The sequence below is a fragment of the Oryza brachyantha genome, chromosome 4 (assembly GCF_000231095.2).
Source record: "Oryza brachyantha chromosome 4, ObraRS2, whole genome shotgun sequence".
NCBI lineage: Eukaryota > Viridiplantae > Streptophyta > Magnoliopsida > Poales > Poaceae > Oryza > Oryza brachyantha.
In genome coordinates this window covers 15,840,433-15,912,322 of record NC_023166.2, presented here as the reverse complement: position 1 = coordinate 15,912,322, position 71,890 = coordinate 15,840,433, and the positions used below count along the sequence as shown (strand labels likewise).

At 38.0% G+C, this 71,890-nt stretch overlaps 6 protein-coding genes across 8 annotated transcripts; 5 read left to right on the top strand and 1 right to left on the bottom strand.

Moving 5' to 3' along the window:
• Positions 1 to 9,064: 9,064 nt before the first annotated feature.
• Positions 9,065 to 16,398, top strand: LOC102706748 (anthocyanin regulatory R-S protein-like). Of its 2 annotated transcripts, none has more exons than XM_006653601.3 (9): positions 9,065 to 9,132; positions 9,524 to 9,703; positions 9,808 to 10,065; positions 10,477 to 10,573; positions 11,470 to 11,484; positions 12,187 to 12,243; positions 13,369 to 14,073; positions 14,191 to 14,577; positions 16,046 to 16,398. In XM_006653601.3, exons 2-9 carry the CDS (start codon positions 9,564 to 9,566, stop codon positions 16,118 to 16,120), a joined length of 1,734 nt encoding a protein of 577 aa, XP_006653664.2. In that variant the 5' UTR covers positions 9,065 to 9,132; positions 9,524 to 9,563; the 3' UTR covers positions 16,121 to 16,398. The 2 variants fall into 2 exon arrangements, with proteins under 2 accessions (XP_006653664.2, XP_015692286.2); XM_015836800.2 differs by having other exon boundaries at positions 11,464 to 11,484.
• A 14,087-nt stretch (positions 16,399 to 30,485) lies between these two features.
• LOC102706469 (anthocyanin regulatory R-S protein-like) lies at positions 30,486 to 38,808 on the top strand. 2 transcript variants are annotated; one of them, XM_006653600.2, is made up of 9 exons: positions 30,486 to 30,552; positions 30,949 to 31,122; positions 31,229 to 31,486; positions 31,999 to 32,095; positions 32,888 to 32,902; positions 33,274 to 33,330; positions 34,883 to 35,617; positions 35,738 to 36,127; positions 38,242 to 38,808. In XM_006653600.2, the coding sequence occupies exons 2-9, from the start codon at positions 30,989 to 30,991 to the stop codon at positions 38,317 to 38,319; spliced, it is 1,764 nt and encodes a 587-aa protein (XP_006653663.1). In that variant the 5' UTR covers positions 30,486 to 30,552; positions 30,949 to 30,988; the 3' UTR covers positions 38,320 to 38,808. The 2 variants fall into 2 exon arrangements, with proteins under 2 accessions (XP_006653663.1, XP_015692285.1); XM_015836799.1 differs by lacking the exon at positions 30,486 to 30,552 and adding an exon at positions 30,581 to 30,619.
• Positions 38,809 to 43,818: 5,010 nt separating this feature from the next.
• Positions 43,819 to 46,252, bottom strand: LOC102717699 (5-amino-6-(5-phospho-D-ribitylamino)uracil phosphatase, chloroplastic). Its single transcript, XM_006652564.3, has 2 exons — positions 46,115 to 46,252; positions 43,819 to 45,190 (listed from the first exon to the last, which is right to left on the bottom strand). Exon 2 carries the CDS (start codon positions 45,127 to 45,129, stop codon positions 44,083 to 44,085), a length of 1,047 nt encoding a protein of 348 aa, XP_006652627.1. The 5' UTR covers positions 45,130 to 45,190; positions 46,115 to 46,252; the 3' UTR covers positions 43,819 to 44,082.
• Positions 46,253 to 48,204: 1,952 nt separating this feature from the next.
• LOC102706189 lies at positions 48,205 to 50,522 on the top strand. Its single transcript, XM_006653599.3, has 3 exons — positions 48,205 to 48,481; positions 48,986 to 49,040; positions 49,780 to 50,522. Exons 1-3 carry the CDS (start codon positions 48,308 to 48,310, stop codon positions 50,178 to 50,180), a joined length of 630 nt encoding a protein of 209 aa, XP_006653662.1. The 5' UTR covers positions 48,205 to 48,307; the 3' UTR covers positions 50,181 to 50,522.
• Positions 50,523 to 52,822: 2,300 nt separating this feature from the next.
• LOC121054204 (skin secretory protein xP2-like) lies at positions 52,823 to 54,740 on the top strand. The gene is made up of 2 exons (XM_040523233.1): positions 52,823 to 53,149; positions 53,304 to 54,740. Exons 1-2 carry the CDS (start codon positions 52,823 to 52,825, stop codon positions 54,738 to 54,740), a joined length of 1,764 nt encoding a protein of 587 aa, XP_040379167.1.
• An 11,564-nt stretch (positions 54,741 to 66,304) lies between these two features.
• Positions 66,305 to 67,926, top strand: LOC102717424 (cis-zeatin O-glucosyltransferase 1-like). Its single transcript, XM_006652563.3, has one exon. The coding sequence runs from the start codon at positions 66,353 to 66,355 to the stop codon at positions 67,745 to 67,747; it is 1,395 nt and encodes a 464-aa protein (XP_006652626.1). The 5' UTR covers positions 66,305 to 66,352; the 3' UTR covers positions 67,748 to 67,926.
• Positions 67,927 to 71,890: the final 3,964 nt, after the last annotated feature.

Below are 71,890 nucleotides of genomic sequence, written 5' to 3'. Positions count from 1 at the left end.
AAATATAATATTTATAGCATTGGAATCACATAATATATCAAATTTTATATCTGCTCTCTGTCTTAGCCAATTATCGTTCCTATCTTTTAACACCTACTTATGACAAAATTTAAATTTCAATATTAAATTTGGAGTTGATTTTGTCAATGGGCGTGCCCGCGTTTAAGTGTTAGCATGTTACTAATCTACTGTACATGTATCAAACCTGTTCAAAATATAATACTTATAGCATTGGAATCGCATAATATACCAACTTTTATATCTGCTCTCTAGCTATCTCAACCAATTATCATCTCTATCTTTTCACACCTACTTATGCTTATAAGCCAAAATTTGAATTTTAACATCAAATTTGGGGAATAATTAACTCTTTACCACTGTTACATTTGGTCATAACAGATTTGCCACTAGACTCACATGTTATAGACACATGAATGCTCACATGTCATAGACAACGAGTGACATATCTGTTATCGACCAATTTTAAGAGTGGAAAAAAGTTAAATGCCTCTAAATTTGGAGTTGATTTTGTGGTTTTTCACTTAAGTTTATTCTATCTTTGGCTTTTAAATCGCTAAAAATATGTTATACAAATTTTATTCACAAATTGTTTTTCTTCTGCAAATATACCATTTGTTTTTTCATAAAAAAAAACAATCAGCCCTATAAGAATCGTCCTTTTAATCTTTTATCTACTTTTCATCTTAACCATTCAACATCATCCTAATTATTTTTACATATTTTCTCAGTGCATATGTGACTATATATCAAGATTAAAGTGGAAGGCTAGCTCGCTCGTTGCTTCTCTAATACTTTAAAATTATGGCACCCCCTTAACACTCTTCTACAACATTTCTTAGACCACTTGCTTTTAGCTATTTCTTCACTTTATTTTTTAAAATTTTCAATTTATGCACATAATCAAGTAGATAATCCATAACAATAATTGACTTAATAATCTAAATTAAACTTGGGCTCGGTAGTTTGGCAGTTGACATATCTTACCTCTACCCATGCATGAGAGGATCTACACTACTAGCTACATATATGTACCAATTCTTAATTAGGGTGGTTTCTTTGTTGCTTTCATGTAAGATATGACGTTGTTTGGTTGGTTTTAACTGTTGTCTATTCGATTTATAAATATTTTTGACTTCTGAAGCAAATGATTGTTATTTAGGAGGTCCACGTCTTTGCAGTTTTTAGACCACCTGTTAGCCAGCAACTGGTTGCATGCTTACGTGAGTGGCGAATGGCGACTCACATCGTCACACGTTCGTGTGCAGTTTTTGTGGTTAAAGCCTCAGGGCAATCATGTGGCATAAGAATGAACCAAAAGACCTTATGGCTAGCAATATACATGGTGAATCTTGATTATAAGACAATGATTGTACAAGGTAGCCTTAAATTTAGAGCTTGACCTTAAGAATTACAATAATAGATTAAAGACATGCACATGACAACTAGTTTATTTGGCAAATAAAGATCAAGATTCTCCATGTATATTGCTAGCCCCGAGATCTTTTGCCCACATCAATGCCAATGGCGTGGTAGCGTTGTCCTGCCACACCAATGTTGGCGGTGTGGCCAAAAAGTTTATCTGGTGAAAATATTTTTCTCTGAGATTTAGTAATAAAATCATTTATTAAAAATGTTTTAAAAATAAGAAAATTTGATTTGAACTTGAATAGAAGTATAAAACAAATAATTGCAAAACACATGAAAAATAAAGGGTCACCTGTTTGATTGGACTAGAGGAAAAAAAACATAAGAATTTGAGAAGAGATAAGAACTAAAGAAAAACTTTTCATAAGGTTGGAACTCATATTAAATTTTCTCCAGAACTTTTATGTTGTGAGGCATTCCATAGGATCCAATCTTTTCTTTCAGTAGAGCAACATAGGACAAAAGTCCTATAGAGTTGAAATTCTATAAACTTTCTGTGTTCTTTCTTTTTCAAATCAATGTAGGCCTAAACCACCAATTTGGATCTAGAAACCAAGAGACCAAACGGGCCATCGATGTTTTTGCCTGGAAGATATATCAGTTGTGTTACTTGATTGTAAAATAAGTAAAAGAACTTAGGACATTGTAACGCCCCCATTTCGGTTCCATCAAAAAAAAATCTATTTTAATTAAATTATTTTTAAATCTTTTTGTCGGTAGGCTATAATTAGTTTATGGGCCAAAAAGAACCGCAATTCTGTTTCCGTGAAATCCCAAATGAACCTATCAGAGAAAGATAAATACAATAGCTAACTACTAGCTTTAAAATCTTTCATATCATTAGTAGCTAACCTAGAGCCAACTTGTACAGTAGTTACGTAAAAACATATATTATATCATCAATATATGATCCATCTCTTATACACACTTAGTGTCTTAGAGCTTATGTCGTAGCTGATTGTATATCTGTAGCCCGCTTTTCTTCTTTCAATTTTCTCGCTTCTCCACGTAAGCATAAGTATAACGTGATAATTTTTAGAGTCCGTTAACTCACTTATATATTGTACTCGCTCTTAGACAAATTCTCTTCTACTAGGGAATCTGAGTTTCGAAATTTGATCCCCGCCTCCCTTGTTTCAAATCCTATAAAATAATTATTCAAATACTCATGTTCCTGACAAGCCACATTGACGGAATTTTCCCGAAAGCTTCAGGTCATGATGTTTCTTGACACGATTATGTATTTTCATGGTGGTGTTTTTGGTTGTTAAATCTAATTGAGTTTTTGGGTACTACAGTGGATTGATGAAACTTTTCCTGACAAGGTATCCCGACTGAATTTTCCGGAAACATCGCTACGTATTTTTCTTACGATTTTTGTTGTTGTCATGTCTAATTGAGTTTCTGGAGGTACTACATTGGCTTGATCAAACTTGATTTCTAATATTTCAGCGCATATTTGATTCTCAAAAAGTTTCTTTTCAGACATTAATTTGGCATGCCATATAGCGATAAGGTTATGTTATCCATAGCTAAAACAATGCAATTGAGATGATGACGTCGCCCTCGTGGAATGCTGGATCAATGGAGTTGCGACAACAAACAAACAGGACGAACAAGGCATTAAATCGCTCTTCATCATGATTATGTGGGAGATTATGATAGATTCCAACCAAAGATTTTCAAAATGAGGTGTCTCCGACACATGATATTGCATATTGCTAGCAAGATATAGAACTCATTTAAGACAACGATTGGTGAGACCATATAGGAATAGAAATAACACATGATTTTAACAATAATATATAAATAATTGTATAACAGATGAAAAATATAAGTTTGATAGACCACATGAAAAAACACCACACGAATTTGAGTAGAGATAAAGATTTAAACAATACTTTTCATGACATTGGACTGTATGCTTGCTACGATGCATTTCCTAGGATTCAATAGGATGCATTTTTTTGTTGGCAAAATTTGCTACAGGGCATCGAAAAAACGTGTAATTAGCCGGTGGACACCGTAAAATCATGAATTTGTTGCAGGACACCATAAAATATGATAATTAGCTATAGGGCACCCCGGCCAATTTTTTATTATTTTTGGAGTCAAAATTTTTAAAATGACGATATTGCCCTCGGTAGCTAACCCGTTATGCGCCCTCGCCGCAGCTAGGTCGTCGCCGTTGTCACCTGCTCACTTGCTCTATAGGCTAGGGTTCGGGTGTGGTGCGGCGCCGAGACCGATTGGGTCTGGTTCAACCGAACCTAGTAAGTATAACGGGTTGACCACTGAGAGCAATCTCGTCATTTTAAAAATTTTTTACTCCGAAAATAATAAAAAATTGGCCGGAGTGCCCTATAGCTAATTACCATATTTTTATGATGCCCTACAGCAAATTCATGATCTTACAGTGTCCACCGGCTAATTACACGTTTTTTCGATGCCCTGTAGCAAATTTTGCCTTTTTTGTTTCACAAGAAAGCAACAAACCGAAAAAATCCTGTAAAATTTCTACTGTTTTCCTTCAAATCAATGGATGCATGGACCGTAATTTGGATCTAGAAGCCGAGGGACCAAAAGGGCTATCAATGTTTATGCATGGAAGATACATCAGTCTTGTTACTTGATTGTAAAACGAAGCATACATAGGGCATGCTACTATGCTAGGCATGTTTTGCTTTTTGTTTCATTTTTTACTTCCACTAGACATTGGTCTCATTTGCAATTCTGACCACTCTTAGGGCTAGTTTAGTTCCTAAAATCATCACATTGAATCTTTAAATATTTAAATAGAACATTAAATATAAATAAAAATAACTAATAGCATAATTAGTGGAGAAACCGTAAGACAAATCTTTTGAGCTTAGCTAGTCCATAATTAGCTATAAGTGCATGCTACAGTAACCCCATGCTACAGTAACGATAGATAAATTATGCTCAAAAGATCGTCTCGTGGTTTACAGGCGAGTTATGAAATTCGTTTTTTCTTTCGTGTCAAAAAACCTTTCATATCCGGTCAAACATTCAACATGACACCTCACAAACTAAACACACTCTTAATATACACGTCCCTACAGTTTCAGAAAAAAGAAGTTCATGGGTCATAAAACTTGGTACAAATTACATTTGGTGTTGTTTACGCTTTAGGAGGATTTATTGCCTCTATTCTTTTTTATTTGGTAATTTTGACATCGAACAGTCACCAATATATGTGTTTTATCGTAACTACATGAAACTATATATTTATAGAAAAATAAAAATATATCAATATATGTCAGATAAATATACTGATAATTTTTTTATTTCTGATAAATATACTGATAATTTTTATGTTAATATTACTTATTTGGGTCAATTAGTGGTTTAAGATTCCGATATTTAACTGCACATCAATTATATGACGTCACAACATCAATTATAGGACGTCACAATTAATTCTGTAGAACGGAGGTACTATAGGCATCCTGACAATAACGTTGTGACTTGTGACATGGTCCCTCCGTCCTAAAATGACGGTACTTTTAGTCCACTCTTAAAAATTAATACAAAATAAAAAATAATATCATTTATTTTTGAATTAGAATATATTTATTCCCAATATTTTTAAATTCTATTGGAACAAATGAGAGAAACTAGAAATGAAATCTTTGTAGGACAAAGGCAGTAAATAATTGTCTACTCTACCCGTCCTAGAAAAAAATAATCTTTTCTTAAAAATAATGTCCCACAGAGATTTCATTTTTAGAAGTAATCGTTGTTTTGAGTTTGAGCTATATTTATTGGAGTTCAAGAAAGTAGAGGACAAATACACTTAAATTGAGGAAAGTACTCCCTCCCTCTAAAAATGACTATTTTTAGCCTATATCAGATATGCTAATATGAAGTTACGAAGAGTAAAATATTGTTTACTTCTTCAAGTCTAAATTCAATTGTTCTCTACTTTTCCAAATCTCAAGGCAGTTGTCCCTTAGTTTGCCAAACTCCAATGCAATATTTGCTCAGAAAAATAGTCTTTATATGAGACAAACTTAGAGGGCTAAAAATTAAAGTCTATGTGCATGGAGAGAGAGTAGGAGACAAATGCATTAAATTTTGAAAAAGATGAAGAGTATTTTAGTCTTTTGATTGTAGGTTGGATTGTGTGAGAAAGAAAAAGATGACGCATGCATTTTACAAGCATTTTATTCTTATCCTTTTCTTAGCTTTGCGGACACACTTTTAGAATTGGTAAATATTATGTATTATTAAAGATGACGCATGTATTCTTTAAGCGGTTCATAATATTTAGCAATTTTGAAAATGTGCCCGCAAAGCTGAGAAAAGGATATGAATAAAATGCTTGAAGAATGCATGCATCATCTTTTTCTTTCTCAATATATATATATATATATATATATACACACACATAATCATCTACTCTTTCTATAGTAAAAATTTTAATTTTGTAGTAGCTAATTCTATCATTTATACCATTAAAAAGCTATCATATAAATTAGAAATTTGTTTATCTTCACTATACGTCCAAAAATATAAGCATATATAGCATTTGAATTTTGATACAAATGTAATCATTCGTAGAACTATTTCCGGTACATCTTAGTAATCACTTCTTATTAAAGATTTTCTCATTTTATCCCTCACCTATCCTCTAACCTTATCCATTTCTTATTATTAAATGACACTTTAGTATTTTTTTTCTCAAACTTAATCCCCGCTAAATAATTTAGGAATACATGCATTTTATTAGTATGTTTATCCAGAAAGAATACCATGTGTTTGGGTGTGTACCGGTTGGCAAGATATCGAACTCACATGGTACGAAGTCGATTTTCTATGACAACGTCCTGAATTGGCACGGTGTCATGATACAATCATATAAATACTGATGTTTATTGGAACTTTCATGGTGAACCACCGAAGAAGTGTCACCCATCAAGCTAAGAGTAAGTATAACAGCAAGCTATAAGCCGGTTAAATATTAATGTGGAGAAGAGAGAGGAGAAGAGCATATATGCGGGCTATAAGCTTATAGTCAGCTTGAGCACAAGAACAAAGAAACTATATAAGAGACATGTGAGTCTTGTATTAATGATAAAGATATAACTACTATATAAATAAGTTAAGAGAATAGACAGTTTGTTGACTATATTATTAGCTTCTTATGCACTCAAAGCTTGCTTGCGTTGGTTTTTTTTTATTTTTCAGGTAGTACTAGCTACACTCCTAGCTGGAGTAACTGAACAGGACGGACAACCATTCATTACATACGTTACACCAACCGGAGACATAAACAATCTTCATTATACGGAGTATATATGCTACCATTGTGCTACACTAGCCGGAGACATGAACACACACTTCTCTTAATTGTTACAACCAAAACAGGAACGATTGTCAAGCTATGTTTAGCCCTGCAGGTAACCCAATTCTAAGAACGATTGGCATGCTATGTTTAGCCATGCAGAACAATTAATATGTAGCCTCATTTACAGGAGCATCGAGCTCACCACATAATAACATACTACATCCGTTCCATAGATCTATCTTTAACATCTAAGGGTGTGATTAGTTCGCGAAAAGAAAACTTTCACGTCGGACATTTGACCAGATGTCAAAAGAGGTTTCTGGATATGATTGAAAAAAAATTCAAAACTCGCCTGGAAACCGCGAGACGAATCTTTTGAGCCTAATTAATCCGTCATTAGCATATGTGGTTACTATAGCACTTACTATAAAAAGATTTAATGAAATATGTCATGATTAGCTATAAGTATTACAGTAACACATATATGCTAATGATGGATTAAGGAGGCTTAAAATATTCGTCTCGTGGTTTCCAGGGTGAGCTATGAAATTTGTTTTTTATTTATGTTTGAAAACCCCTTTTAATATTGTTTTGTGTCACCCAAAAATTATCTATCACGGACTAAACGGGGCCTACAGCACAATGCGCTGTTTTTTCTTAAAAAAGAAAGATAGATAGAAAGAAAAACGATGCCGACGATGCGAGGATGCCCTATTCCTGGACCAAACAAGATATCAAGATATTCATTGCATCGACATTGACTCAACGATGCGATGGTCGTACTAGGGTTCTGCAGAACCGAGCACCACATTGATTTGGATTGACAACAATAATTGCGCCGACATTAATGATCCTATTCAGCTTCGTAATGTTTATAAACTAAATTTTCAATTTTTAATTTATATTTAGAATATATTTTGAGATTATTATCGGAGTTTATTTTTTTATTATGCTTGGCTTTTACATCTTAAAAAATGAGTAGAAAAGTCTTACTCATAAATTATTTTTATTTATAAATATTCAGTAGAGAATCACCCCCGCTGTGTTCTGACATTTTTTTAAAGTGCTGTCACATTCGATTACTAGTACTACTTGCTAATGTTTATTTTTAATTTAGTCACCTAATAAAATTCTAACCTAAGTGTCTATCACGAGTAAGATTTTCTTAAAAGTCGGGTAAGAATTCATATTTCAAAAAATAGACATTGGCAAGTAGTACTAGTAATCAAATTTGACCCCATATATTTAATCATTCTTTTTTTAAAAGCTAATGAACGGTAAGGCTGACTTATACTTATACTGCTCCCTCCGTTTTGGATCTATATTTGATCATTTATTTTATTTAAAAATTTTATATAATTATTGATTATTTTGTTATAATTTGATTTATTACTAAAATAACTTTAAGTATGATTTATAATTTTGTATATTTGGATAAAATTTTTGAATAAGACGAATGATTAAACGTAAATTCTAAAGTGAAAGGCGTCAATTTTTTTTTAAAAAAGAGGGAGTATATACTATTAGTAGAATTGACATGGACAATCGGTTTATAAGGGTATGTTAGTACTTTAATAACTTAGCTATTACGGGTAACATTGAAATTTATGACTTTTATCATTTTTTTTGTAAGATGTTCTTATTCATTCATGAGATTGCATCATTGCTCAGCATGTACATTACGACGCATCCTTCACACGTGAAAAATGTACGACTTTACCCTTCGGTGCCCATATTTTTTGGACAATTGTATCCCTCCAAATAAATCTAAACTCTTTGATAAAATTAGATCATGATTCAAATTCATTTTTATCAGTATAGAGTACCATGGTGGGACTCATATTTCTACATATTTATATATATTTTCTAAATAAAATAAATAATCAAACATTTGACAAAAATCAATTGTATCCGTTATTAAATACCGGATGGAGTAACTAAGAAGAAACATAAACTTACCCAAGAGTCAAACACGGTACTTAATTACCTCTCTAGCTAGCTAGCTAGCTACCTCTACGCGAGCATCGAACATATTACTCCCTCTCTCTCCATTTCAAAACAAACCAATTTTTTACTTTTTGACTCTTTATCTTATTAAAAAATTTACGATTAACATTTTTGTTTTTAGTAGATGATAAATCATGAATAGCACTGAACGTATGACTAATTTTTTTTTTAATTTTTTAAAAGAATTTTAAATAAGACGGATGGTCAAATGCGACACACGAACCGAAGAGCTCGTTTATTACGGGACAGAGGGAATATATATATATATAGCTCAGTCATCTTTTGGAACGCGACGGGTTGCAGAAGGGTGCGGCAGCTAGAGCAGCCAGCTCGATCGATAGAGTTCTTGTGTGGGTATAATAGATCGAGTAAGCTAGCGTTTTGCCTTTGTTCTTATCCGTGTATACTGTACATATGGGCTATCTTAGTTAATTTGCAGGTTAATTATGCTTTATTTATTCAACTTTCAAGCTTTGTTCTTGAGATCTCCATGAATCAAGAGAATGGCCAGCACGTACTACGGCAGTCTAGCTGCAGCTAATTAACTTGTAGCGCGCTGCGTTTTAGTGCAAATGGAACTACAGAAGTAGAGATCGATCGCAGACTACTATATACGGTGTTCTTGATCCAATACTTAGTTACATGTCGAGCTTACTGCAAATTAATTCATAGCAACTTCTTTGATTCTACGCTTCGTCTCTGCTTGTACATACTAACAGTAGCTTCTTTCCTTGATTTTGCACACATATACATATGCAGGAAATAGCCTGCAGGTTCAGGATTTCTAGTGTGTGTGGTGATGGCCTCAGCTCCTCCAGTTCAGGAACAGCACCTACAGCCAGGGACGAAGCACTTTAGAAACCAGCTTGCTGCTGCCGTCAGGAGCATCGGTTGGAGTTATGCCATCTTTTGGTCCATTTCAACCAGTCGCCCAGATCAGTAATTACTCCATTATCATGCATGAATGCAGTTGCTTAATTGCATGCATTGGGCGATCTTTAACTGGTTGTATTTAGATCATCTTAAAATTATTACCTGTACAGAGTAGTTTTGGCTTGGAAAGATGGGTTCTACAACGGTGAGGTCAAAACGAGGAAGATATCCAACTCGGAGGAGCTGACGGCCGAGCAGGTCATCCTGCAGAGAAGCGAGCAGCTGAGGGAGCTCTACTGCTCCCTCCTGTCCGGCGAGTGCGACCACCGGGCAAGGAGGCCCATGGCCGCGCTGTCGCCGGAAGATCTCGGCGACGCAGAATGGTACTACGTAATTTGCATGACCTACATCTTCCGGCCTGGCCAAGGGTGTGTACTATGAACCATCTCCTCCTCCTCCTCTGCATATTAATTACCAACACGTATAGATAAGATATCCTATCATATAATGGATACAACATATATGTTTTTTTTACCATCCTTAAAAATATCTTAAGATACTAAATTTTTTTATAAAATTCTGTTAGCTCAAGATACTAAATTTTTACACTGAAAAATATTACAACTGGAGATATTTTTTCAAAGATGTTAAAAAAGCCACATATATATATTGGCTGATTAATTTGCTGGCGTAGCATCTCCAATAATCGGAGGAGAAACAGAAGCTGGGGCAACGCAACAGGCAGCTGGCAGAATTGGCAATGAATTGCATCTTGACAAGATTTTACTAGTGAAGTTACTGAAGTGTTGTTATTGATCTGCTGGTGTACACACTGTCAGGTTGCCAGGCAAAAGCTTTGCAAGCAATGCACCTGTTTGGCTGTACAATGCCCAGTCTGCCGATACCAACACCTTTCTGCGCGCGCTCTTAGCGAAGGTACCCTATTTCCGTGCACGGCTCATTTGCATGTCACCCCTCTGGCTTACTAATAGATGGCGTTGTCGATTTTTTACACATATTAAATTATTCATCTTATTAAAAATATATATATATATATGTAAAAATTGTAAGTTATATTTAAAATATATTTAATAATAAATCAAATCATAATAACATACTCACTCCATCCTAAAATATATGTATTTCAATGATTTAAGTTTTGTACCAAAATAAATATTGTTGTACTCATTCTCATGATTTCGGTCATTGTAATGGTTCCAAAGCAATCATATGCTTCCAAAGAAAATCTTACCCATTCAAAATTTTAAAAATGCCCACTGAATTGACCAAAACATAATTTTTTGATATCTCGTTAGTTTATACTAAACACCCTAGAAATGTATATATTTTGGAGGAGCTAATAATACATCCTAAAAATTTATATATTTTTGAAACAGAGATAATAATTAGTAGTAATTACATAAGTTTTCTATATAAGATGAATGGTCAAACATCTTAAAAGTCAATGACGTGATGTATTGAAAACTGGACGTGGGCCGCGTTCGTTTAGGGTGAGAGAGAGGGTTAGTTATTTTACACGAAAAACATAGTAATAGATTAGTACATGATTAATTAGTTATTAATTATTAAAAAAATATAAATAGATTAATATAATTTTTTAAAACAACTTTACTATAGAAAAATTTTGTAAAAAATACACCTTTTAGCAGTTTGGTAAACGTGTCGTGGTACACTTCGTTTGATGTGGTGATGCCTCTAGAGAAAGAGAGTGTTCGTGCATTCTCCTCCATGGTCGTATTTAATTATTTACATCCATGTAAATCCTGATCTAAGTCATGCTACCTTTGTACCATTTTACTATGCAGATGCAGAGCGCGTCCATTCAGGTATGTACGACTTAACACAATCCTTCGTCAAGACCACACCGATCTATCTACTGCATTCTGTGTGTCCTAGCTGAATACTCATTCTTTGCTATGGATAAAAGAAAATATATTGATATTGCCTAAACGAAATAAAAATATTTTTTCATTAAATATGTTATACATATTTTTACAGGGAATATTCAACTTATATCTAGCTATCTATTTAGATATAATTGTTTCTTAATATTAATAAGTTCAATGGAAAATTCGTAAACTTTATAATGGGAGTAGGTGGCCGCCACCACTATTCTTTTAAAGTAGTATATTTTTTAAAGTAGTATAGATATTTAGTGACGGTGCTTCAATATAATCTTTAGGTGGGGAAAAATGCCTGCAATTGTTTTAAAATAGAGAAATTTAGAAAACACCATAGTAAGTAAGTAACAAAATACCATTATATGTGAGAATGACATGTAGTGCCTCGGCCTACATATCAATGACACACGTAATGATATTTTTCAATTAATAAATTTATTGCGATGGTACCAACAAATTAGATTGGCACTCCAAAATAGGGTACTCCAATGTAATTTCTCTAAAGCTGGGGTCTGGGGAGGCCACGACCTTATTTGATCTCAATGAAGCTCTGTCGTTTGTACGTCCAATATATATCTTACTCCAGCTAATTATCTATTTAATTACCTTGGATTATATATTTTACAGACGATCGTATGCATCCCCTTCATGAGTGGCGTGCTTGAGCTCGGGACCACTGATCTAGTAAGTTCATCATGCGAAGATCTGATGATCGAACATCATATAAGAAAAAAAAACTAAACCAAATGGATGCCTCATTATTTTTTATATGTCATGTAAATAGTTATATTTTTTAAAAAAATTAACAACGCGGATCGATACATGATACTATATATGTCACTACATAAATAAACAAATTTGAATTTGATTGATACAATTTGAAAGAAATATGACTATACAAATCACATGTTTATCTGTGTGTGGAGTGAATATCATATATTGATGTATGTTGTCATTTTTTTTAAAAAAAATATATTATAAAATGGTATATAAGAAACATATATTGGGTAAGAAGATAAACAACATGTCCATATATGCTTTGTGGAAAATTTTTATTATCTTTAATAAAGTATCCTGAGTTTTCGGTACCACAGGGTACAAAGTAACTGAAGTTACTAAATTTTACGCTAGAAAATATTATATCTTCTGGTACCTTTTAAAGTATGTTAAAATGCTCATGTTTTATACTTTTATTACTTTCTCTTGTTTTAATATTTGATATCGTTAACTTTTAAATATATGTTTTGATATTTTTATTTTTTTATTCTGCAAAACAAGTCATGCTTAAAAAAAGTCCTTTAAATAAATCTAATCACACCATAATAAATGAATATTATATATATATATATATCTTAAAAATAATCTATGTTCAAAAGTTAATGGTACCAAACGTCGACGAGTACAGCATTGTAAGCTGCGACTCAGCAGCCGCACTATCCACGCATTGTTTCGTTACAGAACTAGGATATAGCAAACATTCTTTTACGAAATTGAAAAAGTATCTCAAATTATCCTACTTTTTAGTGTAAAAATTTAGTACCTTGAAATACATTTATACCTGGAGGTACTATGAGATATTTCTCAAGTTAGTTTTTGCTAAAATTTATTTGTCGTAAAATTTTTGATATTTTGAGATACTTCTCAAATATTATAAAAAAACTTAAATTATTGATGCATCGAGATACTTTTTAAAAATACCTTTCTAGGAAACTAGAGTGTGCAGCGGTCGAATTACCGTGGAGAAGATGTAAGTTTTTGCTCTTTCACTAGCTGTTCTGAATTGAGGGATGCTAGCTACTGAATTCCCAGGTTTCGGAGGACCCAAACTTGGTAAACCAAATCGTTGCGTCGTTCCAAGAGCCTCCGTTTCCGACATTCTTAGAGGTGCCGACCACCGTCCCTCCTCCGGACGAAATGGAAGATGCCGACGGCGTGTTCGAAGGCTTCATTGATCACGACGCCATCGAACAGGAGCAGACGGTGGTCGTCGTACCCCAGGGAGAACACGAGATCGCCGCCAACGACGACCTCGACCAAGTCACCATGGAGACCGACGAGCTCTACAGCCTCTACGAGGAGCTGGACCTGGACGTCGTGCGCTTTCTCGAGGATACGGCCGGCTTGCCAGTGGACCCCGGCCGTTCTTTCCAACTAGTCCCAACGTCGTCGTCACTAGAGGCGGCGGCGGCGGCCAACGATGATGGTGATGCCGTCGACGACGGCGTCGTGAATTCCCGCGCGTCGTGTTTCGTGGCTTGGAAGCGAGCGAGCTGCTCGGACGAGGCGGTGGACGCCGTGCCGGTGACCGGCGTAGAGCCACAGAAGTTGCTGAAGAAAGCTGTAGACGGTGGCGCATGGATGGGCAGCAACGACGGCGATGGCCGTGATGGTCGCGGGGCGATCATGGCTCAAGAGAGTAGCATCAAGAACCATGTCATGTCAGAGAGAAGGCGCCGGGAGAAGCTCAACGAGATGTTCCTGATCCTGAAGTCACTAGTCCCCTCCGTCCGCAAGGTTAACTGATCGATCGATCAATCGACCGAGTTTAATTCATTAATTTCCATCCATTCCACGCTGAAATCAAGTTACCATGCATCCATATATATGTCAATCCATCGAGCTGTGCTGCAGGTGGACAAAGCATCCATTCTTGCAGAAACGATAGCCTACCTCAAAGAGCTGGAGAAAAGGGTGAAGGAGCTGGAGTCCAGCCGCGAAGCATCAACACGACAGCAGCGAAGGCGGCGTGAGATCGCCGGCGGGAAGGCCTGCGTCGTCGGTGGCGGCGACACCGGGAGAAAGCAACACCGCGTCGTGACCTCCCAGCAGGAGGGCGCCCCGACCGCCAACGTGGATGTAACCGTCGCAGGCAAGGTGGTCGTCCTCGACGTGCAGTGCCGGTGGAAGGAGTTGGTGATGACACGAGTGTTCGACGCGATCAAGAGCCTAAGTCTCGACATTCTCTCGGTGCAGGCCTCGGCACCAGATGGTCTCCTTCGACTCAAGATACAAGCTAAGGTAACTATCTCTTGCTTTATATCAATTTTAAGGTAACTATCTCTTGCTTTATAGCAATTTTACGGTACTTGACTAGATACTGATATATATCAAATTTTTAGTGTAAAATTTGATACCTTCGAGCAACTAAGAGATACCTAATTAAGCTTTTTTTAATATCTTTAAAAAGATATCTCAAGGTACCAAAATTTTGGACCATAATTTTGGGTCTCTTAAGGAATTTTTCAAAGATGTTAAAAGGTCTTATCAAATTTTACACTAAAATTATAACTATAAAATTGCTCCTTATAACTTACAAGGTTTTTTAACGTTCTTGGAATAAAGTACCTTCAGGTGCCATATTTTTAAGTATAAAAATTTAATATCTTAAGATATAATGAACTTAAATTTTACACTAAAATTTTTTATACCTCAAGATACTTTTTAAGAATAGTAAAAAAACATTAACTTACTAGGGTTCTCATCTGTTCACTTTGCTTATTCTTGTGAGTTAAAATTTAAATTTCAACATTGAATTTATAGCTAATTTTAGGGTTTCTTTATCATGGTTTATTTTTTTAGTTTCTGCTTTTAGATCACTATATAATTTTTATTCATAATTTTTTTATATAAATATGGCATTTGACTTTTTCTTTTGAAAAGCCAAAAGATGATTCTAGAGATCTTTTAAAGTACTCCATCTTACCACCATGGAGGCAATCGTACATTTAAATCTCAACCATTTGTTGAGGAAGGTTTGTTTTGGTTTAAGAGAAAAATGTTGCTAGCATGGTAAAACTAACAAATTAGTAAAAGTATAAAATGATTATATCCTTTTAAGTCGAATCATAAGTTAAGCAATATTTAAGCATCACGTACACCACCCAAATATTTGATATAAGAGACTACATGGCATGTTTTCACTTGGAGTTATAAACCGTAGCTGGGATTTGGGAATAATCTTTTTTTTAGTTATCAACCGTAGTTTGTAGTAATTCATTTTTTATTCAGAAAATTTTGAAACATACCTTATGTAGATAAATTACAAATCCATATTTTAATTTTGAATAATGTGCTGCAAAATTCAATATGAAAGGCTAGATTTAAAAGTCCGCATATATTTAAAAGTCTACATATATTTAAGTCATTATTACTATCATTTTTACATATATTATATATTAATTAATGTATATATTGTTCTAAAGTAATTTTTTTCTTTATATAAAGTAGAGAGTAAGTGTATATAAAGTAGAGAGTAAGTGGAGGATGGCTAACACATAGATCCTTGGCCGTCATCTTAAAGTATAGGAGTTGGTAGGGGGTCATGGTGAATTCCTCTTTTGTAAGTAGTATAAATACTCGCAGTTCTCTCTTTTAAAAAAGATACAAGCTAATGTCTCACTGTATTGCAGTATCAATTAATCATTATATGTATTTCTTAGTATATGTACGGAGTTTTGATTTATTGATGGTTTTGGTATTGTTGCAGTTTGCTTGTTCTGGTACAGTGGCACCTGGGATGATCAGCGAGGAACTCCAGAAAGCTATAGGCAGCTATTGTTGAAGCACTGAGCACAGAAAATGATCATGTACTTATAGATATATTCTACTTTCCAAATGCAGGAATAAGCAGAATTCCAGTATGAAATTTTTATTTGTCCCGAACAAGCAAAGTTCAATAAACCACACACACATGCATGTATCGCAACCAGGCCAGCCACAATTCTAGCCAAGATAAAAGAAGGAAGTGGGAAACTGCAGGTGCCATGCATGGGCCAAGAAACTTTTGTTAATCACATGGATACGTGGGTAATATCCATATAAACAAGGCAAAATTTGCAACATGGCATCGAAAAAACGTGTAATTAGCTAATGGATATCGTAAGATCACGAATTTGCTATAGGGCACCACAAAAATATGGTAATTAGCTGGTAGACACTCCGCTCATTATTTTATTAATTTCAGAATAAAAATAACGATATTGCCCTCAGTGGCCAACCCGTTATGCCGACTGGGTCGGTCTCGGCGCTGCACCACACTCGGACCATAGCCTACGGTGACTAAGCAGACGGCGGTAGCAGCGACCTAGCTGTGGCGAGGGTGACGGCGAACCGACCACCGAGAGCAATCTCGCCATTTTTAAAATTTTTGACTCCGAAATTAATAAAATAATGGCCAGAGTGTCTACCAGCTAATTACCATATTTTTGTGGTGCCCTATAGCAAAATCGTGATCTTTCGGTGTCCAACAGCTAATTACACGTTTTTTCGATGGCCTGTAACAAATTTTGCCTATAGACAAACTCTGGAAAAGTTATCCTTTATTAATAGAATAGCGTGGTGGCCGCAGCACAGTTGAGCAGGTAGCTAGATTTATTTGAATTCTAAAATTTCTGGTATCAAATTTAAGCACTTCATTTGTTTTACTCCCTCCATTCCATATTGTATATGTTTTATATGTATCGAAATTCATCAGCATCCATATAAATTTGCGTATGGCTAAAAAGTAATATACTCTATTTGTTTCATAACATAACACTTTTTAACTATGCGTGATTCAATCCATATGAATTTAGGTAATAAAAAAGTTTTACACCGTGAAACGGAGATAATAATATGAGATGGTGGGAGTAATATGTTTTGATGTGTGAAGGCGGGGGTAATAGCTAGATAGATTGATATATAATTCTTGCTTATATTGTATATATATAACTATATATATCAACCCGTTATATACCGTTATGTTTTGATATTTCTACCACTCATGTATCACGTGTATTTATATTTGGCGATTAGGGGATATTAATATGATATTTTTGTTAAGTAACACATTAGTTAAAAAAAATTAAGGACGCCCTGAATAATGTTCTGCATGTATGCACTGAGACGTCGCACCTGAATCTTTTCTTTTTTAATCTGAAAGCCAAGCCTGCAGCAAAACATAAGCTCTTTAGGCTGGACCATGAACTGGGCTTGATTACCAGGCCCATTATTTGGCCCCGCACTCAGCCTGGTTGATCCCATCACAAACCGATTCAGCCCATGTCAGCTAACAGGCCCACAGATCTTTTGGCCTTTTAGGGCTCACCAATCTCCATCTCCTCCTGGTGCAACGGCGAACCAACCGCCGGCGGCGGCGCTCTTCCTCCATCGATCTCGGCGGCCGGAGCTACGTGCAGCTGCTGCATCAAGTCTCATCCTCCTCCAATCCTTCCACTCGTCCCTATTCCTTTCTCCCACGCCTTTTCCCTTGCTAGTTGCTCGAGTTGATGGATACACCCCTCTCAAGAGCAAGGCTTAGTCCCCATTGGGAACCGAAGGACGAGGCGAGCACCGGCGGCCGGCGGTGAGATCTCTGTCGTCAGGCTCCATCCGGGTTGCGCTGCGAGGATGTGGAGCTCATCAGGGTCGGGTGCAAGGAACGGAAGGGCGGATTCAGCCATCCAGGTTTATGTATGCAGCTTCTTCGACGGAGGTACTCCATCCGTTTTTTTTCTGCCTTTCGTCTTAAATTTTTTATTTAAATTTTTATATAATTATGTAATATTATAAACCATGTTTAAAGAGAATTTAATGATAAATTAGATCATAAAAAGATATTAGGTCTCTTTAAAAGATACTTTCTGAAGGTAACAACGCCAAATATACTATCGTCGTCTAAAAAAAACTCGTACATAGTTTTCACTATCACTAAGATATTCTTGACAAAAAAGGCCCAGAGAAGGTTATGACACTAGAAGACATCTCCATTGCGGATCTAATGGATCATTAGGGTAGCCTTATACACGAACCCCTACAACCCCGTCGTTGTGGTTCATGGTGCACCATCTCAGTTGCCACCATCCAAATGTGGTAGCACGTGGCTTTTGCCACACTAAAATGTGGTGGCATGTTGGTGGAGAGAGAAAAAGTACGTCAATGACTTTTGATCAAACGGGTAAGGCTTCCATCACCCTTGAATCACCCACGATGAGGAGAGAGAGGAGGGTTGGTGGGAGGGAGCGAGTAGAGGTGGCAACAGGGACCCGATACCCGATTCCCCGCGGTGAATTCACCTATTAGGGGATGGGGATGGTCGAATTTTACTACTTATGAGGATGCAAATGGTATCAAATTCATTCCCGTCGGGGATGGCGGGGACGGGGACGGTGCACCAATCCCCGTCCCCGTTCCTCGCGGGGACTTGACTATACTGTTGAGGGATGTTATATAGACTTTATATATATATATAGCTTGGCCCAAAAAATTAAAACCCAGCAAACATGGTATATAACAGGCTTAACCTAACCCTAGTCAAAGTTTGGTCTCCACTGGCTGCACAGCACACCATCCCCAATTCCCCATCGACCATCCCCATCCGGCGACGCCAGGGAGGCTGACGCGCCGGCCGGCCATCGCACCGGCGGCCCTCCTACTTGCTGCCCCCTGCCGCGTCGGCCCCCCTCTCGCCGCCTCGCCGGCCCCCCACACGCCACCCCGCCGCGCCGGCCCCTGCGCTCCCGCCCGAGCCGGATGTGCCGTCCCGTTGCCTGTCCACCGACAACCCACACCGGACTCGCCGCGCCGGCCGACTGTCGCGACGCCGTCTCCCCGCCCGACAACCACCCCCCATGGCTGCTCCATCGAGTTTTTGATCTTCCATGGCTACTTCATAGCATGCTTATTTGTTGGGTCGCTTGGTTGGAGATTGGATAATTTTGGAATTTGGATATACATTGATATGATGCTGGTTGGTTTGTTTAGTGGATTGGATATATATTGTATGACATACTATTTATTGGTGATTATATTGTCTATAGTTTATGCAGTGGATTAGATATATATCGATGTAAAACCGATCTGCGTTCTTTTTCTTTTTATATGATTTGGAGATAGACATGTCGATTAAACGCGGCGGGGAAAACCACGGTGAAAAAATCCCCGCAGTGATCGGGGATGGGTTTAATATAATCCCTGTGGTGTTTCACGGGGACGGGGAGGGTTTAATATAATCCCTGTGGTGTTTCACGGGGACGGGATGGGAAAAATTTATCACCGCAGGGACGGGGCCTCACCGGTGAATTCCCCGTGGACATCTCTGGAAGCGAGGGTCAAATGTTCTTTATTTGCATGTGAGGTTGTGGCATTTGCTTTTATCCTTGGTGCAAGCAGTCTGAGGAACCAAATATGTCATCTATTCAGTACATATTTATAACTGTTTGATTTATAAAACGTCTAAACTATATATAAGAGTCTATATATGGGTCATGTCATCTGGTGTGCTCAATCGTAAATCTGAATGATCCGGCTGTTAAAATAGTCTGTCTGTTTTTTTTGTTTGTTCTGAGAAACAGTAGATAAAAGTACGTACGAAGGCATTGAATATTAACAGTTAAATAACTGAAGATGAATATAACATATATATATATATATATATATATATATTTTAAGAGCATCTTTATTGAACATACGTTGAACTGCGCGCTAATAATATATTGCAGATAAGTACAACAATATTTAAGATACTAGCATCTTGCCAACATGTTTAGAGCTGTTGTCGATTAATTTAGCATCTTCCCAACATATTTTGAGCTGTTGTCGATTAATTAAACATGTGTCGCAATACAATTTAATACTCGTATTTATGCTTAGCGAAAATACCCTATGTACCATGACTTTAGTCCAATCCCACAGTTTGTCACGATTTAAGATTTTCAGTTTTAAATTTGGAGTATTTTTATCGTAGTTTATTTTTTTAGCGTTGTCTTTTAGATCACTAAACACGTATATAAAAATTTTATTCATAAATTACGTTTTGTTTGTAAATATGTCATTTGACGGTCACCTCCTTCGCTTACAACTTAAATAATTTGTAAATAAAACTTTTATATATGTGTTTGTAGCGATCTAAAAGCAAATATTGTAAAATAAAGTTCAGTGAAAAATCTCAAAATCAACTCTAAATTTTAGATTAAAAATTAAATTTTATCGTATAAGCATAAACAAAAAGTCGGATATGTTCTCGATAGTACCTTTCATTCCATCCACTCGTCTATTTATGTCCTTCGGTGTGAAAATGTCTACTACCTCCATCCCATAATAATATTATTTTTCGTTTTCCCGCGTCGACCATTCGTTTTATTTGAAAAAATTATAAAAGAAACTTAAAAAAATTAGTCACGTATAAAGTACTATTCATGTTTTATCATGTAGTAAGAATAAAAATATTAATCACAAAAAATTTGGGGCATTTAACTTTAGGTTAATTTGATTCATGCCATTGCAAATTTGTTGTATTAAAAAAATACCATTACTATTCACGATATCGGCTAGATGCCACTAGAATTTTATAAAATTAGATATATGCCATTGGCGTCATATTTTTTCATCTCCATAAAGACCAAAATACCCCCAAATGTGAGCCCTAGCTGTCAGCTCCATCTTCTTCCTCCGTCCTCTCATCCCCTCCCCTCTATTCTATCTCTCTCTACCTCGTTCTGAGATGAGCCCGGCGACGGCCCAGCGAGGAAGATGGCACACGTGGCGACTGGACGCTGACAAGTTGTGTGTCACCAGAGCAGCCGCAACATGTGCAGGTGCAGGCGTCGCTACCGGGGAGGCGGGGATGTCATCGCCGCAGCACCGAGTCGGGCAACAAGCCGAGGGTTGTGGGGTTTCCACCAACGTCGCTCGCAGGTGTTCATCAACCAACATGCGGTGAACAATGATGTGTGAATGGATGAATATAGCAGTGCCAGTGCGTGGATCTATCACTGACCATAACTCGTGTATGCTAATCCATCCTTCCATCCGGAGTGAGCTAAGCAATGGATCCACGCACTTGTTTGAAGATCAAAGCTGGCTGGCAAGTACATCACCTGTACTTGTTTGAAGATCAAAGCTGGCTGGCAAGTACATCACCTGAATCTTCCATCTCGATTATTGTATTTTGGTGTGGTGCTGATGCATCGTGCTTGGCAGGCAGGCTGCAACAATGTCCCCCGGCTGCACTGGAGGCGTGTGTGAATGTGTGAATCGAGAGGAGAAGAAAAGAGGATAAGGAAGAAGGCGAGGGTGACGAAAAAGTTATGGCATAAATCAAATTTTATAAAATTTCAACGGTGTTCAGCTGATATCATGAATAGTAATTGTATTTTTGTAATATGATATACTTGCAATGAATGAATCAAATTAACCCTTTAACTTTTTGCCACTCTTAGAGATGACGGCTAACATATTTGCCATCTGCTATGTATAACATGTGGATTCTTATGGACTGACATGTAGATCTAGTATCAAATATATTAACACCATTTCTAAAAATATGTGTTAACACCATTTCTAAAAATAGTAAAAAGTTAATTATTCATTATATAAAAAGGTAACATGCCATATTGTAATTAATGCCCTTGTATACCATATCAAATTTCAAATCGACTTTGAAAAGGAAAGCAGATCACATCGACGCCATGTAGTAGTACATATGAAGTCAAGGAATATCATGACAGCAGATCACATCTTGGCCTCTTTCCTTTGTGTGCAGTCTTGTGCGTTACGTTTTTTTTTTTTTTTTGACAAGTATGTGCGTTACGTTAGCATGACAGCACACACACTGTTGCCTGAATATCGTCTTGGCCTCCTGTACAGTTTTATGCGTTGCTTCAGCATGACAGAACACTGTTGCATTAACACGACAGCACAAGGTTACGGATCAGTGCGTACTCTTTTTTCTATTATTATTTCTGGTTTGTCTGATGCCGCGTGATGTCACTGGAATTATTTGAAAATTATTGGCAATGGAAACGGGAGAGTCAAAACTCTCTTTCGTGAGAAAAAGTTTGGAGGATCCAAGGGCCTAAAAGTGTGTGCGTGTACACGTTTAACTGTTAGGGCAGTCCCACGAAGAAGCTGACACGTTTATCATGGTATAAAAAATTATCTATAGAAACTATTGTTCACAATAAAGGTGTTTTCAAGTAATAATTATTTTCTCTTTCTCTCCTAACCCTATATCTTCCACCAATGATGAGCATGACACATGCTCTTTAAAAACACTAGTGGTTTCTTCCCAATGAAATGATGAGCATGACACATGCTCTTTAAAAACACTAGTGGTTTCTTCCCAATGATGAATTCATGGTTTCTTGACGCATTGGGTGAAGAGAAGACTTGGTTTCTCCATAGGAAACCATTTCTAAGTTTTTTCCTCTCTTTCTCTATTAATTAGGCTGACATGTCAACATTTTGCTTATATGGTAAGCTATTTAATAAGGATAGAAATCACCATTAATACACCATTGGGACTGTCTACACGTTTCTCAAAGCTTCCCAAAATATGATATATTATAGCATTCGAAATTCGTCATAGAATAAATCAACTTCTCGTATGTTCTCGGTCTCAACCAATTATAACAATTATCGTTTAAATTTTTTTCCCCTGCTTTTTCATCTTAATCATTCCGTATCATCCTATTTATTTTTACATACTTTCTTAGTACATATGTGACTATATATTTCAAGGTTAAAGTGGAAAGCTCGCTCGTTGCTAATATTACAAAAATATGTCACCCCTTTAATACTATTGAAAGTTGAAAGGTAGCGTTGTTCTTTTTAATTATTTACTGGACAATAAAAAAAACTTCAGGAACATTGCTTAGCCCACTTAGGCCGCGATCGTTTGAGAGGGGTAATAATAAATTAGTACATGATTAATTAATTACTAATTATTAAAAAAATAAAATAGATTAATATGATTTTTTAAAACATTTTTTCTATAAAAAATTTTTATAAATAATATACCGTTTAGCAGTTTAGGAAGCGGCGCGTGGAAAACGAGGGGATAAATTAAATTAGAGGGGCAAGAACACGGCCTTACTTTAAGCTATTGATTCACTTTATTTTTTAAAAAAATTGTAATTTATGCATGTAAACAAGTAGATAATCCATAACAATAACTGAATTAATTATCCAAATTAAACTTTGGCTCGGTAGTTTCATAGTTGACAAATCTTACCTCTACCCATGAGAGGATCTACACTAGCTGCATATATCTACCCATTCTTAATTAGTGTGATTTCTAGATTGCTTTCATGTAAAAGATGATAATGTTGTTCGGTTGGTTTTAATAGCTGTCTATTCGAATTGTAAATATTTTTGTCCTTGAAGCAAATGATTGTTATTTAGGAGGTCCACGTCTTTGCATTTATAAGGCCACCTGTTAGCCAGCAAACTGGTAGCATGCTTAAGTTAGCTTACTGATCTGGTGAGTGGCGAATGGGGACTCACATCAGTTTTTGTGGTTAAATCCTTATCACAATATATGTTTCATTGGGACAGCCAAACCCGTCGGTATTTATTTATCCGTACGGAAACATGCCAGTCAAATTTAACTTTTCATGACAGTTTTAGGTCAGGATATGTTTCGGCCACTTGCAGGGCTCCTTGGCTTAGTAAAAATAATATAATTTTTATAAGACATCATTAAAAACTTATTTGTAGGTCGTAAACTTTTCAGGGCAACATATTAGTTTTGGGGTTGGGCCTAATTACAAATGCACGATGATAATATCAAGCTAATAAATGATGTATGTCGTAAACTTTGTAGCTTTTTGCCAATTTCGGATGTAGATTCTCGAATAGAATTTAGGAATCGAGTTCTTTTATTTGGTGTTGGTGTCTTTTGAGTTTGTATTTTGTTTACATTATGTCTGTGTACGCGGAGTTTGATCGCGTGTGTCCTTTATAATAATTGGTTGCGGGTCATTAAGCAAATACCAAAATGTTATTTAATTATCTAAAAAAATGCTTCCTGACAGGATTATGAATTTTCGTGATGATTTTTTTGGCTGTCAAGTCTAACTGAGTTTCGGGTACTACAGACTATACTATAGTGGATTGATGGAACTTTTCCAGACAATGCAGCACGACTGAATTTTCCTGACAGCAGGTCAGGATGTTTCCAAACGTGATTACGTATTTTTCCGACTATTTTTTGGCTGTCATGTCTAATTGAGTTTCTAGTACTACATTGGCTTGATCAAACTTGATTTGTAAGATTTCAGGGCATATTTGATTCTCAAAAAGTTATTTTTCACACCATTAATTTGGCATGTCATATAGCGATAAGGTTACGGTGGTATCCATAGTTAAAACCCCACAATTGAGGTAATGACGTCGCCCTGCTGGAATGCTGGATCAACGGGGTTGCGACAACAAACAAGACGAACAAGGCATCAAATCACTCTTCATCATGATTATGTGGGAGATTATGATAGATTCCAACCAAAGATTTTCAAAATGAGGTGTCTCCAACACATGATATTGCATATTGCTAGCAAGATATAGAACTCATTGAAAATAATGATCGAGAAAAAAAATAAACGAACAGAAAAAGCACATGATTTTAACAATAATATATTAAACAAATAATTATGAAAATATAAGTTTGATAGCCTGTATGAAAAAACGCCACATGAATTCGAGTAGAGATAAAGATTTAAACATAACTTTCCATGACATTGGACAGTATGTTAATTTTCCTCTAAAACTTATATGGTACGAAGCATTTCATAGGATTCAATAGGATCCAATTTTTCATTTAAAAAAAAAGCAACATACAGAAAAAATCATGTAAAATTTCTACTGTTTTCCTTCAAATCAAAGGAGGCATGGACCGCGAGTTGGATCTAGAAGCCAAGGATCAAAAGGGCTATCAATGTTTATATCAGTCCTGTTAATTGATTGTAAGACGAGCAATATACTACCTTCGTCCCTAAATATTTGACGCCGTTGATTTTTTTATGCACATTTGATCATTCGTTTTATTTAAAAAATTTACATAATTATTAATTTTTTATATCATTTTATTTATTGTTAAGTATATTTTTATGCATATATATAGCTTTACATATTTTATTAAAAAAAATTAATAAGACGAATGGTCAAACGTATATAAAAAAGTCAATGGTGTTAAATATTTAGGGACAGATGGAGCAGTACCTGGCATGTTTTACCTAGCATTTGAAGTTTAATAAAAAATATAATCATTTATACTGATCACATTAATCACGTGTTTCTATTTTATCTCTCATCTACCCTACTGCACTTATTCATTACTCACTACTAAATGCTACTATAGTCATTTTTTCTTAAACTTAAATCTGATAAATAAATTAGAAATACTTACATTTATTTAAGGGGTGGTACTTTTATCCAGAGAAAACACCACGTTTTGGATGTACCGGTTGGCAAGATCGATCCTCACATTGTACCAACCCGATCTTCTCTGAATTGGCATGATGTCACGATACAATACATGTATGGGGTTTTGATGTTTAATGGAACTTCCATGGTGACCCACCAACGAAGCGTCACCTGTGAAGCCTCTTATGCACTCAAAGCTTTGCGTGCATTGGTCATTTTGCCTTCCAAAGTGCTAGTACTAGCTACAGTCCTAGTTGGAGTGACTGAACAGGACGGGCAAACCCATTCATTACACACGTTAACCTGAGACATAACAATTCATTATATGTACGTACGTATGTGCTGCCATATTGTACTACACTAGCCTGAGACATAAAAAAATGTTCATTATATATGCTGCCATTGTGCTACACTAGCCGGAGACATGAACACACGAATCAAAATACTCCCTTCGCCGGTTCACCCCGGAATATAATGTTTGTCTTTTGTCTTATTAAAAAATTTTATGATTAATATTTTTATTTTAATTATATGATAAAATATAAATAGCACTTACGACTAATTTTTAAGCTTTTAAATAAAATTTTTAAATAGTACGAATGATCAAACTCAAAGATTTTTCTTTTTTGACAGAGAGAGGGCCCAATTCTAAGGTGGTGTTTAGTTGTCAAAATTTTTTGGCAAAAACATCACATCGAACGTTTGACTGGATGTCGGAAGGGGTTTTCGGACACGAATGAAACACGAATTTCACAGCTAGGCTAGAAACGAATCTTTTGAGCCTAATTAATCTGTCATTAGCACATGTTGGTTACTATAGCACTTATGGCTAATCATGGACTAATTAGGCTCAAAAGATTCGTCTCAAGATTTCTTCCATAATTGTGCAATTAGGTTTTTTTTATCTATGTTTAATGTTTTATTTAGATATCTAAAAATTCGATATGATATTTTTAGAAATTTTTTTTAACTAAACAAGGCCTAGCAACGATTGCCATGCTATGTTTAGCCATGCAGAACAATTAATGCGTAGCCTCATTTACAGGAGCATCGAGCTCAGCACACAACCACATGCTCTATCCGTTCCAGAGATCTATCTTTAACATAACATCCTAGGCCTCTTTGATTTAAAGAAAATTTATGAAATTTTTCCTACAATTAAAGCCAATGAATCCTATGAAATTTCTATCGAATTCCTCTTCTCATACAAGTTTTAGAAGAAATTTAGCAAGATGTAAAACCTTATGAAAAAAAATCATTCGTGTCTTTCTCTCTCCTCAAATTCTTGTGTTTTTACTGTGGTCCAATCAAACAGTCATTCCTACATTTTCCTGTGTTTTACAATCCTTTGTGTTACACTTATATTTCTATCAAAATCCTATGTTTTTTCTATTCCTCCATTTCTTTCATTCATGTTATTCAAAGGGGGTCCTTAAATTTTATACTTCAAAGGGGCCCTTAAATTTTATTCTTAAGTATAGTTATTTCTGATATGCATAAATACACATGTAACCAGTCGCAATTATATCCTATATAAGTTATGTATCTACTTCCTCATTTAAATCAATCACAACAGCCTCGCCCATTTAATTTTATTCATCACCTGAATCTGAAAAAAAAACATAACTATATTTTAGAACTGAGAGATTACAATGTAAAACTCTTAATATTCATCGTTTTAGTGGTATCAGAATATAAATATTCTGGAGTTCTGCAATGATATTAAGGATGTCGATGCAATTGGATGGATGATTGTCAATGGTTGGGATGAGTAAACATGTGAAAATTAAATGAAAATGATTGTGGCGGGTTAAGGAGAGGAAGTATATGGGGAATTTGTTATATTCTAGAACAAACTTTGAACGCTAGATTTTGATATATTTAAAGACGGTGAGTAGTACAACGTTTACTCAATCCACACAATTCAGGTGCAATTAATGAGAAAGCAAAATTTATAAGAAAAAAACATTCCCGTTCTTAATTCAATAAATAATTGACGGAACCATATCCATCTTAAAAATTTGGTCACCCATGTTTCTTTAAAAAAATATAAATACTTAAATACTATACTATCAAAGTATATTTTACATTAAATATAATCTTAACTTTTCGTAGTTTAATCGTTTAATATTATTAGTAGTTAAAGACAAATATTGATAATCGACTTCTAGGAATATCTCACGGATAAGAGAAAATATCTCCCTACAAAGGTAGCAAATCACATACTCCTAAGTATAGTACCTACATGCCTATAAGACCTTAATTTAATATTCCAAATCACACATTTCATGTAAAGTCTATTTTTTTCTTTGACAGAAAAAAAATTCATGTGCCGTTTTATTTTGAAACAATAACTTTGGGGGGTGGGGGTAACCTTTCACAGTCAAATAGACCTTACTTCCTAAAAACATCAAATCAAATCTTTTAATATCTAAATATAGTATTAAATATAGTTGAAAAAAACTAATTACATAGTTCGGGGGAAATTATGAGACGAATCGTTTGAGCTTAATTAGTTTATGATTAGCCATAAGTACTACATTAACCCATATATGTTAATGATGGATTAATTAGGCTCACAAGATTCGTCTGATGGTTTCAATGCGAGCTATAAAATTTATTTTTTTATTTGTGTCTAAAAACTCCTTCCGACATTCGGCCAAACGTTAATTTGATATCTAAAAATTTTCTTTTCAAAGGCTAAACTGGACCTATATAGAACAATGCGCTGCTTTTTTCTTCCAAAAAAAGAAAGAAAAAAACAAAAACGATGCCGACGATGCCAGGACGCCCTATTCCTGGACCAAACAAGATATTCATTGCATCGACATTAACTCAACGATGCGATGGTCGTACTAGGGTTCTGCATAACCGAGCATGACATTGATTTGGATTGGCAACAATAATTGCATCGACATTAATGATCCTATTCAGCTTCTTCCTTTCTCTTCTGCGATGCTTATGTTTATAAATTAAAATTAAACTTTTCAATTTAAATTTGAAATATATTTTGAGATTGATCTTTATCGCAGTTTTTTTTTGATGCTTGGCTTTTATATCTCTAATAAAATAAATATAAAAGTCTTACTCACAATTATTTTTATTTACAAATATTACGTAAACAATCACCCTATTGTGTTCTGACACTTTTTTTAAAAGAAGTGCTGTCACATTTGATTACTAGTACTACTTTTTTTTAATTTAGTCACCTAATAAAATTCTAACCTAAGTGTCTATTCCGAGAAAGACATTCTTATTTAAAAAGTCGGGTAAGAATTCATATTTCGTAAATGAAAAATAGATCTACTATAACACACCAATATATTGTTCATGGGGTCAAATTTTTACTCACCATGTCTGGAGTAAATTTTTATATTATAGGATTTTGTCGCGTGTGTTCTACCGTTCTGAAATTTAAAACTATTAAAATTTTTCATAAATAGATTAAAATCCATCCTCTGCGAAGCGAAGTACGCAATTAGATAGTATACTTATGCTCACTGATCGTAGTATAGTTGTATTTATTAACTACGGATGCACAAGTTACCAACTAGTAGCTGGCCTCCGCTGAAGAAAAAAAAACATTGGATAGCAAAGATGGACTTGATATTAGTTACTGATCTGGTTTTTAACAGTTGACGCTATTGATTTAGCCATATATTTAACCATTCTTTTTTTATAAAAACTATATGAACGGTAAGCCTGACTTATACTTTTAGAGAAACACTATGGTGCTATCTAATTGATAGTATTCCCTCTGTTTTTTCATGAATGTCATTAACTTTTGAATCGTTTCATCATTTGTTTTATTAAAAAATTATATAATTATATTTTTATTTTTTATAATTTAATTTAATACTAAAATACACTTTAAGTATGATTTATAATTTTGCCTACTTGAATAAAAAATTTGAATAAAATGAAGGATCAAATATAAATTCAAAAGTGAACGGCGTTAAATTAGAATAATCAGAGGGAGTATATAGAATTGACGTGTACCATCAGTTTATAAGGGTAAGGGTATATCAGTATTTTACTTAGTTATTATGGGTAAAGTTGACATTTAGGACTTTATAAGATGTTCTTATTCATTCATGAGATTGCGTCATTGTTCAGTATGTACTTGACGGGACATCCTTCACACGTGAAAATGTATGATTTTATCTAGTTCTATCCATATTTTTTCTTATAATTATACCCCTCTAAATATAGACCTGAATCCTTCAATAAAATTAGAATAATTATTCAGATTCATTTTTACTACCAGTAAAGGGTACCATAGTGGGGATCATATTTTTACGTATTTCTATATATTTTTAAGTAAGATAAATAATTAAACATATATATATATATGACTAAAAATTAACTGCATCCGTTATTAAATACTGGATGGAGTAACTAAGAAGAAACGTAAATTTACCTCTCTAGCTAGCTAGATAGCTACCTCTACGCGAGCATCGAATGTACTCCCTTCATTCTAAAATAAACCAATTTTTTACTTTTTAATTATAATTTTTGACTCTTTGTCTTATTCAAATTTTTTTACGATTGATATTTTTGTTTTTATTAGATGATAAATCATGAATAGTACTTTACGTATGACTAATTTTTTTTAATTTTCTAAAATTTTTTTAAATAAGACGGATGGTCAAACGTTTGACACAGAAATCGAAGAATTGGTTTTTTGGATAGATGGAGTACATGTGTGTGTATATATAGCTCCGTCGTCTTTTGGAACACGACGGGTAGCAGAAGGGAGTTGCGGCAGCTAGAGCAGCCAGCTCGATCGCTAGAGTTCTTGTGGGTATAGATCGAGTAAGCTAGCTTCCCTTTGTTCTTCTCCGTGTATACACAATTATGGGCTATCTTAGTTATTTTGCAGGTTAATTACTGCTTTATTCATTCAACTTTCAAGCTTTGTTCTTGAGATCTCGATCCATGAATCAAGAGAATGGCCTGCACGTACTACGGCAGTCTAGCTGCAGCTAATTAAGTTATAGCGCGCTGTGTTTTAGTGCAAACGGAACTAAAGAAGTAGAGATCGATCGCAGATTACTATACGGTGTTCTTCATCGATCTAATACTTAGAGTTACATGTAGAGCTTACTGCAAATTAATTCATAGCAACTTCTTTGATTCTACGCTTCGTCTCTGCTTGTACATACTAACAGTAGCTTCTTTCCTTGATTTTGCACACATATACATATGCAGGAAATAGCCTGCAGGTTCAAGATTTCTAGTGTGTGTGGTGATGGCATCAGCTCCAGTTCAGGAACAACACCTACAGCCAGGGACGAAGCACTTCAGGAACCAGCTTGCTGCTGCCGTCAGGAGCATCGGTTGGAGTTATGCCATCTTTTGGTCCATTTCAACCAGTCGCCCAGAGTAATATATACTTACTCCATTATCATCAATGCAGTTGCTTAATTGCATGCATTGGGCGATCTTGAACTGGTTGTATTTAGATCATCTTAAATTATTGCCTGTACAGAGTAGTTTTGGCTTGGAAAGATGGGTTCTACAACGGTGAGGTTAAAACGAGGAAGATATCCAACTCGGAGGAGCTGACGGCCGAGCAGCGCGTCCTGCAGAGAAGCGAGCAGCTGAGGGAGCTCTACTGCTCCCTCCTGTCCGGCGAGTGCGACCACCGGGCAAGAAGGCCCATGGCCGCGCTGTCGCCGGAAGATCTCGGTGACGCAGAATGGTACTACGTAATTTGCATGACCTACATCTTCCGGCTTGGCCAAGGGTGTGTACTGTGTACTATCTGCTCCTCCTATCCTCTGCATATTAATTACTCCATCTGTTTCAAACTTTTCAGTTTTTTTGACATGATCTTTTTACTCTTCGTCTTATTTAAAAAAATATGATTAATATTTTTATTACTATTAAACGATAAAACATAAATAGTACTTTACGCGTGACTAATTTTTTTAAATTTTCGTATAATTTTTTAAAATAAGACGGATGATCAATGTTGAACGTAAAAAAAATTAAGAACTGAAGTTTTTCAAGTACAGAGATAGCACCAACATTTAGAGAGAAGATATCGTATCATATCGTTCATAACAATAAATAAATATACTCCTCGTTGGCTGATTAATTTGCTGGCTTAGCATCTCCAATAATCGGAGGAGAAACAGAAGCTGGGGCAACGCAACAGGCAGCTGGCAGAATTGGCAATGAATTGCATCTTGACAAGATTTTACTAGTGAAGTTACTGAAGTGTTGTTATTGATCTGCTGGTGTACACACTGTCAGGTTGCCAGGCAAAAGCTTTGCAAGCAATGCACCTGTTTGGCTGTACAATGCCCAGTCTGCCGATACCAACACCTTTCTGCGCGCGCTCTTAGCGAAGGTACCCTATGCAGTTGTCTTTTTTTACGTACTCCTCCGTCCCAAAATAAATTAATTTTTCATTTTTTACTTACAATTTTTAGCTCTTCGTTTTATTTAAAAAATTTTGTGATTGATAGTTTTGTTTTTATTAAATGATAAATCATGAATAGTATTTTACGTGTGACTAATTTTTGTCTAATTTTCTGAAAAATTTTCAAATAAGACAAATGGTCAAACGTTGGACACGAAAACCAGATAATTAGTTTTTTTGGGACAGAGTGAGTATATGTTAATCTATAACAATATAAATTATACTTGAACTAAATCAAATCATAATAACGTAACCACTCCATCTTAAAATATATGTATTTCTATGATTTAAGGTTGTACCAAAATAAATATTGTTGTACTCATTCTTATGATTTCAATCATTCTAATGGCTCCAAAACAATCAGATGCTTCCAAAGAAAATATCATCCATTCAAAATTTTAAAAATGACCACTAAATTGACTAAAACATAATATTTTTATATATCATTAGTTTATACTTAAACACCCTAGCAATGTATATATTTTGAAACAGAGATATTAATTAGTAGTAATTACATAAGTTTTTTATATAAGACGAATATTCAAACATCCTAAAAATTAATGATGTGATCTATTGAAAACTGGACATGGTACATGTCGTTTGATGCGGTGATGCCTCAAGAGAAAGAGAGTGTTCATGCATTCTCCTCCATGATCATATTTAATTATTTACATCCCTGTAATATCTTGATCTAACTCATTCTATCTTTGTACTATGCAGAGCGCGTCCATTCAGGTATGTACAACTTAACACATTCCTTCATCAAGACCACACAGATCTCTATCTACTGTATTCGATGTGTATATCTAGTGACGACGGAGTTTCAATATAATCTTTCGGTGGGGAATAATTCCTGAAATTGTTTTAAAATAGAGAAATTTAGAAAACACCATAGTAAGTAAGTAAGAAAATACCATTATATGTGAGAATGATATGTGGTGCCTCGGCCTACATGTTAATGACACGCGTGATGATATTTTTCAATTAATAAATCTATTGCGATGATATTTGATCTCAATGAAGCTCTGTCGTTTGTACGTCCAATATATATCTTGCTCCAGCTAATTAATTATCTATTTAATTACCTTGGATTATATATTTTACAGACAATCGTATGCATCCCCTTCATGAGTGGCGTGCTTGAGCTCGGGACCACTGATCTAGTAAGTTCATCATCCTTTATGGCACGTAAAGCTATGGAGCCATAGGATACAGTAGGATACAGCGGGAAGCTCAATCATGCGAAGATCTGACCATCCAAAAAATATTAAACCAAAGCGATGCCTCATCATTTCTTATGTGTCATCTAAATAGCATGGTTGTTTTAAAAAAAATTGATGACATAAATTAATACATGATACTATATATGTCACTCCATAAACATATGAATTTGAATTTGATTGATACAATTTGAAAAGAAATATGACTATTCACGTGGTTGTCCTTTTTATCAATTTTTATATGTTGAATGTAAGATGGTATATGTGTGTGGAGTGAATATCATATATTGATGTATGTTGTCATTTTTTTAAAAAAATATTATAACTATTTAGATGGCACGAGAAACATTGGTGATGAGACAAAAAAAAAAGAACATGCCCATATATGTTTTGTGGGCAGTTTTACCTTTTTAAGAAAGTATCTCGAATCACTAAATTTTGTGCCACAAGAGATAGAGTAGGTATTAAATTTTACACTAGAAAATGTTATATATCTCATGGTATTTTTTAAGAGTATGTTAAGATTTCTCATGTTTTATGCTTTTAGTACTTTCTCTTGCTTTAATACTTAATACCATTGACTTTTAAATATATGTTTGATATTTATTTATTCTGCAAAACAAGTCATTCTTAAAAATTCCTTTAATTATAATCAAATCAGAGCATAATAAATAATGATTATATATTTTCTAAAGAAAATAAATAGTATCAAACATTGACGAGTACAGCACTGTAACTTGTGTACCACGGCAGCAGCCGCGCACCATCCACGCATTGCTTCGTCGCAGAACTAGGATATAGCAAACAAGAGTTTTTTTTACTATTTTTGAAAAGAGCATTTTTCACCGTTCAACAGGTACCATAGAGTATCACTGTTTTCTATGTAAAATTTAGTATATTTTAGTATCTAAGATATCAAGAGATATCAAATTTTACATAGAAAATAGTGGTATCTTCTTAAATATGGAAAAATTTCTCTATTAAAAAAGTAACTCAAGGTCTCATATTTTTTAGTGTAAAAATTTAGTACCTCGTGGTACTTTTCAAAGATGATAAAAAAGCCAAGCAAATAAATTTTCACAAAATGTCAACATATATATTACTCCCTCCGTTTTACGATGTAAGTTTTGTTTAGTTTTGTCTAGATTCATATAGATGCTAATAAATCTAGACATCTATATAAATTATATGAGATTTGTTTCAGTCCAACAAAAAATAACTCAAGATATTAGTACCTTGCGATACCAAATTATTTTTGATCGTAGATCTTAAAGTACACATCCTACTCAGCTACATCTAATGGCGAGAAATGAGAGCAAATCTTAAATTTTATATATTTATTAATTGATGAATTTAAAGAAGACTGGAAAGTTTTACATATGAAGCAGAGGCAGTATATCCTTGCAAACTAGAGGATGCAGCGGTTTCGGAGGAGATGTAAGTTTTTGCTCTTCCACTGTTATGAATTAAGGGATGCTAGCTACTAAATTCCCAGGTTTCGGAGGACCCAAACTTGGTAAACCGAATCGTCGCGTCGTTCCGGGAGCCTCAGTTCCCGACATTCTTAGAGGTGCCGAGCTCCAGTCCTTCTCCGGACGACATGGAAGATGCCGACCCCGTGTTCGAAGGCTTCATTGATCACAACGCCATCGAACAGGAGCAGACGGTGGTCGTCGTACCCCCGGGAGAACACGAGCTCGGCGACGCCGTCGTCGTCGCCGCCAACGACGACCTCGACCAAGTCACCATGGAGATCGACGAGCTCTACAGCTTCTGCGAGGAGCTGGACCTGGACCTGGACATGGACGTCGTGCGCTTTCTCGAGGATACGGCCGGCTTGCCTGTGAACCCCGGCCGTTCTTTCCAACTAGTCCCAACGACGACGTCGTCGTCACTAGAGGCGGCGGCGGCCAACGATGGTGATGCCGTCGGCGACGCCGTCGCGAACTCCCGCGCGTCGTGTTTCGTGGCTTGGAAGCGAGCGAGCTGCTCGGACGAGGCGATGGCCGCCGTGCCGGTGACCGGCATAGAGCCACAGAAGTTTCTGAAGAAAGCTGTAGACGGTGGCGCATGGATGAGCAGCAACGACGGCGACGGCCGTGATGGCCGCGTGGCGATCATGGCTCAAGAGAGCAGCATCAAGAATCATGTCATGTCAGAGAGAAGGCGCCGGGAGAAGCTCAACGAGATGTTCATGATCCTGAAGTCACTAGTCCCCTCCGTCCGCAAGGTTAACGCATCGATCAATCGAGTTTAATTCATTTGTTCAATCGATCAATCGTTTCCACACTGAAATTAATCAAGTTTACCATCCATCCATATGTTCATCCATCGAGCTGTGCTGCTGCAGGTGGACAAAGCATCCATCCTTGCAGAAACGATAGCCTACCTCAAAGAGCTGGAGAAAAGGGTGAAGGAGCTGGAGTCCAGCAGCGAAGCATCAGCACGACAGCGAAGGCGGCGTGAGATCGCCGGCGGGAAGGTCTGCGTCGTCGGTGGCGGTGGCGGCGACGCAGGGAGGGAGCAACACCGCGTCGTGATCTCCCAGCAGGAGGGCGCCCCGGCCGCCAACGTGGATGTAACCGTCGCAGGCAAGGTGGTCGTCCTCGACGTGCAGTGCCGGTGGAAGGAGTTGGTGATGACACGAGTGTTCGACGCGATCAAGAGCCTAAGTCTCGACGTTCTCTCGGTGCAGGCCTCGGCACCAGATGGTCTCCTCGGACTCAAGATACAAGCTAAAGTAACTATCTCTTACTTTTAACTTACGAGCTTTTTTAACATGCTTAAAAAAATATATTAAGATAACATATTTTTCAGGTACCAGAATTTTTCACTAATTTTTTAATATCTCAAGTTACTTTTTAAGAATAATAAAAAAGCTCTTAAATTACGAGAGTTCACATGAAACAATGTACTAGCGGTTTCAGTAGAATCTTTACTATTATAAAAGTTTCTAGTGGTGGTGGTGCCACCACCACCTACTTCTATTGTATTTTTACAATTTACCTCATTAACTTCATAATATTAAAAAACAATCAAATCTAGATTCATATGAAATCAAATCGATATGGATATTTCCTATATAAAAAATAGTCACATGTTCCATAAAAAATATTTTTCTATTTATTCTAGGAATAACATAATATGTTTTTATTCTTTGCAAATCATAGGCATTCATCTAGTATACATATACGTATGGTATGGGGTTACTGAATAGGAAAACAATCATATATGTACCGGATCGTTAGGAGTTTAGTAATGTCCAGATTACATGCCGCATACGGCAGGCTCAGCCGTATCCGTATGATAGATTCTAGTTTTATTATATTAGGACTCTATCATATCTGTAAGCTCTATCCCCTGCTTTTTAAGAGGGGACAGGAGCACCCCTCATGGGGGCACGTCATACTCAGATCGGCTATTTTCTATTTGATTTGTTCATAATCGAATACAATCACCAAGCAGGAGTAGGGTCTTATCTTGCTAGCCGAGAGCCTAAACCTGGGTAACCTCATGTCTCCATCTAACCATTGATCTATGTGTCTCGCTAGCCACCCCATATATGTTACCGATCTAGATCATTGACAATTTACATCTATTCGTTTTGCTTATGCTTATAAGTTAAAATTTAAATTTCAACATTGAATTTGTAATTAATTTGGGTGTTTCTTCATCGTGGTTTATTTTTTAGCTTTTGTTTTTAGATCGCTATATAAATTTTTTATTTATGATTTATTTTTTGTTTAAAAATATATTGTTTGACATTTTCTTTAAAAAGCTAGATAATTCTAAATCTTTTAAAGTACTCCATCTTACCACCATGAAGGTAAGACTGCATTTAAATCTTAGCCATTGGTTGATGAAGGTTATTTTTGTGTTAAAAAAAATGTTGCTAGTTTGGTACTAACTCCTAACAAATTAGTAAATTATAAAATGGGCGTATCCTTTTAAGTCAAATAATAAGTTAAGCAATATTTAAGCATCACGTGCACCACCCAAATATTTTATCTAAGAGACTACATGGCATGTTTTCACTTGGAGTTATAAAGCTTAGCTGAGATTTGGGAATAATCCATTTTTCTTGTAGTTATCAACCGTAGTTTGTAGTAATTCATTTTTTATTTAGAAAATTTTAAAAACATGCCTGATGTAGATAGATTACAAATCCATATTCTAATTTTGAATAATGAGGTGTAAAATTCAATATGAAAGACTAGATTCAAAAGTCCACATATATTTAAAGTCCATATTACCATCTCGATATACTAGCATATTGCCCAGGCGATCGTTAACTCATTATTACTATCATTTTTACATATATTACATATTAATTGATGTATATATTGCCATAAAGTTTTTTCTCCTTTGTATAAAGTAGAGAGTTAGTGCAGAATCACTAACATATATGCCTTTGGGCGCCTTCTTAAAAGGTAAATTCACCGCCACCACCGCTCCTTTTGTAAGTAGTATAGATACCTGCAGTTCTCATGCCTTGCTTAAAAAAAGATACTACCTCAATAATTTTATTTTTCGTTTTTCGGTGTCCAACATTTGATCATTCGTGTTATTTGAGAAATTTATAAAAAAAACTTAAAAATTAGTCACGCATAAGGTATTATTCATGTTATATCATCTAGTAAGAATACAAATATTAATCGCAAAAAAATTTCAAATAAGACGAAGAGTCAAAACATTGTATCCAATAACTGAAAAACGATCTTATTTCGGAACGGAGGCAGTGCAAGCTAACATCTTGCATGTATTGCAGTATCAATTAATGCTTATATGTATTTCTTGATGCTTTTGGTATATGTATGGAGTTTTGATTTATTGATGCTTTTGGTATTGTTGCAGTTTGCTTGTTCTGGTGCAGTGGCACCTGGGATGATCAGCGAGGAACTCCAGAAAGCTATAGGCAGCTATTATTGTTGAAGCACTGAGCACAGAAGACGATCATGTACTTATAGATATATTCTACTTTTCAAATGCAGGAATAAGCAGAATTCCAGTAGGATACCCATGAAATTTTTATTTGTCCCGAACGAGCAAAGTTTAATAAACCACACACACATCCCTGTATCGCAACCACGCCAGCCACAATTCTAGCCAAGATAAAGGAAGTGGGAAATTGCAGGTGCCTTGCATGGGCCAAGAAACTTTTGTTAATCACATAGCGTGTGGCCATGTGGTAATATATATGATTCTATATAAACAAATTCTGTAAAAAGTTATCCTTTATTAATGGACTAGCGTGGTGGCCATGGCACACAGTTGAGCACAGGGATAGCCGTGGGTCGAATAAATACCCACGGGTCGATCCATGCCTATCCTTAGTTGAGCAGGTAACTGCTCTCTCTCCGTTTCAAGTTATAAGTCGTTTTGACTTTTAGTTAAAGTTAAACTACTCTAAGTTTAACTCAATTTGTAGACAAATGTACTAATATATACAACACCAAATTACTTTTAACAAATCTATAATTTAATATATTTTTATAATATGTTTCTTGGATAGTAAATGTTATTTTTTTAATAAACTTGGTTAAACTTGGAGTCTTTTGATTTTGACCAAAATTAAAATGACTTATAACTTGAAATGAAGGGAGTAGATTTATTTGAATTCTAAAATTTCTGGTTTCAAATTTAAGCACGTCATTTGTTTTTACTCCTCCATTCCATATCGTGCATGTTTTATATGTATCTAAATTCATTAGCATCCATATAAATTTGGCTACGGCTAAAAAGTTTTATACTTCCTCCGCTTCATATCTTAAGAATTTTTAGCTATATTTAGATTTATCTATTGAACAATGTATATTATTACTTGTATATATGTCTAGTAATATGAAATGGTGGGAGTACTATGTTTGATGTGTGAAGGCGGGGCTAATAGCTAGATAGATTGATATATAATTCTTGCTTATATTTTATATGGAGTATATAACTATATAGATCAACCTGTTATATACCGTTACGTTTTGATATTTATACTACTAATGTATTGCGTGTATTTATATTTGATGATTAAGGGATATTAAATACGTTTTTTTTGTTAACTAACACATTAGTTATTTCTATTTTTACTGAAATATGTTTACATGAACTCTCCTTGGGGTCCCCTGCATTCTACTGTTAGTGAATTTAATCGACAATATTAATCTATTTTTATCAAATAACTATGATTAAATTATACTATCAACAATATTTGGTGTAGTAGAAATTTTAAGGGGTAATATCATCCTTTTTATTGTGAGCTTTATTGGCCAAAAAAACAAAGTTACAAAATACTACTAATAACAAAGTATAAAAATATTATTTTTAACCAATGACTGAGATTAATTCTATTGGTAGTTAATACTATGCACCGGAGATGGACCCTATTAATGTTATATATTGATATGGACGGTTCCCCTTACATACTTCCTATTAATGATTTATGTTGATTTTACATTGAAATTTCCATTGCACTTAAATTGCTGGTTTTATCTTGTTTCCATTACAAATTTTAGTCCTTGGATTGAAGGAATTTTAGGTGATTTTTATGGTCGAAGTGAACTATTTCTTGATTCTTATGTCTTGTTTGGTGCGGCACAGTTCCAGATGCTTGTCTAGGCTAGATTTGAAGTTTATAACTTAAATTAAATATAATTTTGTATTTCCTAAAAGTAGAAATAAAATAATTTATTTTACGTAATCATATATCTGAATCTTTAAAAAAATTTAAATATGAAGATGTATGTACCAAACAATGCCGGCCCTAATTAATATATGGTGTAGGTGGAACGCTGTACGACATATGCTGATCTTTGAATAAGAAATCTTAGCACGATGTGAAACACGGCGGCCCGGACGGCCGAGGGGTGCGGGTGACGGAGACGGCGGCGCGGGCAGACGAGGGGCGCAGGTGGCGGAGACGGTGGCACGGACGACCGAGGAGCGTGGGCGACGGAAGCGCGCGGGCGCGAGGGCGCAGCCACCAGCTCACCGTGCCGGGGACAGGGGTCGGTGCCGCCGCCGCCGCCACTAGTTGCCTTACCTATACGCGTCAAGAGGGAGAGACGAGAGAGAGAGAGGAGGCTGAAAAGTTAGGGTTTTATTTAAGAGTTGGGTTTTGTCTGAGAGATGGGTTTTTGGGCTTTACGGTATAAACTTTTTATAAAGTCTAAAATAACTTCTCGGGGCTCCGGCTCCACTCCTCGCAGGGCTAAATTATCCTCCGCCCCCTAAGGTCGTGGTTACAAGGAGGTAGATTCACCTCTCAAGGCTCTTGGTGTCGCTTCGACCGTTGACATAACCGCCATCGCTTATAAAGCTTATCGTGCTGTGGTCGCTGCCAAATACATATCTATCATTACATATAAGAATAAGATATGATTCCGTTATAATATAATTGTATAATTAATAAAATAGGCTTTGCTAGAATATCATCCTCAACAGAGTACACAGGTTAATACTTTTCCATTTTTATCATTTTGGGTTAACAAAGAGATTTTACTCTTTTAAGATTTTGTGTTGAAACTGCCCCTGTATTTTTTTTCGTCCTCCCTCTACCAATGTTCTTTCTCTTCACTCTCTTTATCACATCTCTCCTATTGATGGGGATTGTGTGTTTTTTAACGAGGATGGTGTGTTTTGTAATTTTTGAGCTCACAAGATGCCAATGACGGGCTACATCTAGTCGGAGGGACATTTAGTTATTTGTCACTCTTAAGATTTGATGATAATCGATTTGTCACTCGCTGTCTATGACATATAGACTCTCATATGTCTATAACATGTGAGTTCAGTGACAAATCTATTATCATCGTTCATATGAGTGACAATAGTTAATTAGTCCCTTGCGATGAGCAACCTCTACACCTTCTCCTCTTGCTTACGTGCCTCAGCCACTGACGAGGTCGTGGGCCCCTCCACCTTTGGCGATAGCGTCATGGGTGGTCTGGGGATCACGTACATCGTCCACTGCACAGTGGGGTTCGGGGATGGAGGTTTGGGGGCTGCGATGGAGATTGTGAGCACCAGGGCCACACAGATGGCGACGGGGGTACGTGTGGTGGTGAGGAGCAGCGGGCTTGGATGGTAGGTAAGGGTGTAAGTGGGCCGATCCATGAACTTACTTATATAGGTCAATTAAGCAAGTAATCTGGTGGACAACCCGCTTAATTGGCCTATAAGCGGGTTGGCGGGTCGGTCCATTACACCCTTAGTGGTAGGGAGCGATGGGCTCGAGGGTGGTGGGGAAAAGGCGTCACTACTCTCGGGACAAACCCAGTAGGGGGATGAGGAGAGGTGACTCGTCGACTGACAGATCGATGGTGGGCGACACCGGCGTTTGTCGCTTGAACCTTCTCCGCCCACCGCTGTCCTCTATCTCACTGATTTCAGACTTCTCTCTCACCACGTGGTTCATCTTGTTGACCTAGGAATCTAAAAATCCAATAAAATGTGCAACTGAGGAAAAATAATTTTGAGATACAAGAAATCACAAAAATAGCATCATAGCAAACACCCATGGCTTGGTAATGGTATTACAACGAAGCAATTTTATTGAGGGAAATTAGCAACCATGCCAATATGGTTTTTACAAAACTAGAGATATGTCACTGGTATCTCAATAACACGTGAGACACGTGAGGCACGCATGAATCAATGACACATGAGCCAAGGTGATATATCTCCAATTTAATGATAACCTTATAATTTTCTATTTTATTAGTGATATTCTAATAGAGCTATTAATATGCAATTTTCTCAGCCGCGGAGGGAGATAAGGGAAAGAGCAGTGAGAAGTGAGAAAGAGATGAGTAATTCTAGAATAGAAAAAACACTTTACAAGCTAGCAAGCGAAGATATTACTATTTTGACAATGGGGCATCTTTACAGCACAAGAGAATGCTAGCAATTAAACATAATTTATACAATTATTTGTTACATCAATCACATTACATTTAAAATTCTTCCCGTTTATCTCCACCCACCGTCATATCAATCTCACTGATTTCCTTCTAAACTTCAATCCGCTCTAAACAACCTATAAATAATTATATTTTAGAGCTGATAGTACTTGGTTTGTATTCATAACTATAAAGAAAATTATAATGCTGCTATTATAATTTTGCTAAATTATAGATATGATATCCTGACTCACGTGTCATTGACTCATGTGTTACCCATATCATTAAGATACCAGATATATATCTCCAACTTTATAATATCGTATCGACGTGATTGCAAATTTTCCAAAAAAATAATCCCACCTACCTAACGTCAGAAGTTCTTCAGTTTACCATGGCTGGTAGTTGGTGCAAATGAATACATGCAGCTGTTATTTACTGAAACAGAGGGTCATCTATCCATTTTTTTTAAAAAAAAGTCAAACAATATATTCGTAAGAAAATAATTTATGAATAAAATTTTTATATGCATATTTATAGCGATCTAAAAGCTAATACTGGAAAAAATAAACTATGATAAAAAAACCTCAAAATCAACTCTAAATATAAGGTTGAAAATTCAAATTTTGTTTATAAACATAATTAAGGGGTTGTTTAGATGGGACTAAACTTTTTAACCTAATATCACATCAGATGTTTGGACACTAATTTCAAGTATTAAACATAGACTATTGATAAAACTTATCTATAATCTTGGGCTAATTCGCGAGACGAATCTATTGAGCCTAATTAATCCATGATTAGCCTATGTGATGCTACAGTAAACATTTGCTAATTATGAATTTAATTAGGCTTAAAAGATTTGTCTCATGGATTAACTCTCATTTATAAAATTAGTTTTTTTATTAGTCTATGTTTAATACTTTGAATTAGTGTCTAAACATCCGATGTGACTGAGACTAAAAATAAGTCTATAGAAACAAACACCCCCAAAGCCGAAAGATGTGGGTGGTATAGTAAGAGGATCATGGATGATGTGTTAAGAGAAAAAATTCTCCCCTTTTTTATTTGACACCGTTAACTTTTGGATCTATCATTCGTCTTATTAAAAAAAATTGTGCAAATATGTTTAAAGTGTCTTTACAAATCAATCAAATCACAACAAAATAATTAATAGTTATATATTTTTAAAATAAGACAAGTGGTAAAACATAGACCTAAAAATCAATGACGTTAAATAAAAATGCGGGGGGAATATTAAGCTTAAAAGTTGAGAAAAATGAGAATGTTACAGTTTTGTCAGGAAATGGTGAATGTTTGAACTTTGTAATATGCGGTAATAGAAATGGCAAAATATCCCCCTTTACCTTTTTTTAAGAAACAGTGACTTTTAAGAAAAATTGAAGTTACAAAGAGCCCAGAGCTTTTTTTTAGATAAAAAATGTTTAGAGCTTACCAATAGTAATTTTAGATCTTCTCCATTTATTTCTGCACAAAAGCTGGAGGGAACAAAAATAGAAGGCATACTGGCATAATAATCTATATAAATTATATATTACACAGGCAAAAGAGTTACAGGGTGGGGGAGTTTCTTTGCTTCCAATTCTGCTAGTGATTGAAAGCATCTAAGCTACAAAAGTTCCATTTCTGCATTACAAGAAACCAAGCAGTTAACATGCTAATGGCCAATGTTAATCTTGATTGGTCTCACTACTTGATCCGTTTAAATGCAATGCATCATCTAAGTTGCAATTGGAGCTATACACATAGGGCAATATACTAGCACACCATGCATGCCAAAACATCACTCCTCGATCACAATCTCCATGTCCATGTCAGACACTCTGCCCCTGCGCCCAAGGATCTCGCCATGGGCAAGCCTTTGCAGGTCAGCAACAGAGAGCTGATCAAGCCATCTCACAACATGGTTTGCCGCTTGGAGCTCATAGGCAGGGTGCCGGCTTGCAACCGCCACACACCTCATCCCAGCAGTATGCGCAGATTGTATTGTCAAGTTTGAGTTACCCAGCACAAGACAAGCATCTGGCTCAACACCAAGTCGCTCTGCTGCAACCTCAAACATCTCCCCCTCAGGTTTCCCTCGGCTGAAATCCTCTGCTGCCACTGTAGCATCAAAGTAGCCCTGAAGTCCAACAGCTCTCATCCCATCTTCTAGGCTCAACCGTGGGCGAGGAGTTGTGATTGCTATGGGAATGCCAAAATCCACAAGGGTGTTCAGGAAATCAAGAACACCCGGTCGCAGTTGGTAGAATCCGCCACGGAGTGTTTGATATATTACCTCCTTGCGTGCCGCCAACCTTTGTACTTCTTGTGGATCTTCTGACCAATGTAGGACTTCTAAGATAGCCTGATCAGTCCTCATCCCCTCAATTTCCTTCAGCACTGCATCTGGAGGAAAAGACTTTGCTTCTTCGAGTGATAACACATACCAAACTCGAGGCTCCAAGTCTTGGTCATCATCCTCCACAACAACTCCTTCCCACTCCAAGATCACACCAAATTGGTTACTTGTTACCGTTTCTTTCTTCTTTAGTTTCTGCTTTGAGGCTCGTCTTTCAGCCATTTCTGGTGACGCCAACAGCCAGCTGAGGTTTTCAGGGAGCCTGTAAACCAACTTGTAGAGCACATTATCCTCATGGGCCTGGGGCCTATTCTTCAGGTCACTGGCATGAGGCTTGACATGTATCCTCTTCATCTTCATACTTTGACCAACAGTTTTTGCGATAGAGAGCACGTTCAGTGTAGAATGTGAGTTACTTGACCAGCATTGTCTGTAAAGTTTGTGGATGGACTGGTGTGAACAACCAAATAGGCTAATGGAAAATATCATCTCTCCCCAATCATATACTGATTATCAAATCCTTTGCAGCAAGTATGGTTCCACTCCTGAGCTGTATTAGACAAAGAAATCAGTACAATTACAACAATGTACAACTATATTAGAGGAACAGAATGCCCTATATGTCATCAATCTCAATTGATAAGCCACTCAACATGAATAGCTCAACTTAGTTTTTTGGGTTTATTTAAGTAAAGAGCTTCTTTACCATCCTTGAAATAGTACATTGAGCACTGAGGTACCATATTTTCTAATTTAAAAAATTGGTACTCTGGATACTAGATAAATTGAGGTACCAAAATTTTATGCTAAAAATGTGGTACATTTTCTTTAGGACCATAAAATTTCTCTTAAGTAAAGCATTCGAAAGATCTCAGTGGCAAAAACCAACTCCCACCCCCAACTAGACAAAATGTTTTTAACTAGATTGGCGTATACTATTGCTACTTGCTAGGACACACTCCCCCAAAATTGGAGTTCGAGAGAGAAAGGGATCGTGGAGCGCCAGTAATGTCTGCCGCCAGCATCTGACAGTATCAACCATCACATGAAGCAAAAGGAAACATTCAATAGACTGCTTGACGACAGTGCCCTTTATTAAAGAGATCCTTTTCCATCTTAGACAAGGTGATTTACTCATTGTAGGTAACATGAGAAAAAGGTCAACTTTAGCACAAAAGGATGCACGAAGTGAAGCACACAGGTTAAGCTAAGCAGGCAGAAATGCAGAATCCGAGTCAAGTGACAGTGCAAGCTTTCCAGGAATCTTAGTAGTCATTCCCACAATGAGCCAATGGCACATTCAGCACCAGTAGCACCAAACAACTAAATCATGCTTTCACAGTCTAATACACACGAACAGCCCCTCTCCTTCTCCGTATCTTCTTGCACAAGAACACTCAAACCGCAACAAGAGCAGCCAAAGAAAAAACTCCTTGTACAACAAGTCCAAGGAAACCGTAGGGATCTTGCTGACCTGAGGATGAGACGGAGGAGCAGCTGAAGAGTGAGCGGGTCGCTCCTTGCCGGAGCGGGGGGAAGTAGACGAGGAATCCCCCTGCGGTTGCGCTTCCCCCTTGTTGGCCTTTGCCTTGGGTTTGGGTGGTGGCGATGCCCTCGCTCCCACCCCGGATAAGCCAACGGACAACGGACACGGGAGGAGGCTGCCTCCCGGTTGGTTCCCGGCCACGGCCGGTGCACGACAATGGCAGGTGGGACCCGGCGGAGGGTGGGGCCACTTGTCGGTGAGAGGGGCGGAGCGGAAGTCGCTGTTGTCGATGGGCCGAGCGAAGTCGTACCGGCGCGTTTGTGAGCCCATGAAAAGTTGTGTCCAACCAGTTCCGGTTTATTGCCGTGGTCAGCTGTCGACGACTATTATGGTTTTTTTTTTGCAAAATTACAAAGTTACCATTATAATTTTATAAAATCGTATATATATATATATATATATATATGTATTTTTGGCCTACTTATTGATTTACGTGGGTCCTGTATGTCGTTAAGATTCTAAATTTACAAAATTTCCTTTTTTTTGTACATGCAAGGTTGGAACCAGGCGAATATCTAGGCGTAATTCGTTTTTATGAAAAAGTAATTTGGATTTTTTCAAGAAATATTTTCTAGTATGGTAATCTGGTTTTTAAGAATGTAGTATATAAAATATGTGCTACTTATACTTTAAAATAGTCCTGATGTTGCTAGTCTTACTAGTTCAAAATATGTGCTACTTATACTTTAAAAACCGATAAAAATGTAACATGGAACATTCTTCGTACCAATACATTTTAATATTCTAAAAGGATGGATAATTAAAATAGCTAAGGATGTGTTTGGTTTCAGGGATGGGATGGGTTGGGACAGAGCCAACCCATCCCTAACCATGTTTGATTGGTGGATAGGTGGGATGGGTTGGACCTGGATCTGAGAGAAATATTTTTCTCCTAGGTCTAACCCATCCCACTAAAATGGTGCGACGGATCCATTTCAGAATGACCATGATGCACAGAGGGGTGTCCATTTTATTTATTAAATTTATTTAAAATATATTATTTGTATAAATATACATCCAATTACTTTAGGTTATTTATATATTAATCTTAGTATTTAATATTTTATTTTGGATATGAGATGTAATCTTTATCTCATCTCATCCCTTCAACCAAACAAAAAACAGATCCAACTCATCTCATCTCATCCTTCCTATCAAACAAAAAACAGGGTCCAACCCATATATCCAACCAAACAGAAAAATAGAACCAACACGTCATGATACAGAAATAAAATCAACCCAACCCTAGGGCAGAGGCATAGAAACGATTCCGGTGGTGCGGATTCAAACCCAGTGTAGACTACACCTTAGAAACCGCAGGTAATCACAGCTAACCATTTTTTACGCGAATGTTGAGATCTGATGGTACATGACAGTTAGCTACAGTATATCTCATATGTGAATAGTTGGGCATAAAATCCGAATTCAATATGTTCCTATTATGCTTAATGGTAAAAGGACTTATTTGTCAATAACAATATGTTTGTGGTGGTTTTTGACAATTCAAAAATATTCATAAATATAGAACGTTGTATTATATATATCAACATCGTCTATGTATACTTTGAAGCTTATATTTTGTAATTGGGATAGAACTATTGCACGCTGATAGGTGGATCTAATATACTATTGAGCCCACACGTCAGCAATGATTTCAGCGGTAAAAGCAAACATTTAGGCCATGTTTAGTTTTTAAAAATTTTTCTCTAAAAAATCACGTTGAATCTTTAGACATCTAAATAGAGCATTAAACATGATGAAATGAAAAACTAATTACACACAGTTATATAAGAAATCACGAGACAATCTTTTGAGTATAATTAGTTCATGATTAACTAATTTCTACAGTAACCCACGTGTATTAATGATGGATGACTCAAAAGATTCGTCGAGCCGTAAAATTCGTTTTTTCATTCGTGTCTAAAAACTATTTTAAACTGATCAAATAGTCTGATGTGACACTCAAGAAATTTTATTTTCCTAACTATACAGAGGATCTAAATCCGTGTGTTCGTGTTTTGTCGCAGGAGAGTTTCGAAGAGAAAGGGGATTGAAACTCTGGCTAATTAGGTAAACGTTCGTCGCAAAATCCCACGGTGCAGAGCCGCGACGCGGCCCGCGATGGTCTCTCCGACCTCCGCCCCTGCTCCTCCTCCGCCGCCGCCGCCGCCATCTCCTGCCCCCGCGCGCGACGCTGCACCGAAGAAGCGGAGGCTTGAGGAGGTGGGGTTTCAGCGCTCGCCCTACTACAACATCAGAGCAGCCGTCGCCAGCCTCCGCGGTCGCTTCCTCCAGGTCCCCCGACAACTCTAGAACCCTAAATTTCTCGAGTGCATTTGCACTCTGCCGCCATACCGCCAGTTCGTATCGATCAATGGTTTGAGCTCGAATGTTTCTCGATGTTCTAGTGCTTGCTGGTGAAACTCTGAAAGATTTTAAATCAAAGCAGAAGTCAAAATATTAGTGCCAAGTCTTAATACGCTTAAGGCGCGTGTTCTCTTTCTAGTTGAAACTTATGGTGTGGTGATTCTGAACTGAAGTGAGCACTGCCATGGGCAATGTGTGGTATTGGGATAATCGAGAGTATACCTCTCAGTAGAGTTTATACCTCTGGATTAATATATCAAAAATATCTCTACCTCCCAAGGACCTGAGTAAACCTCACTGTAGTATTTTGTTACAATATTTCACCAAACTGACATTCCTGCTTGCTGTTTGCTTGATAATTTTTGTACATTTTGCTCTGGGTAAACACGAATCGACTTTAAAAGGTAGTACCTTTTCCTTGTTGTTTTGAAGTTATGCGAAGGCACTGATACCCAAAAGAAAGATGCTGCTCTTGAGATCCTTAAAGGTAAATCCCAATTTATATTGTTGTTGAACAGACGTGGAACTTCCTGGATCCTGATTGCATTTTGACTTCATGATCATGCATATACAGAAAATACTATGGTACATGAGATTGTGTTGAAAACTCGAACAATTTTACTTTCATCTTGCTTCATAAAAGCACGCATCTATCTTGATATTTACACGCTAGATTACCTCAGGTGTTTTGGCAGCCATTGCCTCTTTGTAGATGTAAGTCCGTAGCCCATTCATGCTGTTAAGATATTTACCATCCTTGTGATTGAGCACTAGCAATTTTTCCATCAGTTGTTACATCTATATAACTTGGAAAAGATGTAATTTGTTGCCATACACTTCGACAAATCCCTACTGGTATTGTCACATGATGTATTGTGTTACGCTACTTAATGCCAGCATAACCATCTATCTGTTACATGCACCAGTTACCAGTAAGTTGTTAGGATTCATAGTAGCCTGCATTAGTAGGTAAATGAAATATATTACATTAATAGGTCATTCTGTTAGTCTCAAAAAGGCTACTGCCGTACTTATTCCTAATACCCTGCATTAGCCCTTATCGGAAAAGTGAAAAGGTCACCCAAAGTGGATCACTGTTGAATGTCTGGAGCTTAATGTGATATATGGATGGTTTTTTAAACATATGAATTCTTTGCCATGTATAAGCATGATTTTATTGAAGATAAGTAAGTCTAGGCAATCTGCCCTTGGTTCATGCTATGCAGAGATAAAAGTTCTCATGGACTTATCCAAGAAAATGCGCCTTGATCTCTCTGCTACTGCTGGGCCTGTAAAACCGACAGATGAACCTGCATCTGGAGATGCCAGAAATATGCCTGCAGGGAAAATCCCACCAGGAGAGAATAATCAAGTTCATCCGACAAACAAGACTGCATCGTTTATGCATAGTACTGGTGAGAAGGCACCGCTCAATCCTTTGGAGATTAAGCATGATGCGGAGCCAAGTGTGACTGATTATACAAAGAAGTCAGGTCAACACTTGCAAGGGTCTTATGTTATTGGTGGATCTCCCATTGGGTGGAATTTCCTTATGTGGCCTGGAAGCAGCGCAACTTACTATGGTTTAACCAGATCAGAGTGGTTGGCACATCGGGCTGCAAAATGAAATGCCATTATCCTACTGCCAGCAAAGTAACCAGTAAAAGCAGTCTTATTAGTACCATGCTTGTAGATATTCCTGGGATAATATCATAGTTATTTGCTAGTACCCGATCTGATATTACAGAGCAGCAGATGATACTTTAGAAAAATATATACTTATTGGCACTAGAACATGGTAAGGTATGCCACAATTTTTGAATGCCTTTCGTTGCTCCCTACACGAGTACAGGCTTTTGCTATACTTTTCAGTTCGGAAATGGGAAAATCAAGTAATGTAAGCGCATTGAAACGCTGATATATGTGCTCTTGTTTAACAAGTAAGAAGTATCTGGTCTCTTTTCCTTCCCTTTTCTTTTGTGCAATTGCACGAATATCTGACTTCATTTTCTCGTATCTCAGATCATAGTGCCTTGTTGTTGACTTGTAAATACGTTTGTCGATGATGACCTGTTACTTTCGTCAACCTTTGCTGCAACTGTGGCAGTGGAAACCGTTCGGTGCGCGTCCTGCTGATATCTATAATGCTTCATGTGTATACTCCCTCTGTTCCATACTGTCATGTGTTTTAGGGTTATCCTGAATCAACCTTCTTTAAATTCCTTTGGGTGTACCGGTTTTATGTTTGTCCTAAATGCTCGTGATGTATGCTGAAACTGTTAGTTGAGGAGATCTTTTAATTTTGAACCTGACGCTGATCTTGCAGAAAATTCTCCCTGGGGGATGCCAACGTTGCCACTTTGTCACATTGTTGGGTTATATTCTCTCTATCCTGGATAGAAAGACATTATTTTTAGCTCACATATACTTATGCAAAGCTACAAAGACTAGAATACCTTCACTTTTTGAAACTACAATGCATTTGCCCCTACTTTTTTCAAATCCTAATACATTTGTCCATTACTTTTCTAAACTCCAATACAATAAGTACTTAAAAATGAAGATTTTACTCCCTCAAGTTCCTTACCCCCTCCAGTCTGATAATGTTTATCATTTTGGACAATAACACGGTCTTCAAACTTATCTTTGTCTATGATTTTGTATTAAATATTTATAAGAAATAGATAAATTTGTACTTTTATTGGAGTATTTTTAAGACTTATTTATACATGTTATATATCCTAGTATCTTTTAAGTTAAATATTTTAAAAGATATTAATAGTTAAAATTTTAAAAGTTTGATCATATGTTTATCCAATATGATAAGAATTATTAAACCGGAGGAAATAATTCTTTTCATTTTAAACTATGGTATGGCCAGACTTTTAAAACTTTGACTATTAATAATTTTTAATATATTTCATTTGAAAACATCGTGTATACATGAGTCATAAAAAGAACTTTAAGAAAAGTGAACATTTGTTTACTTTATATATAAATAGGAAAATCATAATAAAAAATATTTTGAAAATCATGTCATTATCCGAACCGACAAGAATTATCAAATTAGAGAGAGAATAAATAAGAAGAGTTAAGAATAAAGTTTTACTTGAGGATGGAAGAAGTAGTACTACTCTTCTTTTTGCAGATAAAATATTATCTGTTTTTTATAGCTACTTAATGATATAAAAGATAAAATTAACTATAATAAAATTAAAAATCTACTTTAGAAGGTAAGACGATGAACTTCGGTAAAGATTTTTTTTTATAAAAAAGATACACTGTTTAGCCATTTAGGGAGTGAGTGCAAAATCCGATGAATAATATGATAATAAGCCGAGGAATGGTATTCTCCCTTGCATAGGTGATATGATTTGTTCTCTTAGTCAAGTTATAAAGTAGAGTCAAGTGGCGCTTGTCCCTGTTTAAATTCATTTGGTTACACGTTTTTTTTTTCCTGATAAACAAATTACTGAGCCGATTGAATCAATTTGTAGGTAAATTATGGAAGCCGTCTTCCTGTTAACCCGACTTTATCCCCACCGTTTTTCACTTCTGCACAAACTATATACGAGTGTTTTTGTAAAAACTAAAAAAATACAAATTATATTGAGGACCGGACAAGAGCTGGGTAGCTCTTGTTGTTTCCCAGCCAATTCAAATCCGCAGTTCGCGCCTTTTGCTCTAGCACTTAGCACTTGGACTCGGACTCGAACCCTTCTTCCACTTGCATCCGAACGCCATGCTCCTCCTGCCATACGATTCTGAGTCCGTCTCAAATTGCACGTCGGTCTCAATAAAAACGGCCATGGCAACGCTGCCAACCAGATAGGGCAGCCAGCCAGCCAGCCGGCCATCGTTCTAACCTGTACACGGTTGCTTGCAGCCCAACCTTTTCTCAGCTTCTCGGCGTACGTTATATATGGCGCAAGACGATCCGAAGGGCGCCGGCGGCGGAGGAGACGAGGAGGAGGAGGAGGAGGAGCTGGACGAGGAGGAGCTCCTGAACGCGTTCCGTTTCAAGCCGACGGATAGGGAGCTAGTGGAGAACTATCTCCTCCCCAGGCTGCAGCGCCGGCTGGCCGTGCCCAACGACCGGATCATCGAGGCCAACGTCTACAAGCTCCACCCGGCCAAGCTCGTCGATGGTAAGTACAAATCCAATGTTGCTGCCGTTGTTTTTTCATCAAATCGTGCTCTTCCTCCGTTTGATCTGCTCCTGGATTTACGTTGATCGATGCACGGGGGGTCACCGGCGACCGACCGACGATGGCCGGGTCGATCTCAGGGCTGCAGAAATACAAGAGTCAGGACGGGTGGTACTTCCTGTCGCCGAGGGCTCGCAAGTACAAGGGCGGCGGCAGGCCGTCGCGGGGCACGGAGGACGACCGCGGGCGGTGGAAGGCGTCGTCGGGGAGCGACGTGGTGGGGCAGACGGTCGGCGGCGTGGACATCAAGTACTGCAAGAACTCCCTCGCCTACCACGAGGGGCGCCCCGGCAAGGAGCACAAGAGCTTGTGGCTGATGCACGAGTTCACCGTCCCGGAGTACGGGCACAAGGTCGATAAGAGCCGCGCCGGCGACAGCAGCATGAAGGTGAGCCGGTGAAAAATTCTTCTCAACTTTTGTTGATTTTTTGACCTTTTTTTTTTGAAAGTTCAAAAAAAAGGTGTTTAATTTGATTTCTCTTTTGTCTTTGTGTACTAATGTGCTTAATCTTAATTTTTTTTTTTTTGTGCGCGGCGTGCAGTTAGACGATTTCGTCATTTGCAGGATTTACAAGACATTGAGGAAGAGAAAAGGGGAGGAGGGAAGCACCAGCACCGCCGGAGAGCTCTCCACGTCGGAGCCCAGGCCGGCCGCGGGGACGGGTGAAGAGACGGCGCCAGCGGGGGCGAAGCAAACGGGCAACAAGAGGCCGGCGGAGGAGCACGCCGCCGGAGAGCTCTCCACGTCGGAGCCCTGGCCGGCCGCGGGGACGGGTGGAGAGACGGCGGGGGCGAAGCAAACGGGCAACAAGAGGCCGAAGGAGGAGCACGCCGGCGCCGTCAAGCAGTGGCCGCCTCAGAAGGCGAAGCTGACCCTGGGAGGAGCACCGGCGCCGGCGTCGGCGTCGTGCGTCCGCTGCGGCGCCGCCGCCGGCCGCACGCAGATGCCGCTGACGCTGGGAACGCCTACGCACGGCACCCAAGCCGGGCACGGGGTGGCGCATGCCGCCGGCAACGCACCGATGCCTGGGCAGCATACGACGTCGTTCGATGACCCGTTCCAGATGCAGCTGCAGCAGGCGGCGTTGCACAACCATCTGATGATGCAGCGGCAGATGGCGGCGGCACGCGACAGGCAGGCGCCAGTGCAGCCGCGGGGGCCGGTGACGGCGGACAACGGGCAGTCCTCGTCCCTGCAACGGCCGGTGCCGGCGCCGGCGTGCGGCGGTCAGGCGCCTGGCGTGCACGGGCCGTGGGCGGCGGCAGGCAACGCACAGATGACGTCGATGCAACGGCAGCAGGCGGCAATGGCGGCAGCGGCATACAGCCAGATGCTTCTGCAACAACGGCAGCAAGCGGCAATCGCGTACAGCTCGCAGCCGCAAAGGCAGGTACGGGGGAGGTATGTGGCGCAGGAGGCGCCTGAGGTGGCACAAAACGAACAGGCATCGTCGGCGCAGCGGCTGCTGGCAGCGCCGGCATACAACGGCGGATCGCCACCGGTGCACCGGCTGCAGGTGCAGCCACCGAACGTCCCTCCGCCGCAGCCGGCGTTGCACCCGCAGGCGGCGCCTGCCTCCGGCAACTCCTTTGGTCAGAGTCCGACAACGATGACGCAACCACGGCCGCCGTCGCCCGTCCAGCCGCATCCACAGCAGTGGCCGCCAGCGGCCGAGACGCCCGCGATGCAGGAGAAGCGTGTACTCGAACAGATGATGGCGGAGTACCTACACCTACTAGACGCCGACGAGTCTCGCGGTCGCGGAGCGCAAGAATGGGAGATGCGGTCGCAGCCGCAGTGCTCTGACGCGGCAGAGTGCAACGATGGCGGCGAGAAGCTCTCCTCCGCTGAGGTGGCAACCACGGAGGTGCGGCCGGACGGGGGAGACCGTCTGGAGCATGATGCACCAGTCGGTCCACAGTTGATCAGCATTTTTCCCATGCTTAAGAATGTATCTGAGATACTAAATTTTACATAGAGAACAGTGTACCTCCTACTATCTTCTTAATAATAGTAAAATTGTTTCAGTTTAAATGATTTATAAATATACCGTTTTAAGGTACTCCTAAGTAATTCTGGGCCATATATTTTAGAAGATTCAATGATCAGTAGGACTATGGCCTTGTATAAGTGGTAAGATAAGATCACTTACCATTCATCAAGGGTAAAAGGGACTTTTTGATGGTATACTAGGAAGAAAATAAATGCTCAATTAATATATATGATTGGATCTTAATTAGCATAGAAACTTTTGCTTTGCATAGTTAAACATATACCATGATTCTTAACCTAAATATATTGTCTCCCCTAATATTAAATACAGACATTAAACATCGAGAAAAATAGTATGAAATCATTAAAATCTGAACCTATAAAAGCTGGGAACTAAGTAATAATATAGCAAAAGAATGTAACAGAAAATTAATTTAGTAATGTTTTGAAATATCTTCATCATATTCAATGGAAACAACAACAAAAAATATTTTCAAAGGCAATGAAAGAAATTTTGATCATTGCAAACTTTAATTTTTGAATATAGTTGGTATAAATTTAGTTAAATATAAAGTAAAGCTCTAACCATGCATGGCAACGAAATTTGATCAATTTTAGTACTCTAGATTTTTCAAAGTACACATAATTTAAACATTCATTTCATAATGATATAATTAGACCTAAATATGCTTTACTACCATTGCACACATGCTGTCAATCCTTATGCAACATTAATGTATTCATTTTTTGTTGCTTTTTAAAAGCTCTCATGGCAACTATTGAAAATATACCAAATATGAATACAATTTTGTTGCAAAACTACCCCTAGATAATGGAAGGGTAGGATTAATTCAAGTTATTATCTCTTGGGAGGTAACTGGAGCACCTTAAGACTACTCTTTTATAGTTTCTGGCATAAGCTGGAATTGAGATGGGAAAATCATAAAGCGTCTAGTTTGCATTAGACAGAACAGTGCCATTTTGTCTCCTTTTAAGAATATGATATCATTTCTCCTACAATAGGCTGCCACTGCCAACGTATTTTATATCTTTTGGACATTCTATCAGCCACCAAGCCTTACTAATATATTCGCATACATATACATTTTACATGAACCATTGAGATTCCACGATAGCATAAATTGTAACCTGCGTAACTACTTTCAACGGAGCAAGATTGATCACATTTCAATGTCAACTTATGAAGTAATCCTTGCTAGTGTGTTAGAAATTCAGAGGTTGTCTTTTATTTTATTTTATTTTTTGGTCGGGTTGGCCAAAGGAGGCCAACCGGATTTTCATTAAGAAAAGGGGAATTACAACCCAAGGGGCGGACAAACATCAGCAGTAAGCTGCTGAAGAAAAAAAAACAAAACTGTACAGACTCAAGAAGCCACTAAACGATCACAAATTAGTTAGCCACTGTCGTCATCATTAATCTCAAAGAAACCCGCTGACGTCCAAACTACTATCTCCTGCCGGATTTCACCAAACACCTGTACCGCGGTTCTTCCAGTGTTGTTGAAGATCCTTGCATTCCTCTCTTTCCAGGTCTCCTAGCAAATCAGCATGAAGACCGAGTCAGAAGGCCTTTGCGAATTTGAGTAGCAGGTATAACAGTAGACTATAAACCAGCTATAAATATATTTTAAAGAAATAAGAGGAGAGAGTGAACTAATTTATAACTAGTCTCTAAGACGCCATATGTGCACGACGACAAGGCATGGTGTGCCACTCAACTATATTGCGAGGTGGTGCTTCAGTTGTACAACTGATGCGCGCACCGCGGATCGATGGAAACGCACTCATTGTCTCTTTTGCAAGCTAAAATTTAATTTTCTAATTGATTTTGATTTTATCCCTAGTACTTTATTTTAAAGCATTTAATTTTAAATCACTAAAAATATTTATATAAATATTATCCATAAATTTTTTTTTACTAATAATTCTTACAAATAAGCATAAACGGAATGATAGAGTATCTAACCCTTGAACGAGGTGGGTGGATCTTGGGCAGCTTGAACGGTCAAATTCGTGCCTTCTTGGTTTCGAACAAATGGTTGCTGGCTGAAAATGGTTCTTTTCTTTTTCTTTTTATGTTGTCGGCGCTGAAGTACATATATTCGAGAGAGAAACTCTATATTTGGATGTTCTCTCTATCCTTAAAAAATATTTGAGGATGTTATGTATGAATGATCTGTCGGAGTACGAAGAGATATAAAGGATGAAGTTATTTTAGAAGATCATCCAAATAAAGATATGGATGACCAAATTTAGATGATCTGTTAGGGATGCTCTCATGTTTTCTATATCCTTCACGTCATAATGGTATATTAATGATAGTTTATATCCTTATTAAATAGCTTACCACATAAGTAAAATGGTGACATGACAATATAATTAATGAAGAAATCGAAGGAAAAACTTAGAAATGGTTTCGTCATAAAGAAACCAAGTCTTCTCTTCACCCAATACACCAAAAAAACCATCAATCCACCATTAGGAAGAAGCTACTAGTTTCTAGGGGACATGTGTCATGCTCAAGATTGGGAGAATAATAACAGTTAGGAGAGAGAAAGAGAAAACATTTATTACTTAAAGACACCTGAAAAATATTTTCTATAGATGATTTCTTATACTATGACAACCGTGTCAATTTCTTCAATTGGGACTGCCCTAAAGAAACTAGCACTAAACATCACTCTTATAATACGAGCACTACTAATTCGGATGTAAATTTAATGTTACTCATCTCTCATCATGCTTTAGGTGTAATGTAGAAAACATGTCTCACGCAAGTCGTGGTTTTCTTCTCTTTCTTCATTAACTCATTTGTCGTATCATCTTTTATCTTTTGTGACAGCTTATTTAATACTATGGAAAACATCCTAATCATTGCCTTGTGAATGCTCTTAGGGCACATGCAAAGGGCTCCCATTGCCTTTTTATCGCTGCATGCTCGCTGATGTGAAAGAGAAAGATGATAGGAGAGAGAATGAGTTGTTTTGCATAAAATCAGCAAGACATCAACTTTTGACGCATAAAACGGGGAGACAACCAGAAAATTTGCTTTTTGTACGTGTGCTGACCTTAATCAGAGGCACCGACTAGTTGGAATAATTAGTCTATAATTATAAAGAGTCAACTTAAGAGACTATTTATTGTATGAGAAGTTTTTTCTATACACATGACTTGAAATAGAGCCCATAAGGGTACGCACAAATGTAGTTACTAGCTGAGTTTCTCGATCGCTACGTAAGCAAATTTAGTGACATGAAGTAAAGAGAGGGAAGGAGAGAGAAAAATTGTTGTCATACATGACAACGGCTTAGAATCGACTCTTGATATTTATTCAAGGAAACTTTCTTGCATAAGGGTGTATAAAAAGAAAACTAGCGTAATAAAAATATTTTATTTTATTGATGTGCTTGGGAAATTATCTGAACACCTTTTATTATGACTTAAATTCTATCGGTCAATTAATGTTTAAATTCTATCGGTCAATTAATGTTTTATACTATTCGATATTATCAGCTTATATATAAAAAAAGTTTCACACTGCTTTTGTTTGCATGTTTGGAAGCTTTCAATGTTCAACTTGAATATTGCTTTTCAGCTCCATCGTATTTGCAGAACTTTTGCCACGGCTAACTATCAGCAAATCAATAATGAATGTTCCCAAAATAACACTGAATTTTCACCTATCACTATGTTCGTCAGAACTTGTTTCATCAGTGCGATTACACCAACAACTTGTGTTATATATTTCAACTTTTTATCATTTTGTTTCAAACTTTCTTTACTAAATTTTATTTTCACATCTGATCATTTTGGCTAGGCCAGTTTGACTAACGCGGCAATGCAAGACACCGTAGCCATACTAAGGGGATTTGGATCCAGGGACCTTTTTTTAGTCACTTGTCACATCGAATGTTTTGACGTTAATTAAGAGTATTAAATATGAACCGATAACAAAACTAATTGCATAAATAAAGGCTATTTCATTAGACAAATTTTTCAAGCCTAATTAAGCCATGATTAACAAATGTTTACTGTAGCATCACATTCGCTAATCATGGACTAATTAGGCTCAATAGATTCGTCTCGTGAAATAGTCAAGGGTATGAGGTGGATTTTATTAATAGTCTATATTTAATTCTTCTAATTAATTCAAATATTCAATGTGATAGGAATCCAAACAGGATCTAACTTGTCACTTTATTTTACCACACGAGGCGAGATGACGTGACAAAGAGTGAAAATAAAATTAGCTGTAGTGTAGTTTTATAATTAAAAATAGAAACATTTAACAAAATATTCGTCAGTTTAAATGTACATACATGTTACGAAACATAGGAAAACAATTTAGTTTTTTTACAAGAACAAGAAAACTTCATGAATCCGTGAGCATCATCCAGAACGGCGGCCGGAACGGGCGCGGGAAATCGTGGAACGGCCGGTGCACCATGTGCGTCCCTCTCTCCAGGTCGAAGACGTGCAGCGCGTTCTCCTCAATGGCGACGTGGTTCACGAAGTAGATCGTGTTCCCGCGCAGCCGGTGCTCGCCGGCGGAGCACGACGCGCCGAAGGTGGACCACCCGCTCATGTCGCCGCCGAGGAGGAACACCCGGTCGCTGCCGATGCCGCCCACCCTGCGCCACGCCGCCGGCGACGACGCGAAGTCCATCTTGTACACGGCGAGCTCGGAGACGCTGAGCGCGTCGAAGCCGACGAAGAAGACGACGACGAGGTAGAGCTCGCCGCGGGACTCGACGAGGTACCTCGACCGGAGGGGCCTCTCGTCGGGGAGGTCCACGTCCGCCGTGTCGATGTCGACCGAGGTGAGGCAGGGCTCGCCGTCGTCGTCCCGGTTGTCGAGCTCCACGACGCCGAGCTCGCGGCCGGAGATCTCGTAGTAGAGCCTGCACCCGACGGCCGCAACGCCGATGAGCCTCGCCATGTTCCTGTCGCGGGGCTCGCCGTAGGCGTTGAGCACGGTGATGACGTAGCCATGGCGCCCCCATCTCTTGCCGCCCCTGACCTGGCACAGCCAGTAGTCGTCGTCGTCGAGGTTGAGCACGACGACGACGCGTCCATCGTCGTCGCCGGCCGTGCCGCCGGAGAGGAGGCACTTGCAGCTGCGGGGGAAGTCCCGCTCCATGTCCGGCAGCTGTACCATCCCGCCGTCCTCCGGCCGCCACAGGAACGTGCGGAGGGAGCCCGGGTGCAGCGAGAGGATCCACCCCTGCGGCGTCTCGAAGCAGCGGTGGTCCCGGAGGACGTCCATGGTGGTGGTGATGAAGCAGCGGCTGACCACGCTGAACTGCGTCTGCGGGTCGTCGTCAATGTCGGTGGCGGTGCAGTACGGCTGGCGCGGCCCGGCGTCGTGCATCAGGAACGGCATCGCGCTGAGCGGGCTGAGGTCCATGTCGCGTCCTCTCCGGCTTGCGCGCGACGGCGTGAGGCAATGGCCCCGGCTTGTGTTTATATCGATCAGGGGGGGGGGGGGGGGGGGGGGGGGGGGGGGGGGGGGGGTGGGGGGGGGGAAGAGAAGCGTCGGAGTCCGAATCCGAGTCTGAGTCCGAGTCCACTTCCTGACTGACATCCTGTATACTTTTCATGCATAGACTCATCCATTTAAAAAAAAATACACCTTTAACTTCTATGCATTCATTTCATTTAAAAATATATATAAATATTTATTATTTTTATGATTTAATTTACTACCAAAGACACTTTATAATTTTACGTATTTGCACGGCGAACATTCAAACATAAATTTAAAAGTTAACGGTATTTTAAAATAGAGATATTCTAGTGTATTATATTTTCATAAGACCGAGTTAAAAGCTTTGGCAATATCGAGCATAAACAATAGTGTTGACTTTTTCATTGAGTGCATCCTTCTTGCTAGGGTTTGTACATAGACATATGTATCTTCCTTTTTTAATGCATTCTGGACTTGGGATATACTCCCTCCGTCTCAAAATAAACCAATTTTTTACTTTTTATCTATAATCTTTGACTCTTCTTCTTATTTATTTTTTTTACGATTGATATTTTTGTTTTTATTAGATGATAAATCATGAATAGTATTTTACGTGTGACTAATTTTTTTTCTAATTTTTTAAAAAAAATTTAAATAAGACGAATGGTCAAACGCTAGGTATAAAAACCGAAAAATTGGTTTTTTATAGAGGGAGTAAGTCCGTCAATATGGTGTGATAGTCTGAGCACCAGTTCCTTGGATATAATCTTGGGTGAGGAAGTGGATGAGCTTGATTGGTCCGAAGTCACCCACAGTGATCGACATGACCTTTTTTGGAATTAGAGTGATGGTTGCCTTTACCACATCTTTTTATTTTTGTTTATATTTGTAAGCCATATTTTAATTTTTTTAAAAAAACTTAAATTTATAGTTTTTTACTGAAGTTTATTTTTTTCAGCATTGCATGTTAGATCGTTGAGAATGCATATATAATTTTTTTATTCACATATTATCTTTTATTTACAAATATGACTTTTGATGCTGCCAAAATTTCCCCACAAAGGATTCGCATCAACTCAAGGATGGATGAAGCCATGCACCAATTTTGGTAGCACGACGATAAACCAGCAAAAAGGCGTCACGTGTGGAAAAAGTTGCAACGATCTTGTGATAACAAGGAAAAATAATTTTCAACGATTGCTGCTCACCTCCTAATATTCAATCATATGTGGCTCCACCAAGAAAAACAAAATTATTCAACTCCCTTGGCCCCATCAGGTTTCTAGTGGGCTGCTATTCAATTTGCATCTGGATTCAGCAGAAAAGGTAAAATGTTCGCTGGAAAAAAAAACTGTAGGAAAAATGGCCTGTGGTCGGGAAGAAAATAGATGTACGAAGAATCGTTTGTAAATGTTCATAAATGAAAAGGATGAAAGAAAAATGTGGAAAAGATAAAGGAAGGAAACGAATGACAAAGGTGAAAATCAATTTTGCTAAGATGAAACAAAAAATGGAAAAAAAAACAGGAAAGAGATGAAAGGAATGTGTCAGAAAATAAAATTATTGGGATGTGAAAATTAAAAAGGACGGACATGGCAGAAAAGGCTGGAACTAAAATTGTTTGAGGTGAAAGTAAATTGAAAAAAAAACATGAAAGGTTTCTTAAAATTAAAATTGTTCTAAAAATTAAAGTGTGTGTATATATGGCCCAACGGGGGACTTCTTGATCTGCAGCCAAATGCTCTGCCACTGAACCATGGACCCATTGATGATAATATATTACTACCATTGTTTCAAGCATAAACATTCTAGTTCGCTTAAAGATTCTTTTTATTCACTTCAATGGACAATTTTGAATCGATTAGATTCTCTTTCTAAGCATCTACTAGGCTCTGAAATAATTAAAATGAATATAATTATAGAAATAAGTGTAGATATGCTTATATTGTGTAATCAAATTTAAATCCTATAAATATCTATATTTTAGGACGGAGAGAGTGGACAATTCATTTCTACACTTTTTTCTCTAACTGCTCTCATATTTTCACTTCTGCTCATGCTTATAAGATAAAATTTAAATTTTTAATCTTATATGTGGGGTGGATTTTGGAATTTTTTAATTATAGTTTATTTTCTAGCTGTAGTTTTTAGAGATCACTAGGAACACATATATAAAAGTTTATTCATAAATTATTTTCTATTTACAAATATATAGTTTGTCTTTTTTCATGAAAAGCCACATTATTGCCCTCTAAAGCACTGTGTTACGTCTTATCTGTAACCGCATTTCCGTACAAATCTTAGAGTTAGGGTTCTAACAAACGAGGAGAGAGAATGAAATTTTAGGTAACTCATCTAGAGGAAAAAGATATGCATTGGACACTTGGCAATCGAGAAGGGAAATCTTTCTGAATTTTTCTGAATTATGAAGGACGCAGGTCGTCCGTAATTTTCTTCCAAACAGTTATGGTCTTATGGATTGACTTGTTCCAGTGCTGCTGCTCAGTCCAATCAATCTATAGAGCGAAATCCCCCCAAATACTGTATCATTTCACGCGGCCGCCGTCTTCCTTGATTCCGAATATCAAAAAGTAAATAAAAATAAGTACTCAATCCATAGCATAATGAAAGGCTATAATTTTGTTCAGATTTACACGAATGCCAATGTGTAATTTATATTAATTAGTTTATAAATCTAATCTAGATTTATATGAACGTTAATAAATATACATATAAATATAAATTATTTATATTAATCGATTGATAAATCTGGTTATAATCAAAAAGTTTTATGATATAAAAATGAGAGAACAGAAGAACTGCAACGTCGGTCGATCGAACAACTTTTTATTTGAATATTTCCGGGTAGAAAGGCTCCTAACATGAATAGATTAAATAAGGTTACGCTTGTTTCCACTAGGCATTATTGTAATTTAAATTATTAAGGTGAAATACGTAGGTATTTTAAAGTACCTAGAGGTGGGCCCAAATATTCTATCCCCTCCTACTAGCCTAGATTTTCTCGTTTTTCGTACTCGTGCTTCCCTAACTGCTTTGTGGTGTTTTTTTGAAAATTTTCTATAAAATACTTGCTTTTAAAATCATATTAATCTATTTTATATTTTTTATAACTAATAATTAATTAATCATGTACTAATCCATTCCTACATTTTCCGCAACGGATTACTAATTGGCAACCTAACTCGGCCGTGGTGGGTCTTTGGCCACTTAAGGGCATGTTTAACAGTAGAGCCCATTGTGGGCTCTATCTCAAACCACGTCAGCAACAAGAGTTTATTTTAAAATGATACGTATAAGGTAGAGTTAGGTGTGGTCTCTTTATTAATGCAATAAAACATTTTTTATTAAGCTAGTTTTATTTTTATATATTCTTATACAAGAAAGTTTTATTTAATAAATGCTAAGAGTCGACTCTAAGTCGTTGTCATGCATGATAACAATTTTTCTCTCTCCTTCCCTCTCTTTTCTCCACATCACCAAATTTACTTACGTGGCAATTGAGAGAGTCAGTTAATAGGCACTTTTGTACGTGCTCTAATAATTAAAAAACATTATTAGAGGAGCTTATCAGATTATGTTAATCTATGCTTTAAATTATAATAAGCTGACAATCGTTTGTTTCAGACCATCTTTATTTTTTGATTAGATTACAATAATACTTAAAAGAAGGCATAAACTAAATTGTCTGTACAAGGTCGATCGAGCAACTTGCCTGGTGATGAGCGTCACGCCCAGCTAGCATCGCTTTCGTGGCACCAGGATTAATTTGGGCAACGACGCAGAGGCCAAATTAAGGGTCCAAGGCAAGGAAGGCGCGAGACACGCAGAAAGGTACACGGACACACGGTGGATTGTTCGCCTTTGCTGTACAGATATACGCGCCGGCGAGAAAGAAACAAAACCACGCACGGTGAGCCGGCTACGCACGTAACGTGGCATAGCAGGCGGCGGCCGGCCGGACACACAGGCCCTACGTACAGGTACAGCGGCTTCGTCGTTGGATCCAACCAGCTTAACCGTAATGGCGCGATGCAGTTGTGCACGGCGCCGTGTTCATCGACTCGACGGGTCGATCCATAAATGATCTTTTTTCCTGTACTATGTAGTATATACTGGTGTTTTTTTTTGAAGTATGTGCTGGTGTTATACTCTTAGAATATTAATCCCTCACGTTTTTATATCTTACGATCCTGACTTTTTTTTTAGATTTCGTACGTACATTCTTTTTATTTTAAAAAATATATAATTATTAATTATTTTCTTATGATTTGTTTTACAACTGAAGTCATTATTAGTTTTATTTTGTGACTTTTAATAGCGTCGTATCATTAAAACATGTTTGTGTGGATGAATGAAACATGCACTCTCAATGTAAAGTTTCACTTCACCGTTTTATAAACTAGCTATAACTCTATCTAAGTGACCAATAGGAGTTGATTAAATGTGTAAAGATAAAATAATTAATTTTAATAGACTTTCATCCAGTTTCACTAAGTACTGATCTCGCTGTTCATAAATTCTACGTCACATCACCATTTTTATGACATATTGTTTAATGAAAATGAAACCTCCACGAAACTTCCACCGGCCTAAAGAAACTTAAAAACATCTTAAAATTTTACATATATTTAAAAGATTCTAAATAATACAAACGGTTACATCGTATCGTAAATTAACGTTAATATAAAACCGAACTAGTTGGAGTACTCGTCGGTGTCAAGTAAAAATCACGTGCCCACGGCGCATCAGTTGTCATAATTAAAAATTAACGGCGAGATTTCTGAACGTCGTGAACGAACACCTGCCTCGCCACGAGATTTCTGACGGTCGGTACGGCGCCACGATGTCGACCACGATCGTAGCAGCGCGCATTGGCTGCAACCTGCAACAGACCACGTCGTAAGTCGTCACCGATGACGAAAGCGGCACGTCCCTCCAGCCATCTCTGCCGGATCAGGCCAGCATCGTCTGCCAACGAGCTTTCTATGACCCCGATTTTTTTTCCCTCCAACTTGTCATATTACATATATATTATTAATAAAATTTATTATTTATTTTGGACTACTTCGCAAGATGAATCCATTAAGCTTAATTAGTCCATAATTAGTGAATACGATGCTATAGTAAATATTTGCTAATCGTGGATTAAATAGGCTTAAATATTTGTCTAATGATAGTCTTTAATTATGCAATTAGTTTTGTTACCGGTTTATTTAATACTCATAAATAACGTCTAAATATTCGATGTGACAAGAGACTAACAAAGTGTCAACCATTGTGTCTAGAAAACAATCATCTCAGTCTTTTCGCTTAAACATAAGATTACAAGCTAAAATTTAAATTTTGATTTTAGAGTTTTTAGCGTGGTTTGTTTTTTTACTTGTTTTTTTAAATTACTAACAACGCACCAAATATATTGTTTCATAGGTTTGTTATTTATCTATCGCTTAAAAATTTTTAATCTATCAATCGATTATTTTCATTATATTAGATTTGCTTGAAGATTAATGCTTGTTATCCACTTGCTTTTATTTGGTTTTCTTTGTTGCAGTTTAATTTTAATCCAATGTCTCGCAAAATTGATCGATAGATTTAGTTTTTTTTTCAGGCGATTGATTAAGAGGTGATCCCGTTATTTTGTCTTTTTTTCATTTAAAAGTCCAAAGGTAAACTCCACGCGCGTCCGGTCAGCACCCGAGTCTGCTACCACCTTTGTCTCGTAATATATGAGATCGGACTTATTCGCTTATAATTTTTATCATTCGTCTTATTTAAAAAGTTAGTGTAAATATAAAAATTTGTAAGTAATACTTAAACTACGAAAATAATAAATAAAATAAATAATACTTTCAAATTTTTTTAATAAGACAAGTAGTCAAACATTACAAACAGAAAGTCAAAATCTCATGTAATTCGAGACAAGAGCAGTAGTATTATCTGATTCTCGCGATGTCAGCAAAGTTACTAGTAACAGTTTGTGCCAGTGTGCACCTATATATAGCCTGTAGATGCATAGGCTACTGGACACCGGAAGTCTCGAACTCTGGAGTAGACAAGCATAAACAGCCATCAGTGACGAGACGCGCTCGATGGCGATTGGCTCGGTGGAATCGGTCGCCGTGGTGGCGGTGCCGTTCCCGGCGCAGGGCCACCTGAACCAGCTCATGCACCTGTCCCTGCTGCTCGCGGCGCGGGGGCTGGACGTGCACTACGCGGCGCCGCCGCCGCACGTCCGCCAGGCGCGGTCGCGCCTGCAGGGCTGGGACCCCGACGCGGTCCGCTCCCTCCGCTTCCACGGCCTCGACGTCCCGGCGTACGAGTCGCCGGCCCCGGACCCGGCCGCCCCGCCCTTCCCGAACCACCTGATGCCCATGTTCGAGGCCTTCGCCGTCGCCGCGCGCGCCCCGCTCGCCGCGCTCCTCGCGACGCTCTCGGCCAGCTACCGCCGTGTGGTCGTCGTGTACGACCGGCTGAACTCCTTCGTCGCGGCCGAGGCGGCGCGGCTGCGGAACGGCGAGGCGTTCGGGCTGCAGTGCGTGGCCGTCTCGTACAACGTCGGGTGGTTGGACCCCGAGCACCGGCTCGTGCGCGAGCACGGCCTCCGGTTCCACCCCGCGGACGCCTGCATGTCCAGGGAGTTCGTGGAGTTCATCAGCCGGGCGGAGCAGGACGACCAGGACAAGTCCAGCGCAGGCATAGTCATGAACACGTCTCGTGCGATCGAGGGCGAGTTCATCGACGAGATCGCGGCGCACCCCATGTTCAATGAGTTGAAGCTTTTCGCGGTCGGCCCGCTGAACCCGCTGCTCGACGCGACCGCCCCGACGCCGCCGGGCCAGACGCGGCACGAGTGCATGGAGTGGCTCGACAAGCAGCCGCCGGCGTCCGTTCTCTACGTGTCATTCGGCACAACGTCATCCCTCCACGGCGACCAGGTCGCGGAGCTCGCGGCGGCGCTGAAGGGCAGCAAGCAGAGGTTCATCTGGGTGCTCCGCGACGCCGACCGCGCCGACATATTCGCCGACTCCGGCGAGAGCCGGCACGCCGCGCTGCTCTCCCGGTTCACCGCGGAGACCGAGGGAGCGGGGATGGTGATCACCGGGTGGGCGCCGCAGCTGGAGATCCTCTCGCACGGCGCCACGGCGGCGTTCATGAGCCACTGCGGCTGGAACTCCACCATGGAGAGCCTGAGCCACGGGAAGCCGATCCTCGCATGGCCCATGCACTCCGACCAGCCGTGGGACGCGGAGCTGCTGTGCAAGTACCTCAGGGCGGGCCTCCTCGTGAGGCCATGGGAGAAGCACAGCGAGGTGATACCGGCGGAGAGCATCCAGAAGGTCATCGAGGAGGCGATGCTGTCGGAGAAAGGGGCGGGGATACGTCGGCGGGCGAAGGAGCTCGGCGAGGCCGTCCGCGCGTCCGTGGCAGACGGCGGGTCCTCGCGGAAAGGCCTGGATGACTTCGTTGGCTACATCACACGATGATGCAGGAATATCCTCTGATTCTTCGAGTGCCGCTCGGATGTTTAAATTTGAGTATTCGTTGAAAAATATTAATTTTAAAATTCGGTAGCCACTCCTAAGTAGTAAAGTATATGTAATACACTGATACTCCATGTCATATACTCATATATAGCATACTTAGAGACGAAATTTCATCAATCGGTTGGATATTTATATTATTTTTTATAAAATGTTTTTTTATAGAAGTTCATCATTTCGTCTTTCGGTTTTTAATTTCATCATTTCTATCATTAAATAGCTGTTAAAATTAGATAATATTTTATTGTTTTATTTAGAAAGAACACAACCTAGTATCATGTTCATGTGACGCAATCTAGTACTCTAGTTATCCTCCAAAGCCAAAAGCATTAAGTTTGTGTTCACTCTTATCTATATTATTAGGAGTGTAGTATCTAAATTTTTGTCAGCGGTGAGAATATGTGTTTAGTTTGCTATTTAATTTTGGGTACTATTCGCATTACCGAACATTTTAGCAAAATATAAAAATTGGACTATGTGCTTTGTTCGGTTCGATAATTAATGGTTCAAACTGGACCCAAGTCAAGGCCAATACAATGAAACGAAGCCCTGGCTTTAAAGCACTGACTTGTCTGTAAACACATATCTTGACTGCTCCGCACATAAAAAATGTGAAAATGATAGTAGATTTTAATAGAATGCGTGAGGTTAAGATTTGCCGTTCACTTTCACCTCTTTAAATGTATGAATTCTATCAAAGATGTTGTATAGCGATGTTTTGGGGCGGAAAAACAACCTCATCGGCCATCGGCCCAATGAGGCGCAGACACGATGGAGCCGTGTGGACCGTCTAAGTACTTATAAGTTAAATTTAAATTTTTATTTAAAATTAATTTAAAGTTTATTTTATCGTATTTTATTTTTTAGTCTTTGTTGGTAGATTTCTAAGAATATATGTATATATATATATATAATTTTAATCATAATTATTTCTTATTTATAAATATGTCATTTGATCACTCCTGCGAGTATTTGCCAGTGTGCATCGGCCAATGGAGCAACTCAGTTGAAAAAGGTTCAGCGGAAGCTTCCGGTGTACTCTACGTTCGTGGTCAGATGAAATACAAAAGATTATCTAATTTAATCATAATTATTTTTATTATAAATGATGTAATTAACAACTATAGACTTAAAAATATATTTTATAAATTTCAGATACTTAATTTCTTTATAGAAATATTTTTAGCCTCATCATTTCCCTTCTACTTATACTTATAATCCAAAAATTAAATTTTTAACTTTTAATTTAGAGTTGATTTTGGATTTTTTTTATCGTAGTTTATTTTCTAGCACGCGCTTTTAGATCACTCAAAACACATATATTAAATTTTTCAGAAAATGTTAAATAAAAATTAAATTTTGTTTGAAATTTCCGAAATGTCAGAATTTCTGTCCACGAAATAAATCAAGATATCTATACATCGAACCGGCCGAGGGCAAGAAGGTTTTCGCCGTCGGACAATTGAACCCAGTGCTGCACGCGAACGCGTCCAGGCAGCGCAACCAGCGGCAGCGCCACGCGCGAATAATGCCTTGCCTGGCTCGACAAGCAGCCCGGCCTGCAGCAGCCCCCGGCGTCGGTGGCTGATACGCATCCTTCGGCACGACGTCGTCGCTGCGCGCGGCCCGAGCAAATCGAAGAGCTCGCATAATCCACACTGCGGGGCAGCAAGCAGCTAGCGTTTCATCAGCTGGGTGCTGCCAGCGCGACGCCGATCGACCGCGCCGACTCCGGCGAGATCAGCCCGCCACGCGAAGCTGCTGCATGCGCGGGTTCACGAAGCATGCACAGCGAATGGGACGGGGCAGGTGGTGATCACCGGGTGGGCGCCGCGGCTGGAGATGAGATCCTCGCGCGCGACGCCACGGCGGCGTTCATGAGCCACCGCGGGCTGGAACTCGACCATGCAGAGCCTGGCCGGGCCACGGGAAGCCGACGCTTGCCTTGCCTGGCGCCCTGGCCCATGCACTGTGACCAGCCCAGCTGGGACGCGGAGCTAGCTTCTCTGCAAGTACGTACCTCAAGGCCGGCATCCTACCTCGTGAGACGCGGAAAAACCAAATGATGGGGGGTGTATGTATCAATCTTCTCACCAGATTGTCCCACGACACCTTGGATCCGGATATCCAATCATAACAAGGGTGTCTCATGACATGTGCCCATGCTTATGCAGGTATGCTCAGCCATAGATTATTCACAATTTTCTGTCGTGCGTGGTGTGACCATCTTTCTCCTGTGGGGGCAACGGCAACCGCTCATCACCACTGTCAGCTTCGTTTCTTCCCATATGATCGGCAGCCTCAGCCGGACAACAGGCAAAATAGCATATGCAAGATGCAACGGACAGTAGCGGCTGTCTCTGCCATAGCCCATACATAGCTAAGGATCAGACCGGCTGCGTTATCTAGTGAAGATCTTTTTTAAAAAAACTTTCTCGGTTTTTTACCTTTTTGAACTGCCGAATAATACATTTTTTTATAAAATATTTCTATATAGAAGTTTATGAACTGCCAAATAATACATTTTTTATAAAATATTTCTATACAGAAGTTTATCATATTATATTTCTAAAATAGATTTTAAGTTTGTAGTAGCTAATTTCATTGTTTATATTATCAAATGGCTATTAAATAATCAAATAATCTTTTGTCTTTCATCTAAAAGCTTAAAAACACAACTGGAGGTGATTGTTTGGGTTTTTTTATGGAAAAAGTTAAACGTCATATTTATAATCGAAAAATAAGAAGAGTAGAGGTCAACAGCAAAATGATTGGCAGACATCTCGCGCCAACCAGACCACCGAGTAACGCCACTGGAATTCGTTTTCGTGCGACCAGGACCTGACAGGCTCCACTAGTGCACGCAAGGTCGGGTCAGGCCGAGCCAAATGCAGATTACCAAAGTATCAAACAGTGCTCCATCTTCCTTAGCTACCGACGATCGATATATTTACCCAAAAAAAATAATTTATTAATTAATATATATACATATATTCTTAGTGATTTAAAAGTTAATTCTAAAAATAAATTTTAATAAAAACATCAGAATTAACTCTAATCCTAAAATTAAAAATTTTGATTTTGACATATATAAACATAAGTGAAAAATAAAATAACAATAGTTTGCTACTGGTGACGGGTGGATATCCTTTTCTTGCGTTGTTTGTGTTAAATGGTACTCCCTCGGTCCCTAACAAAGATAAACTTTCGGTTTTCATGCCCAGCGTTTGATCATCCGTTTTATTTGATTTTTTTAAAAAAAATAAAAAAGTCACATGTAATATACTATTTATGATTTATCATCTAATAAAAATAAAAATATTAATCGTAATTTTTAATAAGACGAAGAGTCAAATATTATAAATAAAAATAAAAGAATCATTTATTTTTTAACGGAGAGACTACTCGCGTACGGGGTTCCTTTAGCGTGCTCGCCATGCGCAAGACACAAATTTGGTGCTAAGCTTCTTTCCCTGGGTTGGATGTTTAGCATGTTTGTCATTTTACACGTAGATTACACGTAGATTGATACGTAATAGACATATTGATTAAATGTTACGTATAAAAATAATAAATAGTTAATTATTTCAGTTTAGACAGTATGTCCAGTTGCTTTTAAGGTGGGACATACGAGAAGGGAATCAATCTCTGCCCGATCGTCCATGCACTTCTTTTATCTTTTAGTTTGTTCTACTACAAGCATGCAACATGGGCACATCTTTTTTTTTTTACAGTTTGCATGTATTTTAGAATATTTTATTAGAAATACTAGTATTTTAATATTTTGTTCTTACTCTATGTTTGTATTTTGTTTTAAAAAAATCAACCATGCAAATAATTTAGATAAAAACATGATAGCAGGATTACAAACTTTTTGGATATTTGACTTGAACGTTAGCAGTACATGTAGAACTTTTTAGTTGAATCCAAAGATTTTGATCCAAATTTGAATTTGTTTGAAATTTGAGCTGAATATTTTATTTTCGAGTTGAAATTTTCTAATATAGAGTTCAAAGGGTTGAATATAGAGTTAGAAAATTTTAGTTTTAGAGTTAGTTTTTTTTTTACTTCTAAGTTCAAATCGTT

Excerpts from the sequence above, each read along its gene's own strand:
- LOC102706748 (XM_015836800.2), top strand. The coding sequence starts at position 9,564 with ATGGCCTCAGCTCCTCCAGTTCAGGAACAGCACCTACAGCCAGGGACG. Across the intron at positions 11,485-12,186 it reads TGCAGAGCGCGTCCATTCAG|ACGATCGTATGCATCCCCTT; the intron begins GTATGTACGACT and ends TATATTTTACAG. Across the intron at positions 14,074-14,190 it reads TAGTCCCCTCCGTCCGCAAG|GTGGACAAAGCATCCATTCT; the intron begins GTTAACTGATCG and ends GCTGTGCTGCAG.
- LOC102706469 (XM_006653600.2), top strand. The coding sequence starts at position 30,989 with ATGGCATCAGCTCCAGTTCAGGAACAACACCTACAGCCAGGGACGAAG. Across the intron at positions 31,123-31,228 it reads ATTTCAACCAGTCGCCCAGA|AGTAGTTTTGGCTTGGAAAG; the intron begins GTAATATATACT and ends TTGCCTGTACAG. Across the intron at positions 35,618-35,737 it reads TAGTCCCCTCCGTCCGCAAG|GTGGACAAAGCATCCATCCT; the intron begins GTTAACGCATCG and ends GTGCTGCTGCAG.
- LOC102717699 (XM_006652564.3), bottom strand. The coding sequence starts at position 45,129 with ATGATATTTTCCATTAGCCTATTTGGTTGTTCACACCAGTCCATCCAC.
- LOC102706189 (XM_006653599.3), top strand. The coding sequence starts at position 48,308 with ATGGTCTCTCCGACCTCCGCCCCTGCTCCTCCTCCGCCGCCGCCGCCG. Across the intron at positions 48,482-48,985 it reads TCCGCGGTCGCTTCCTCCAG|TTATGCGAAGGCACTGATAC; the intron begins GTCCCCCGACAA and ends GTTGTTTTGAAG. Across the intron at positions 49,041-49,779 it reads TGCTCTTGAGATCCTTAAAG|AGATAAAAGTTCTCATGGAC; the intron begins GTAAATCCCAAT and ends CATGCTATGCAG.
- LOC121054204 (XM_040523233.1), top strand. The coding sequence starts at position 52,823 with ATGGCCGGGTCGATCTCAGGGCTGCAGAAATACAAGAGTCAGGACGGG. Across the intron at positions 53,150-53,303 it reads CCGGCGACAGCAGCATGAAG|TTAGACGATTTCGTCATTTG; the intron begins GTGAGCCGGTGA and ends CGCGGCGTGCAG.
- LOC102717424 (XM_006652563.3), top strand. The coding sequence starts at position 66,353 with ATGGCGATTGGCTCGGTGGAATCGGTCGCCGTGGTGGCGGTGCCGTTC.